Source organism: Oncorhynchus mykiss, chromosome 19 (assembly GCF_057628025.1).
Source record: "Oncorhynchus mykiss isolate SJ-2025 chromosome 19, ASM5762802v1, whole genome shotgun sequence".
Classification (NCBI taxonomy): Eukaryota; Metazoa; Chordata; class Actinopteri; order Salmoniformes; family Salmonidae; genus Oncorhynchus; species Oncorhynchus mykiss.
The window spans coordinates 72,470,467-72,542,555 of NC_143040.1; the positions used below are offsets into that span (position 1 = coordinate 72,470,467).

The 72,089-nt window shown below is 45.1% G+C and overlaps 2 protein-coding genes across 2 annotated transcripts in view; both read right to left on the reverse strand.

Annotated features, from left to right (window-relative positions):
* si:ch211-10a23.2 (GLECT and Gal-bind_lectin domain-containing protein) overlaps nt 1–9,456 on the reverse strand; it is a 27,527-nt gene extending 18,071 nt beyond the window's left edge. Inside the window, exons 1-3 of the mRNA XM_036955364.2 lie at nt 9,276–9,456; nt 8,725–8,810; nt 7,262–7,442 (exon numbers count right to left, since the gene is read on the reverse strand). Of these exons, the coding sequence (XP_036811259.1) occupies nt 7,262–7,442; nt 8,725–8,810; nt 9,276–9,305 (297 nt within the window). The 5' untranslated portion in view covers nt 9,306–9,456. The remainder of the gene's footprint in view (nt 1–7,261; nt 7,443–8,724; nt 8,811–9,275) is intronic.
* A 4,269-nt stretch (nt 9,457–13,725) lies between these two features.
* Nucleotides 13,726–42,380, reverse strand: LOC110498290 (retinol dehydrogenase 12). The gene is made up of 7 exons (XM_036955365.2): nt 42,108–42,380; nt 41,098–41,216; nt 40,490–40,645; nt 38,642–38,746; nt 23,005–23,214; nt 17,932–18,121; nt 13,726–14,821 (listed from the first exon to the last, which is right to left on the reverse strand). Exons 1-7 carry the CDS (start codon nt 42,182–42,184, stop codon nt 14,716–14,718), a joined length of 963 nt encoding a protein of 320 aa, XP_036811260.2. The 5' UTR covers nt 42,185–42,380; the 3' UTR covers nt 13,726–14,715.
* Nucleotides 42,381–72,089: the final 29,709 nt, after the last annotated feature.

Genomic DNA, 72,089 nt, shown 5'->3' on the forward strand with positions numbered 1-72,089 from the left:
TCAGTGTATTAGTGTAGATATGTGTATTAGTGTAGATCTATGTATTAGTGGAACTCTCTCTATTAGTGTAGATCTGTGTATTAGTGTAGATCTGTGTATTAGTGTAGATCTGTGTATTAGTGTAGATCTCTCTATTAGTGTAGATCTGTGTATTAGTGTAAATCTGTGTATTAGTGTAGATCTGTGTATTAGTGTAGATCTGTGTATTAGTGTAGATCTGTGTATTAGTGTAAATATGTGTATTAGTGTAGATCTGTGTATTAGTGTAGATCTGTGTATTAGTGTAGATCTGTGTATTAGTGTAGATCTGTGTATTAGTGTAGATCTGTGTATTCGTGTAGATCTATGTATTAGTGTAGATCTGTGTATTAGTGTAGATCTATGTATTAGTGTAGATATGTGTATTAGTGTAGATCTGTGTATTAGTGTAGATCTGTGTATTAGTGTATATCTATGTATTAGTGTAGATCTGTGTATTAGTGTAGATCTATGTATTAGTGTAGATCAATGTATTAGTGTAGATCTGTGTATTAGTGTAGATATGTGTATTAGTGTAGATCTATGTATTAGTGTAGATCTGTGTATTAGTGTAGGTCTGTGTATTAGTGTAGATCTGTGTATTAGTGTAGATCTATGTATTAGTGTAGATCTATGTATTAGTGTAGATCTGTGTATTAGTGTAGATCTGTGTATTAGTGTAGATATGTGTATTAGTGTAGATCTATGTATTAGTGTAGATCTATGTATTAGTGTAGATCTGTGTATTAGTGTAGGTCTGTGTATTAGTGTAGATATGTGTATTAGTGTAGATCTGTGTATTAGTGTAGATCTGTGTATTAGTGTAGATCTATGTATTAGTGTAGATCTTTGTATTAGTGTAGATCTGTGTATTAGTGTAGATCTATGTATTAGTGTAGATCTATGTATTAGTGTAGATCTATGTATTAGTGTAGATCTGTGTATTAGTGTAGATCTGTGTATTAGTGTAGATCTATGTATTAGTGTAGATCTATGTATTAGTGTAGATCTATGTATTAGTGTAGATCTGTGTATTAGTGTAGATCTATGTATTAGTGCATATGTACACTACCGGTCAAAGGTTTTAGAATACCTGCTCATTCAAGGGTTTTTCTTTATTTTTACTATTTTCTATATTGTAGAATAATAGTGAAGACATCACAACTATAAAATAACACACATGTAGTAATCATGTAGTGACCAAAAAAACAAATCAAAATATATTTTATATTTGAGATTCTTCAAAGTAGCCACCGTTTGCCTTGATGACAGCTTTGCACCCTCTCGGCATTCTCTGGCTGGGAGCTGTTAAATACACAGACATATCTAGGCCCGTTTTTTAAACAGCTCCCAGACATATCTAGGCCTGTGTTTTAAACAGCCCCCAGACACATCTAGGCCTGTGTATTAAACAGCTCCCAGACATATCTAGGCCCGTGTTTTAAACAGCTCCCAGACATATCTAGGCCTGTGTTTTAAACAGCTCCCAGACATATCTAGGCCCGTGTTTTAAACAGCTCCCAGACATATCTAGGCCTGTGTATTAAACAGCTCCCAGACACATCTAGGCCTGTGTATTAAACAGCTCCCAGACATATCTAGGCCCGTGTTTTAAACAGCTCCCAGACATATCTAGGCCTGTGTTTTAAACAGCTCCCAGACATATCTAGGCCCATGTTTTAAACAGCTCCCAGACATATCTAGGCCTGTGTTTTAAACAGCTCCCAGATACATCTAGGCCTGTGTATTAAACAGCTCCCAGACATATCTAGGCCTGTGTTTTAAACAGCTCCCAGACATATCTAGGCCTGTGTTTTAAACAGCTCCCAAACATATCTAGGCCTGTGTTTTAAACAGCTCCCAGACATATCTAGGCCTGTGTATTAAACAGCTCCCAGACATATCTAGGCCTGTGTTTTCTAAACAGCTCCCAGATATATCTAGGCCTGTGTATTAAACAGCTCCCAGACATATCTAGGCCTGTGTTTTCTAAACAGCTCCCAGACATATCTAGGCCTGTGTATTAAACAGCTCCCAGACATATCTAGGCCTGTGTTTTAAACAGCTCCCAGACATATCTAGGCCTGTGTTTTAAACAGCTCCCAGACATATCTAGGCCTTTGTTTTAAACAGCTCCCAGACATATCTAGGCCTGTGTTTTAAACAGCTCCCAGACATATCTAGGCCTGTGTATTAAACAGCTCCCAGACATATCTAGGCCTGTGTATTAAACAGCTCCCAGACATATCTAGGCCTGTGTTTTAAACAGCTCCCAGACATATCTAGGCCTGTGTATTAAACAGCTCCCAGACATATCTAGGCCTGTGTTTTAAACAGCTCCCAGACATATCTAGGCCTGTGTTTTAAACAGCTCCCAGACATATCTAGGCCTGTGTTTTAAACAGCTCCCAGACATATCTAGGCCTGTGTTTTAAACAGCTCCCAGACATATCTAGGCCTGTGTTTTAAACAGCTCCCAGACATATCTAGGCCTGTGTTTTCTAAACAGCTCCCAGACATATCTAGGCCTGTGTTTTAAACAGCTCCCAGACATATCTAGGCCTGTGTATTAAACAGCTCCCAGACACATCTAGGCCTGTGTATTAAACAGCTCCCAGACATATCTAGGCCTGTGTTTTAAACAGCTCCCAGATATATCTAGGCCTGTGTATTAAACAGCTCCCAGACATATCTAGGCCTGTGTATTAAACAGCTCCCAGATATATCTAGGCCTGTGTATTAAACAGCTCCCAGATATATCTAGGCCTGTGTATTAAACAGCTCCCAGACATATCTAGGCCTGTGTTTTAAACAGCTCCCAGACATATCCAGGCCTGTGTATTAAACAGCTCCCAGATATATCTAGGCCTGTGTTTTAAACAGCTCCCAGACATATCTAGGCCTGTGTTTTCTAAACAGCTCCCAGACATATCCAGGCCTGTGTATTAAACAGCTCCCAGACATATCTAGGCCTGTGTTTTCTAAACAGCTCCCAGACATATCTAGGCCTGTGTTTTAAACAGCTCCCAGACATATCTAGGCCTGTGTTTTCTAAACAGCTCCCAGACATATCTAGGCCTGTGTTTTAAACAGCTCCCAGACATATCTAGGCCTGTGTTTTCTAAACAGCTCCCAGACATATCCAGGCCTGTGTTTTAAACAGCTCCCAGATATATCTAGGCCTGTGTTTTAAACAGCTCCCAGACATATCTAGGCCTGTGTTTTAAACAGCTCCCAGACACATCTAGGCCTGTGTTTTAAACAGCTCCCAGACATATCTAGGCCTGTGTTTTAAACAGCTCCCAGACATATCTAGGCCTGTGTATTAAACAGCTCCCAGACATATCTAGGCCTGTGTATTAAACAGCTCCCAGACACATCTAGGCCTGTGTATTAAACAGCTCCCAGACACATCTAGGCCTGTGTATTAAACAGCTCCCAGACATATCTAGGCCTGTGTATTAAACAGCTCCCAGATATATCTAGGCCTGTGTATTAAACAGCTCCCAGACACATCTAGGCCTGTGTATTAAACAGCTCCCAGACACATCTAGGCCTGTGTATTAAACAGCTCCCAGACATATCTAGGCCTGTGTATTAAACAGCTCCCAGACATATCTAGGCCTGTGTATTAAACAGCTCCCAGACATATCTAGGCCTGTGTTTTAAACAGCTCCCAGACATATCTAGGCCTGTGTTTTAAACAGCTCCCAGACATATCTAGGCCTGTGTATTAAACAGCTCACAGATATATCTAGGCCTGTGTTTTAAACAGCTCCCAGACATATCTAGGCCTGTGTTTTAAACAGCTCCCAGACATATCTAGGCCTGTGTATTAAACAGCTCCCAGACATATCTAGGCCTGTGTTTTCTAAACAGCTCCCAGACATATCTAGGCCTGTGTTTTAAACAGCTCCCAGACATATCTAGGCCTGTGTTTTAAACAGCTCCCAGACATATCTAGGCCTGTGTTTTCTAAACAGCTCCCAGACATATCTAGGCCTGTGTTTTAAACAGCTCCCAGACATATCTAGGCCTGTGTATTAAACAGCTCCCAGACATATCTAGGCCTGTGTTTTAAACAGCTCCCAGACATATCTAGGCCTGTGTTTTAAACAGCTCCCAGACATATCTAGGCCTGTGTATTAAACAGCTCCCAGATATATCTAGGCCTGTGTATTAAACAGCTCCCAGACACATCTAGGCCTGTGTATTAAACAGCTCCCAGACACATCTAGGCCTGTGTATTAAACAGCTCCCAGACATATCTAGGCCTGTGTATTAAACAGCTCCCAGACATATCTAGGCCTGTGTATTAAACAGCTCCCAGACATATCTAGGCCTGTGTATTAAACAGCTCCCAGACATATCTAGACCTGTGTATTAAACAGCTCCCAGACATATCTAGGCCTGTGTATTAAACAGCTCCCAGACATATCTAGACCTGTGTATTAAACAGCTCCCAGACACATCTAGGCCTGTGTTTTAAACAGCTCCCAGACATATCTAGGCCTGTGTATTAAACAGCTCCCAGACATATCTAGACCTGTGTATTAAACAGCTCCCAGACATATCTAGGCCTGTGTATTAAACAGCTCCCAGACATATCTAGGCCTGTGTATTAAACAGCTCCCAGACATATCTAGGCCTGTGTTTTAAACAGCTCCCAGACATATCTAGGCCTGTGTTTTAAACAGCTCCCAGACATATCCAGGCCTGTGTATTAAACAGCTCCCAGACATATCTAGGCCTGTGTATTAAACAGCTCCCAGACACATCTAGGCCTGTGTTTTAAACAGCTCCCAGACACATCTAGGCCCGTGTTTTAAACAGCTCCCAGACATATCTAGGCCTGTGTATTAAACAGCTCCCAGACATATCTAGGCCTGTGTATTAAACAGCTCCCAGACACATCTAGGCCTGTCTATTAAACAGCTCCCAGACACATCTAGGCCCGTGTTTTAAACAGCTCCCAGACATATCTAGGCCTGTGTTTTAAACAGCTCCCAGACATATCTAGGCCTGTGTATTAAACAGCTCCCAGACACATCTAGGCCTGTGTATTAAACAGCTCCCAGACACATCTAGGCCTGTGTATTAAACAGCTCCCAGACACATCTAGGCCCGTGTTTTAAACAGCTCCCAGACATATCTAGGCCTGTGTTTTAAACAGCTCCCAGACATATCTAGGCCTGTGTTTTAAACAGCTCCCAGACATATCTAGGCCTGTGTTTTAAACAGCTCCCAGACACATCTAGGCCTGTGTATTAAACAGCTCCCAGACATATCTAGGCCTGTGTATTAAACAGCTCCCAGACATATCTAGGCCTGTGTTTTAAACAGCTCCCAGACACATCTAGGCCTGTGTATTAAACAGCTCCCAGACATATCTAGGCCTGTGTATTAAACAGCTCCCAGACATATCTAGGCCTGTGTATTAAACAGCTCCCAGACATATCTAGGCCTGTGTATTAAACAGCTCCCAGACATATCTAGGCCTGTGTTTTAAACAGCTCCCAGACATATCTAGGCCTGTGTATTAAACAGCTCCCAGACATATCTAGGCCTGTGTATTAAACAGCTCCCAGACATATCTAGGCCTGTGTATTAAACAGCTCCCAGACATATCTAGGCCTGTGTATTAAACAGCTCCCAGACACATCTAGGCCTGTGTATTAAACAGCTCCCAGACACATCTAGGCCCGTGTTTTAAACAGCTCCCAGACATATCTAGGCCTGTGTTTTAAACAGCTCCCAGACATATCTAGGCCTGTGTATTAAACAGCTCCCAGACACATCTAGGCCTGTGTATTAAACAGCTCCCAGACACATCTAGGCCTGTGTATTAAACAGCTCCCAGACACATCTAGGCCCGTGTTTTAAACAGCTCCCAGACACATCTAGGCCTGTGTATTAAACAGCTCCCAGACATATCTAGGCCTGTGTTTTAAACAGCTCCCAGACATATCTAGGCCTGTGTTTTAAACAGCTCCCAGACATATCTAGGCCTGTGTATTAAACAGCTCCCAGACATATCTAGGCCTGTGTATTAAACAGCTCCCAGACATATCTAGGCCTGTGTTTTCTAAACAGCTCCCAGACATATCTAGGCCTGTGTTTTAAACAGCTCCCAGACATATCTAGGCCTGTGTTTTAAACAGCTCCCAGACATATCTAGGCCCGTGTTTTAAACAGCTCCCAGACATATCTAGGCCTGTATATTAAACAGCTCCCAGACATATCTAGGCCCGTGTATTAAACAGCTCCCAGACATATCTAGGCCCGTGTATTAAACAGCTCCCAGACATATCTAGGCCCGTGTATTAAACAGCTCCCAGACATATCTAGGCCTGTGTATTAAACAGCTCCCAGACATATCTAGGCCCGTGTATTAAACAGCTCCCAGACATATCTAGGCCTGTGTATTAAACAGCTCCCAGACATATCTAGGCCCGTGTATTAAACAGCTCCCAGACATATCTAGGCCCGTGTATTAAACAGCTCCCAGACATATCTAGGCCCGTGTATTAAACAGCTCCCAGACATATCTAGGCCTGTGTATTAAACAGCTCCCAGACATATCTAGGCCCGTGTATTAAACAGCTCCCAGACATATCTAGGCCTGTGTATTAAACAGCTCCCAGACATATCTAGGCCCGTGTATTAAACAGCTCCCAGACATATCTAGGCCTGTGTTTTAAACAGCTCCCAGACATATCTAGGCCCGTGTTTTAAACAGCTCCCAGACATATCTAGGCCCGTGTTTTAAACAGCTCCCAGACATATCTAGGCCCGTGTTTTAAACAGCTCCCAGACATATCTAGGCCCGTGTTTTAAACAGCTCCCAGACATATCTAGGCCTGTGTTTTAAACAGCTCCCAGATATATCTAGGCCCGTGTTTTAAACAGCTCCCAGACATATCTAGGCCCGTGTTTTAAACAGCTCCCAGACATATCTAGGCCCGTGTTTTAAACAGCTCCCAGACATATCTAGGCCTGTGTTTTAAACAGCTCCCAGACATATCTAGGCCTGTGTTTTAAACAGCTCCCAGATATATCTAGGCCCGTGTTTTAAACAGCTCCCAGACATATCTAGGCCCGTGTTTTAAACAGCTCCCAGACATATCTAGGCCCGTGTTTTAAACAGCTCCCAGACATATCTAGGCCCGTGTTTTAAACAGCTCATTATTGTAGAACTATATTTATAAATGTACCGTCCCTATGAGTGTAGTGGGCTTTATACCTTGAAGGGCTCCCCAGCAGCAAAGGGGAAGAATGACAAGGTGTTCTCTGATGTCCCCCAGTTCCCGGCCAGACGGGCGTTCCTCTGCACAGCTTTAGCCAGGAAGTTGACCTTTACCTGCAAACCCACGTCTCCCTCAAAGTCCTCTTCCACTGGATCACTGGACAGGGACACCACCATGCTAGGCGGAATAAACAGTGGTGCAGATGTAGAATTCAGGCAAACAATCTAAACATTGTTGATTTAAAAACCAAAACACGTGATATTCCTGTGTTATATATATTTATTACCCACACTATGAGGTTGTAAAATAACACTGTGAAATTGTGAAAATTATATATATATATATATATATATATATATATATATATATATAAAATAATGCTGTTTAAATGTAAGAGCTGTTTGTAAAGACTGCATGACGTTTCAACCTGTTTTGTTGGGATGGACTTTTGGCCTGCCTGGTGACATCACCACAGTAAATTAGTTAATAGACCAATAAGAAAGAGAGTTCCAAACCTCTCTGCCAATAACAGCTAGTTTTCAGTTTTTCCCTCCCCACTCAGGCCACTCCCAAACAGTCCAAGCTAAATTATTGCTTGAGAAATGGCTCTTTGCAAAGAAAACAATCACAGTAAGGTACTTAATTGTTAACCAGAAATAATTTGATATTGACAATAAAAAACAGCAAAACAAATGCAGCTACAGAGAGATACAATAGTGACATCGTCTGTCTATTTGACATTACCACAAGCTGTGAGCACAGTACCAGGCTACCGTAATCAGATAGGGCTGAATCATTTACAGAGTAAAGTATTTCAGGGCAGGCCACAAAGGATCAAAACCCTATAGTGACTTTAAAATACAAACATTAGAACTGGGATTGTTTTATGTTATTCGTCATCCACTCCATCCCATAGATAAATAGGGGATAAATGATCTTATCTCCGCACAGAGCTCCTAGCAGAGAGGTCAGCTCACCGAACACTTCATGGGTTCTGACATTTTTCCCACGTATTGAATTAAACAATACATTAGTCAATTATAGAAATATTCCCGACGACAAAAGAGAGTGAAGAAAGATGTGAAGAAAGAGAGTTAAAAATCCTGTTGCATGGTTGCTAAAATCAGAAAGCTCAAAAGCTTTACATGGAATTATATTCTACAATTTGCACTCTTAGATATTTATTTTCTCTTGCAGTATTCTGAAATTGCCCAGAGCTATAGGATCTCGATATAGCAGTGTCTTCAATCCCTCCTGATCTCAACTCAACTACACGGTGTGATGCGCTGCACAATCCTCCCATTGTCTCTGTGCCTGCCTTGACCGTGGACTTGCAAATGTCAAACGCAGACGGTCCATTCATTCACTCACGTCACACTCAGATTTAAAACGGTAAATTAAACAATTCATTTCCTCAGGCTACAGAAGAGACATTGAAAGCAGGTGTCTGTTTACCAACCTCTGAGGCTTCTTGTTAACAATACCCATGACAACCAGTCTCATCGTGGGCCGCAGCCCACCTTTTATTGTCCCGACATATTCCTCCTGAAACATAGTGGCTGGAAATAAGGCTACATGCAACATATACATAATATTATTCTTAGATATCACCACAGTGGTTAGCTGAATGACAGCCGCCGTTGACAATACATTGTTTCTTTATCGATTAGAAGAGGGGGTTCTTTGAAATAAGTGAAATAGCTGATCAGTCTTAATTGATGATTGATTTTCAGAATTCTAAGAATGCTCCAGGCGAACTTTAGCACTAAACAACAGGCTACAATTCAGTATGCACTATTACTGCTACCAATTATTCCATTCGGGTAGATGGATTTCATTCTTATTCAATAAAATGTAATCATGTGAATAAGAAAAAAACAGTTGCATTCAGTTGTTTTGTGATAACCTAATAATCTCATTTGAAAAATCACGAAATTACAATATACGTCAATCTAAAATAAAAGTGTAATCCAACCAAAGCAATAGGGAAAACCAGACGAGGTTACTTACATTTTCTATCTTGTTGTCCTTTTCTGCCATTCCCCCTCTCCTTTCTTTCAATGTGAGATATCTGCACCGGGTGGTGTTGGGAGCGTGATACCAAGAGGAGCTCGAGATACTATAGTAGAGCTGGCAAACCCCGCCTTCCGCTCGTTGTCATAGCGACAGGCTCCTGATAAAATAAGTGGCACTGAATGATGGTTATCAAATATTAATGTGATGAGGGTGCACGATCCCACTTATCAAGTGTGAGACCCTTTCATTCCAACAGGGTATTTAAAACAAAATTTAAAATAATGCTGTTCACTCATAACATAAAATAATTCCCAAATAGGAGATTTTCCCAACCTGGCAACCATTATAATAAAATAATTGTTACTCAGATTTGCGTAAGCTTAGGTTAATGGTGGATATATACCTTGCACAACATTAATAGCCTATAATATGATAAAGAAACTCAAGTCTGATGATGAGCTGTCTAATGGTTGCCAGTTTGGTTTGGGGAAAACTCCCCCTTCCCATACCCAATTCTTTAAGTTTAAGAAAAGGCCTAGCCTACTATTAGCCAATATTGGACAATATATAACACATTTGTATGGCCACTTGGGCCATAGAGATAGATAGAGGACTCTAGTGCCCAAAAGCCTGTTTTAGCATGGGCAGAGCCATTGAGGACTATCACCATTTTGAAGTAGTCAACTGGGTGGGACACTAGAGATAAGTAGAGGACCCATCTTTATATCTGTGCCATTATAGCGTCTGTGACAGCATGGGCAGCTCCATTGAGGCTACAGCCCACGGGAATACCGACCCAGGTAACAACTTTGACTACTTTAAAATGGTGGGAAAATGTCCGAAACCCTCAATTGCACTGCCCATGCTAAAATGGCCAGCAGCGTTGCAGTTCGTGACACAAAACGGTGCGCCTGCTGCCTGGCACCTGCTACCATACCCCGTTCAAAGGCACTTAAATATTTTGTCTTGCCCATTCACCCTCTGAATGGCACACACACACACTATCCATGTCTCAATTCTCTCAAGGTTTAAAAAATATTATTTAACCTGTCTCCTCCCCTTCATCTACGCTGATTGAAGTGGATTTAACAAGTGACATCCATAAGGCATCATAGTTTTCACCGGGTCAGTCTGTTATGGAAAGAGCAGGTGTTCTTAATGTTTTGTACGCTCAGTGTAAGTAGTAGTAGATGATGCCCTCCATGGCGCTTGGCCGTCACTAATTACCACAGCTACAAAGTCATAATTATGGCTAAACGATGTGAATGTTTCTACAATTATTTTCTTAACATCTGATGTTAAACCTAACCACACTGCTAACCTTAAATTAAGACCAAAAAGCTATGTCGTTTTTGTTAACTTTTTTTTTTTAACGATATAGCCAAAATGATGCGATGTCAATATAATGATGGCCTGAGCTCACCGAAAGGCGAGCTTGTGTGTAATTTGTTTTACAATGCACTGTTTCTAAATGTAATGACATATCCGAAGGCGGCTGGGCGGGTTATACGCTTTAACGCCACGCTCAATAACAATGTCTCTATTTAAGCGTTTTATCGCTGGCGCTGTAGTCACCCAAAACATTATTTGAATTGTACAATGTAGCTAAGGGATGAGGCTTTATCATACATGTTAAATTAGACCAATTCACCTACTTATGGTAACACAACATCACTATCAACAAAAAAATAATTGGAGATATGGACTATCCTGCAAGCGTACAGCCACTGCTCTAGACCTGTACCAAATACGAAACTCTGTGGCTGTACTGTCTTTGTTAGAAAGGCGACACCCCAGATGATCCATTAAAAAAATCAGATAGTCTAGTAGCGACTCTAACAATGATGGAAAAGGCAGGCAGAAGCGGGCAAGATCAGGTGGGACCATTCTAGCCAATGAGAGGGCAGATAAGCGTGTAAACACGTAGGGGTTCTCACTATTTACCACAGCCACAATGTCAACAATGGCTAAATCGTACAAAATGTATGAGGGGGGGAGGAATGCTTTTTGCTTTTAATTTAAGGTTAGGGTTAGGCATAATGTTATCAGTGCGGATAAATAGTGGGTTTAATATCACATTTTAGAAATAAGTGGGGTTGACGACTTTGTGGCTGTGTTAACTAGTCACGGCCTAGCCCAATATTGGACTAAAGGAGCCTAAAACGTCACCGTACACCAGTGGCGGTTGGTGCCGTTTAAGATTAGGGAGAACGATTATTATGACCTATTAATCATGGGTTTCTCTCTATAGCAGCATATCGGATGGCTGTCATTCATATTCCATTCACCCGGCTCAATGTAACATCGATAGGTTTTTGGCTACTACATAAAATGTTCACTATACCCATCATGAGGTTGCTACAACCTAGCCTGCGAATGGAAGTTTATAATGTCGAGAAACAAATTGGCATCATCAAGATGACAGATTCAATAACACATTCAATAACTCCTTGCACACTCTTGCCTGCATCTAGCTGATCTAGGGTGTAATCATTAGTCCAACAGTTGCAAACAAGAGTTTATATTGGACAAATGCAGGTACGTTTATCCCCGTTTCGTTCTGCTTCCTTCCATTTATGAAATGTTTTTAACAGAATTGTCGGAATGAATACATCCCTAATCATCCACACAGTTCACTTTAATAGCAGTCTCGTTTCACCTTTTCCCTTGGCTTGTGGACAGAAACAAACTTTCAAAGCCAAGCCTTCATACCATGACCGCTACACACAGCCTACATCATTGTCACCATATTAGCTAACGTCAGCTAACGACAGTTCATGCTGCAAGAGCTCTGATAGGTTGGAGGACGTCCACTGGTGGTCATCATAATTACTGTGTAGGTCTATGGAAGGGAGTGAGAAAAATGAGTCTCCTAAGTTTTCTGTTGAAGTCAATGTACCAACGGGAGGACGGAAACCAACTGTCCTCCGGCTACACCATGGCACTACCCCAGAGAGTGTTGTTGAGGCTACTATAGACCTTTATTGTGTGTTTTAGTCAATTATTTGGTTATGTGAATATACAGTACCAGTCAAAAGTTTGGACACACCTACTCATTCCAGGGTTCTAGAACACCTACTCATTCCAGGGTTCTAGAACACCTACTCATTCAAGTTTTTTTTTTTTTTTTTTTACTATTTTCTACATTGTAGAATAATAGTGAAAACATCAACAATATGAAATAACACATATGGAATCATGTAGTAACCAAAAATGTGTTAAACAAATCACAATATATTTTATATTCTTCAAAGTAGCCACCTTGATGAGAGCTTTACACACTCTTGTCATTTATTCCTGTTATCAATCAAGGTGAGACTGACCATGGACAAGGCGCAGGAGAAACAGGAGAGCTACCGGAGCAGAATCAAGAAGGGGACCAAGTACTACAACATCTATCTCAATCTCCTCATTCAAAGACTCAATCATGGACCCTCGTACTGACAGTTGTGGCTGCTTTGCGTGATGTATTGTTGTCTCTACCTTCTTGTCCTTTGTGCTGTTGTCTGTGCCCAATAATGTTTGTACCATGTTGTGTTGCTACCATGTTGTTGTCATGTTGTGTTGCTACCATGCTGTGTTGTCATGTGTTGCTGCCTTGTTGTCTTCGGTCTCTCTTGTCGTGATGTGTGTTTTGTCCTATATTTAATTTATATATTTATTTTTAATCCCAGCCGGGGACCCTCAGGATGACAAATCAGAGCAAGATTACTAAATGTAAATACATGATTTACCTTCAGAGGTGAATGTATCAAACCAGTTGCTGTGGTTAAAGTGTTTTCTTGTTGTGCACTATGTTTTAATAGCTACTGTAAACTGGAGTTAGATTAACAAGAATTTAAGCTTTTTGCCCGAATAAGACATGTCTATGTCCCGGAATTGGCCGTTGTTTACAACGTCATTCTAGTCACATTATCGCATGTTGAGCAACAACTGTCCCGGTTTAGGGACACCGATCCCAATAGAGGTTGAAGAAGACGAGGGAGGATGTATCAAATCCTATGAGTATCTGTGTTTTTTTTTTTATCACAAGATGTCTGCCTGTCTTTGACGTGTTACAGGCGACTGATTATCAGCTTGACCTGCCACTAGCTATCCCCAAGGAGCTATTTCCTAGCCTGAAATCCAGACCTGTTTTGGGCTAACATTTCTCTCCTTGTACTTCCGTGTCATTTGTTTGGCATTTACAAGGAGTGAAATGTTTAAATGAAAAGTAATCTCCGCACACGGAGGATAAATGCACCATTTTGAATTTATTTAGGCTGACGATCAAAAACTCAGATTAAAGACCCTTATGGCCATGTTGGAAGCCCAGAGGGCTACTGTCTGTCTTATAGTGGCCATGTTGGAAGCCAGAGAGGTAATTAAAGAGTGTGAGGTATTTGAATCGTTCCTCATTACACATGTTTGTGTTACTAAACAAACCGATATTAGGAATAGTAGCTAGTAACATTTAATCTTTATTTACAGTAGATGTAAACATTCAACTCCTGACATGACTGCTATGTAGTTGGGTTGCACATTTCTGAAAAATTTCCCCAAATTCCAGAATTCCTGGTTGGAGGATTCCCAGATTTCCTTTCTGTTCCTTCATAATTTCAGGAATCTTCCAACCCTAAAATGTAGAAAAAGGCATGTTTCACATTTGTATAAAAAAGACAATCTTGGCAGTTTAACATGTGGTGAATGCTGAGGGGGAAAGAAATGGAACAAACAAACAGGAGGGTAAATAACAGCTTGCAATGGTTTAGAAAAGGCCAGCTTAAAAGCAACCAAACATAACGCTGAATCTACATGGTTTGTAATATAATAAGATACAAAACAAACGGTTTGTAATATACCCTGACTAGACCTTGTTATGTCCTGGCTAGACCTGGTTATGTCCTGGCTAGACCTGGTTATGTCCTGACTAGACCTGGTTATGTCCTGACTAGACCTGGTTATGTCCTGGCTAGACCTGGTTATGCCCTGACTAGACCCTTCACAGTACAGTAATGCATTTCACCTTACAGTTACAACCATAGAGATAGATAGAGGACTCATTTTACAGTTACTACCATAGAGGACTCATCTCTGTGCCATTACGCCGTCTTTCAACCTCTATGGTTCCTACCCAATTCCTCAAGTCCCGTTGGGATAACTGTAGTTTTGAGGTTAATTAATGTCATGAAATTATAATGATTTGAGAACAGAGAGCCTAGTTGCGTCACCTATGGCACCTTATATATAGTGTCAGCGCTAATCTATAGTTCACTACTTTTTGACCAGAGCCCCGTGGGCCCTAATTTCGTCTACTAGCCGGCTCTTTCCTATGCGGAAGCAATTGAGACAGGGAACAAGGTTGTGGGTCCTGGTCAGAAGTAGTGAATTATAAAAGGGAATAGTGTGCACTTGGCGATGCAAGCTGTGGATAGTGTTAACAGGGTGGTTCAGATCAGTCGTCCCAGACGATGCCCAGGAGCTCACTGCTGGCGTCCCACAGCTTCTTGGCTGTCTCCTCCTTCCTCCCCTGGGGTGCCACGAAGGCCGGGGCACAGTCACTGAGAGAGAGAGTGTGAGCGGGAGGAAGAGGACTTTAGTTATCTGCATGATCAGTGCTTCCCTTTTGATTTATTCTGTCGTCAAATGAAAGTAGAATGTTTCTAATAAATAATTTGGTCATCTAGCAGGTGTTTACTCCATAGTGACTCACAGAACTGGCAGAATGGACAGAGTATGTATTAAGTGGCCGAAGTGGGACCTTGTTCTAACCCACAATCCTCAGCACCTTGTTCTAACCCACAATCCTCAGCACCTTGTTCTAACCCACAATCCTCAGCACCTTGTTCTAACCCACAATCCTCAGCACCTTGTTCTAACCCACAATCCTCAGCACCTTGTTCTAACCCACAATCCTCAGCACCTTGTTCTAACCCACAATCCTCAGCACCTTGTTCTAACCCACAATCCTCAGCACCTTGTTCTAACCCACAATCCTCAGCACCTTGTTCTAACCCACAATCCTCAGCACCTTGTTCTAACCCTCAGCACCTGGTTCTAACCCCCAACCCTCAGCACCTTGTTCTAACCCACAATCCTCAGCACCTTGTTCTAACCCCCAATCCTCAGCACCTTGTTCTAACCCACAATCCTCAGCACCTTGTTCTAACCCCCAACCCTCAGCACCTTGTTCTAACCCACAATCCTCAGCACCTTGTTCTAACCCACAATCCTCAGCACCTTGTTCTAACCCACAATCCTCAGCACCTTGTTCTAACCCACAATCCTCAGCACCTTGTTCTAACCCACAATCCTCAGCACCTTGTTCTAACCCACAATCCTCAGCACCTTGTTCTAACCCACAATCCTCAGCACCTTGTTCTAACCCACAATCCTCAGCACCTTTTTCTAACCCACAATCCTCAGCACCTTGTTCTAACCCCCAACCCTCAGCACCTTGTTCTAACCCCCAACCCTCAGCACCTTGTTCTAACCCACAATCCTCAGCACCTTGTTCTAACCCACAATCCTCAGCACCTTGTTCTAACCCACAATCCTCAGCACCTTGTTCTAACCCACAATCCTCAGCACCTTGTTCTAACCCTCAGCACCTGGTTCTAACCCCCAACCCTCAGCACCTTGTTCTAACCCACAATCCTCAGCACCTTGTTCTAACCCCCAATCCTCAGCACCTTGTTCTAACCCACAATCCTCAGCACCTTGTTCTAACCCCCAACCCTCAGCACCTTGTTCTAACCCACAATCCTCAGCACCTTGTTCTAACCCACAATCCTCAGCACCTTGTTCTAACCCACAATCCTCAGCACCTTGTTCTAACCCACAATCCTCAGCACCTTGTTCTAACCCACAATCCTCAGCACCTTGTTCTAACCCACAATCCTCAGCACCTTGTTCTAACCCACAATCCTCAGCACCTTGTTCTAACCCACAATCCTCAGCACCTTTTTCTAACCCACAATCCTCAGCACCTTGTTCTAACCCCCAACCCTCAGCACCTTGTTCTAACCCCCAACCCTCAGCACCTTGTTCTAACCCACAATCCTCAGCACCTTGTTCTAACCCACAATCCTCAGCACCTTGTTCTAACCCACAATCCTCAGCACCTTGTTCTAACCCACAATCCTCAGCACCTTGTTCTAACCCACAATCCTCAGCACCTTGTTCTAACCCACAATCCTCAGCACCTTGTTCTAACCCACAATCCTCAGCACCTTGTTCTAACCCACAATCCTCAGCACCTTGTTCTAACCCACAATCCTCAGCACCTTGTTCTAACCCACAATCCTCAGCACCTTGTTCTAACCCACAATCCTCAGCACCTTGTTCTAACCCACAATCCTCAGCACCTTGTTCTAACCCACAATCCTCAGCACCTTGTTCTAACCCACAATCCTCAGCACCTTGTTCTAACCCACAATCCTCAGCACCTTGTTCTAACCCTCAGCACCTTGTTCTAACCCTCAGCACCTTGTTCTAACTCTCAGCACCTTGTTCTAACCCTCAGCACCTTGTTCTAACCCACATCACCTTGTTCTAACCCACAGCACCATGTTCTAACCCACAACCCTGAGCACCTTGTTCTAACCCCCAATCCTCAGCACCTTGTTCTAACCCTCAGCACCTTGTTCTAACCCCCAACCCTCAGCACCTTGTTCTAACCCCCAATCCCCAGCACCTTGTTCTAACCCTGAGCACCTTGTTCTAACCCCCAATCCTCAGCACCTTGTTCTAACCCCCAATCCTCAGCACCTTGTTCTAACCCCCAATCCTCAGCACCTTGTTCTAACCCCCAACCCTCAGCACCTTGTTCTAGCCCACAACCCTCAGCACCTTGTTCTAACCCTCAGCACCTTGTTCTAACCCTCAGCACCTTGTTCTAACTCTCAGCACCTTGTTCTAACCCTCAGCACCTTGTTCTAACCCACATCACCTTGTTCTAACCCACAGCACCATGTTCTAACCCACAACCCTCAGCACCTTGTTCTAACCCACAACCCTCAGCACCTTGTTCTAACCCACAACCCTCAGCACCTTGTTCTAACCCACAGCACCTTGTTCTAACCCTCAGCACCTTGTTCTAACCCTCAGCACCTTGTTCTAACCCTCAGCACCTTGTTCTAACCCTCAGCACCTTGTTCTAACCCTCAGCACCTTGTTCTAACCCTCAGCACCTTGTTCTAACCCTCAGCACCTTGTTCTAACCCACAACCCTTAGCACCTTGTTCTAACATACAACACCTAGTGCTGAGCGATTATCCGAAATGTGTTATTTTTCGTTTTTTAAACAACTATTTGGCCAACGCCATCGATTCAAGTATTTGGATCGCATTTCGTTAGGGTTTTTTCTGTGAGCTCAATGCACAGTTTCTCTAGAGATGAATCAGATCACGCCTGAAATGCGCAATGTAGTTTCAAACAGGCCAATATTCTACATAGTTACGCGCAGAAAATGTGGTAATTAACTACAAAAGGCATTTTTTTATTATCCAAAACTGAAAACAGTGATAATTTTTTTTTCATAGATCAAACCGAAACGATCTCAAAAAACACTAAAATCACTCAGCACTATAACCCACTGAGCCATTGGAATCCCAGTTCCATCATAAAACACAGAGGGTGGAGGGGTCAAAACTTCATACTGTAATCTCACCTGAAGTGTTTCCCGGTGAGAGAGTGCAGCTCCTCTGCCACAGCGCAGTAGATGGATGTCTGGGCCCCGTCTCGAGGGCTCTTCAGGAACAAGGAGAACAGAGAGAACAGCAGAGACATGATGGTGGAGTGGCGTACCAGGTCTGAACACACCGACCCCGGGTGGACAGAGTTCACTGTCACACTGGAATCTGGAGAGAGAGAAGAAGAGAGGATTCAGTTACCATGCTACTGTCAGGCTTTTTGCTTGATCCCCAAACCCCTGAGACACATTGGTAACTGAACAAAAATGTGAAATGTAAAAAAAAAAGTGTTGGTCGCATGTTTCATGAGCTGAAATAAAAGACCCCAGAAAATATTCCATACGCACAAAAAAAACGTATTTCGCTCAAATTTTGTGCACAAATGTGTTTACGTCCCTGTTAGTGAGCATTTATCCTTTGCCAAGAAAGTCCAGCCACCTGACAGGTGTGGCATATAAAGAATATGACTCAACAGCATGATCATTACACAGGTGCACCTTGTGCTGGGGACAATAAAAGGCCACTTTAAAATGTGCAGTTTTGTGTCACAAATGTCTCAAGTTGAGGGAGCGTGCAATTGGCATGCTGACTGCAGCCAATGCCAGAGAATTTAACATTAGCGAAATTAACGTTGTTTTAGAGAATTTGGCAGTACGTCCAACCGGCCTCACAACCGCAGACCAGGTGTAACCACGCCAGCCTAGGACCTCCACATTTGGCTTCTTCACCTGTGGGATCGTCTGAGACCAGCCACCTGGACAGCTGATGAAACTGAGGAGTATTTCTGTCTGTAATAAAGCCTTTTTGTGGGAAAAACGCATTCCGATTGGCTGGGCCTGGCTCCACAGTGGGTGGGCCTATGCCCACCCAGGCCCACCTATGGCTGCGCCCCTGCCCAGTCATGTGAAATCCCATAGATTAGGACGAAATGAATTTAATTAAATTGACTGATTTCCTTATATGAAATGTAACTCAGTAAAATCTTTGTGATTGTTGCATGTTGCATTTCCATTTTTATTAAGCGTTCAGACCCCTTCACTTTTTCCACATTTTGTTCCTTTACAGCCTTATTCTAAAATAGTATTGTATTGAGAACAACAATTTCCCATAAAGCAGAAAACAGGTTTAGACATTTCTGCAAATGCATTAAAAAAAAGAAATATAACATTTACATAAGTATTCAGACCCTTTACTCAGGACTTTGTTGAAGTACCTTTGGCAGCGATTACAGCCTTGAGTCTTCTTGGGTATGACGCTACGAGCTTGGCACACCTGTATTTGGGAAGTTTCTCCCATTCTTCTTTGCAGACCTTCTCAAGCTCTGTCAGGTTGGATGGGGAGCGTTGATGCACAGCTATTTTCCGATCTCTCCAGAGATGTTTGATCGGGTTCAAGTCCGGGCTCTGGCTGGGCCACTCAAGGACATTCAGAGACTTGTCCTGAACCCACTCCTGTGTTGTCTTGGCTGTGAGCTTAAGGTTGTTGTCCTGTTGGAAGGTGAAATCTTGAGCGCTCTGATACAAGTTTTCATCAAGGATCTCTCTCTACTTTGCTCCTTTCATCTTTCCCTCGATCCTGACTAGTCTCCCAGTCCCTTCCGCAGAAAAACATCCCCACAGCATGATGCTGCCACCACCATGCTTCACTGTAGGGATGGTGCCTGGTTTCTTCCAGATGTGATGCTTGGCATTCTGGCCAGAGAGCTCAATCTTTGTTTCATCAGCCTTTAACTGAGGATTGGCTTCCGTCTGGCCACTCTACCATCTGCAGAAATGTTTTGGTACCCTTCACTGTCAACTGTGGGACCTTATATAGACAGGTGTGTGCCTTTCCAAATCATGTCCAATCAATTGAATTTACCACAGGTGGACTCCAATCAAGTTGTAGAAACATCTCAAGGATGATCAATGGAAACAGGATGCACCTGAGCTCAAATTTCGAGTCTCATAGCAAAGGGTCTGAATACTTGTGTAAATAAGGTATTTTTGTTTTTATAAAAACCTGTTTTCATTTTGTCATTGTGAGGTATTTTGTCATTGTGAGGTATTGTGTCATTGTAGGGTATTGTGTCATTGTGAGGTATTGTGTCATTGTGGGGTATTGAGTCATTGTAGGGTATTGTGTCAATGTGAGGTATTGTGTCATTGTGAGGTATTGAGCCAATACATTTAATCCATTTTAGAATAAGGCTGTAACGTTGCAAAATGTGGGAAAACTTTCCAAATGCACTGTAGCATGTACCTTCATAAATATGGTTTTGCCTTTCTGATCATGTCTTTTGGGTGCGTTTTCTCATTGAAAATCTATGTGCATGGCCACTATTCCTCAGTTTATTTTGTGTGTTCATAAATCCATGTGGCAGGTTGCAATTCTCTCCCTCCCTCCCCTTCCCTCCCTCTCTAACCCCTTCCCTCCCTCCCTCTTCCCCTCCCTCCCCCTCCTCGCTCCCCTCCTCGCTCTCCCCCTCGCTCTCTCTTCCCCTCCCTTCCTCCCGCTCTCTCCCCTTCCCTCCCTCTCGCTCTTCCCCTCCCTCCCTCCCTCCCGCTCACTCGCTCTTCCCCTCCCTCCCTCCCTCCCTCTCGCTCGCTCTTCCCCTCCCTCCCTCCCTCCCGCTCACTCGCTCTTCCCCTCCCTCCCGCTCGCTCTTCCCCTCCCTCTCGCTCTTCCCCTCCCTCCCTCTCGTTCGCTCTTCCCCTCCCTCCCTCCCTCTCACTCTTCCCCTTCCTTCCTCCCTCTCGCTCTTCCCCTCCCTTCCTCCCTCTCGCTCCCTCTTCCCCTCCCTCCCTCTCGCTCCCTCTTCCCCTCCCGCTCCCTCTTCCCCTCCCTCCCTCCCTCTCGCTCCCTCTTCCCCTCCCTCCCTCCCTCTCACTCTTCCCCTCCCTCCCTCCCTCTCACTCTTCCCCTCCCTCCCTCCCTCTCGCTCTTCCCCTCCCATCCTCCCTCTCGCTCTTCCCCTCCCTTCCTCTCGCTCTTCCCCTCCCTTCCTCTCGCTCTTCCCCTCCCTCCCTCCCTCCCGCTCGCTCTTCCCCTCCCTCCCGCTCGCTCTTCCCCTCCCTCCCTCCCTCCCTCTCGCTCTTCCCCGTCCTCCCTCCCTCTCGCTCTTCCCCTTCCTTCCTCCCTCTCGCTCTTCCCCTTCCTTCCTCCCTCTCGCTCTTCCCCTCCCTTCCTCCCTCTCGCTCTTCCCCTCCCTTCCTCTCGCTCTTCCCCTCCCTCCCTCCCTCCCTCTCGCTCTTCCCCTCCCTCCCTCCCTCTCGCTCTTCCCCTCCCTCTCGCTCGCTCTTCTCCTCCCTTCCTCTCTCTCGCTCTTCCCCTCCCTCCCTCTCGCTCGCTCTTCCCCTCCCTTCCTCCCTCTCGCTCTTCCCCTCCCTCCCTCCCTCTCACTCTTCGCTCACTCTCCGCTCGCTCTTCCCCTCCCTCCCGCTCGCTCTTCCCCTCCCTCCCTCCCTCCCTCCCGCTCTTCCCCTTCCTCCCTCCCTCTCGCTCTTCCCCTTCCTTCCTCCCTCTCGCTCTTCCCCTTCCTTCCTCCCTCTCGCTCTTCCCCTCCCTTCCTCCCTCTCGCTCTTCCCCTCCCTCCCTCCCTCTCGCTCTTCCCCTCCCTCCCTCCCTCTCGCTCTTCCCCTCCCTCCCTCCCTCTCGCTCGCTCTTCTCCTCCCTCCCTCTCTCTCGCTATTCCCCTCCCTCTCTCTCACTCACTCTTCCCCTCCCTTCCTCCCTCTCGCTCTTCCCCTCCCTCCCTCCCTCCCTCTCACTCTTCCCCTCCCTCCCTCCCGCTCTTCCCCTCCCTCCCTCCCTCTCGCTCTTCCCCTTCCTCCCTCCCTCTCGCTCTTCCCCTCCCTTCCTCCCTCTCGCTCTTCCCCTCCCATCCTCCCTCTCGCTCTTCCCCTCCCTTCCTCTCGCTCTTCCCCTCCCTTCCTCTCGCTCTTCCCCTCCCTCCCTCCCTCCCGCTCGCTCTTCCCCTCCCTCCCGCTCGCTCTTCCCCTCCCTCCCTCCCTCCCTCTCGCTCTTCCCCGTCCTCCCTCCCTCTCGCTCTTCCCCTTCCTTCCTCCCTCTCGCTCTTCCCCTTCCTTCCTCCCTCTCGCTCTTCCCCTCCCTTCCTCCCTCTCGCTCTTCCCCTCCCTTCCTCTCGCTCTTCCCCTCCCTCCCTCCCTCCCTCTCGCTCTTCCCCTCCCTCCCTCCCTCTCGCTCTTCCCCTCCCTCTCGCTCGCTCTTCTCCTCCCTTCCTCTCTCTCGCTCTTCCCCTCCCTCCCTCTCGCTCGCTCTTCCCCTCCCTTCCTCCCTCTCGCTCTTCCCCTCCCTCCCTCCCTCTCCGCTCGCTCTTCCCCTCCCTCCCGCTCGCTCTTCCCCTCCCTCCCTCCCTCCCTCCCGCTCTTCCCCTTCCTCCCTCCCTCTCGCTCTTCCCCTTCCTTCCTCCCTCTCGCTCTTCCCCTTCCTTCCTCCCTCTCGCTCTTCCCCTCCCTTCCTCCCTCTCGCTCTTCCCCTCCCTCCCTCCCTCTCGCTCTTCCCCTCCCTCCCTCCCTCTCGCTCGCTCTTCTCCTCCCTCCCTCTCTCTCGCTATTCCCCTCCCTCTCTCTCGCTCACTCTTCCCCTCCCTTCCTCCCTCTCGCTCTTCCCCTCCCTCCCTCCCTCCCTCTCACTCTTCCCCTCCCTCCCTCCCGCTCTTCCCCTTCCTTCCTCCCTCTCGCTCTTCCCCTTCCTTCCTCCCTCTCGCTCTTCCCCTTCCTTCCTCCCTCTCGCTCTTCCCCTTCCTTCCTCCCTCTCGCTCTTCCCCTCCCTTCCTCCCTCTCGCTCTTCCCCTCCCTTCCTCCCTCTCGCTCTTCCCCTCCCTTCCTCTCGCTCTTCCCCTCCCTCCCTCTCTCTCTCTCTCTCTCTCTCTCTCTCTCCCTCTCGCTCTCTTCCCCTCCCTCCCTCCCTCCCTCCCTCTCGCTCTTCCCCTCCCTCCCTCCCTCCCCCTTCCTCCCCCCTCCCTCTTCCCCTCCCTCCCCCTCTTCCCCTCCCTCCCTCCCTCCCTCTCTTCCCCTCCCCCCCCCCCCCCCCTCCCTCCCCCACCCTACCTTTGAGTCTGCGGGCCAGCTCCCTAGCAAACAGGACGTTGGCCAGCTTGCTCTGGCAGTATGCGAGGCCGCTGTTGTAGCTGCCCTGGCTGAGGAGGTCATGGAAGCGGATCCAGCCAAAGTTATGAGCCAGGGAAGAAACCACGACGATGCGGGCCGGAGCGCTCCGCTTTAGCAGGCCAATCAGGAGGTACGTCAACAGGAAGTGACCTACCAGGAAGAAACAGTAAACAACAACACATGATGCAATCCGTGTTGTTCTGCAACAAAGGATCAGAGTACAATATCCTAATATCAGAAAATAAACTATTGGAGTTGTTGAATAGAACACTGTTTTTATGTCATAGGGCAACAGGAAGTGACCTACCAGGAGTAAACAATAATATGATGCTGTGGCTTTGTCAGAAAGGAAATAATACTAGGATCATGTTGAATGAAACACTTATGTCATTGAAGTACTACTTGCACATGGTTGGTACTGTGAAGGCTAGCTGCCCACGTGTTCTTCATACAGAAAAGGCTATACGGACGCTCCTGACATTCAAAATAATATTTAATTTCAGAACTGGTTAAAATGTAGGTTAGGGATTAGTTAAGGCAGATGTTGTTTACTCGTTTTACAGGTCAGGAGTGCCCTTATAGCCTCTCCCACTTCATATAGTAGATACTGTAAGTGCCACAGCCCTACACAGATGAGGGCCACAGCCCTTCACAGATGAGGGCCTACAACATTTTGTTACGTTACAGCCTTATTCTAAAATGGATTAAATACAACAACAAATCCACATCTATCTACAAACAATACCCCATAATGACATCACAATACCCCATAATGACATCACAATACCCCATAATGACAAAGTGAAAACTACAGAAATACCTTATTTACATAAGTATTCAGACCCTTTGCTATGAGACTAGAAATTGAGCTCAGGTGCATCCTGTTTTCATTGATCATGCTTGAGATGTTTCTACAACTTGATTGGAGTCCACCTGTCGTACATTCAATTTGATTAGACATGATTTGGAAAGGTACACACCTGTCTATATAAAAGGTCCCACAGTTCACAGTGCACGTCAGAGAAAAAACCAAGCCATGAGGTCGAAGGAATTGTCCGTAGAGCTCCGAGACAGGATTGTGACGAGGCACAAATCTGGGGAATGGTACCAAAAAAATGTCTGCAGCATTGAAGGTCCCCAAGAACACAGTGGCCTCCATCATTCTTAAATGGAAGAAGTTTGGATCCACTAAGACTCTTCCTAGAGCTGGCCGCCCGGTCAAACTGAGCAATTGGGGAGAAGGGCCTTGGTCAGGGATGTGACCAAAAACCCAATGGTCACGCTGACAGAGCTCCTGAGTTCCCTTTGTGGAGAACCTTCCAGAAGAACAAACATCTCCGCAGCACTCCACCAAATCAGGCCTTTATGGTAGAGTGGCCAGACAGAAGCCACTCCTCTGTAAAAGCCACATGAGAGCCCGCTTGGAGTTTACCAAAAGGCACCTAAAAGGACTCTGATCATGACAAAAACAAGATTCTCTGGTCTGATGAAACCAAGATTGAACTCTTTGTCCTTCATTTCAAGCGTCACGTCTGGAGGAAACCTGGCACCGCTCATCACCTGGCCAATAGCATCCCTACAGTGAAGCATGGTGGTGACAGCATCATGCTGTGGGGAAACCGGGCACCATCCCTACGATGAAGCATGGTGGTGACAGCGTCATGCTTTGGGGATGTTTCCAGCGGCAGGGTGACTAGCCAGGATCGAGGAAAAGATGAACGGCGCAAAGTACAGAAAGATCCTTGATGAAAACCTGCTCCAGAGCGCTCAGGACCTCAGACTGGGGCGGTTCATCTTCCAAACAGGACAAAGACCCTAAACACACAGCCAAGACAACGGGGTGGGGGCTGTGCCAGTCTTGACACCGCAACACTGGGACAGAAATTTAGCGAGAACTTTCTCTTCCTTGCAGTATTGGAAGACTGAAATTTCTTTGTTACAGAGAGACTCTTGCCGCCAAAAACCTTTTCTCCAAGAAAATGACCTTTGGAACAATATTCATAAGACAGGAATGTTATTAAGAATGGTTTGGGGGGATGTAAAGAATAATCCTGTCATTGTTTATTATTTTGTGATGTCATTAAGGATGGTATGACAAAGTAACTAACTTAGGAAGGACACGCATTCTGTCAAGTTTACATCTAAGTGTTGTATAAAGTAAATTATTAGGTATGAGAGTATTTTTTTTTTTAAAGATAGAACTGTGATTTTAGTTTTCTAATTAGATAATTGTTTTTCATATAAACTAGTCAGGAGTCATGCTCAAGTGAGCTCAGAGTTCACGTCAGCATTTTGCCAGGGTGCTTAAAAGGACTCACTAAGAATTAACATACAGGACAGCCAAAGTACAGAACGTACTGAACGTTACAAATGGTTAAAACTACAAGACCAGACAGCATGGAGCGGTGGCTACACCTCTCACCATGAAAATGGTGAGACCCGTACATTGCCGGGTTACAACTGGCGTATAAAATGGCCGAGAGCTGAACCCTGAATAATCAACCATTGATACCAAAAGACGTGAGACGATAGTCTACACGTTGAAATAGTGAGTTTCTCTGAAGCTCTCAACCTCAACACTAGAAGAGAAGCATTCACAGTCTGCAGCTGTGCATGTAAAATAGGTCATAGAACTTTGACTAAAGATGTTACGGTGCGTGAATGAGGACCCAAAAGCGAATTAACGTAAACAGAGCTTCTTTAATAACAAAACATACGTAGGCTCAGATGGACCGGCAGATTCCGACAGGACAGGACAAGGTAGCAGCAAACATGACGATAGTCTGGTTCAGGCATGAATAACACAAACAAGAATCCGACAAAGACAGAAGCAGGAACAGAGAGAGATATAGAGACCTAATCAGAGGGAAAAAGGGAACAGGTGGGAAAAGGGGTGAACGAGGTAGTTAGGAGGAGACAAGGAACAGCTGGGGGGAAAGAGGGGGAGAAAAGGTAACCTAATAACGACCAGCAGAGGGAGACAGGGTGAAGGGAAAGGACAGAAACAAGACACAACCTGACAATACATGACAGTACCCCCCCACTCACCGAGCGCCTCCTGGCGCACTCGAGGAGGAAACCTGGCGGCAACGGAGGAAATCATCGATCAGCGCACGGTCCAGCACGTCCCGAGAGGGAACCCAACTCCTCTCCTCAGGACCGTACCCCTCCCAATCTACTAGGTACTGATGACCACGGCCCCGAGGACGCATGTCCAAAATCCTACGGACCCTGTAGATGGGTGCGCCCTCGACAAGGATGGGGGGGGGGGGGGGGAAGACGAGCGGGGGCGCGAAGAACGGGCTTGACACAGGAGACATGGAAGACCGGGTGGACGCGACGAAGATATCGCGGAAGAAGAAGTCGAACTGCGACAGGATTAATGATCTGGGAAATACGGAACGGACCAATGAACCGCGGGGTCAACTTGCGAGAAGCTGTCTTAAGGGGAAGGTTCTGAGTGGAGAGCCAAACTCTCTGACCGCGACAATATCTAGGACTCTTAGTTCTACGCTTATTAGCAGCCCTCACAGTCTGCGCCCTATAACGGCAAAGTGCAGACCTGACCCTCTTCCAGGTGCGCTCGCAACGTTGGACAAAAGCCTGAGCGGAGGGGACGCTGGACTCGGCGAACTGAGATGAGAACAGCGGAGGCTGGTACCCGAGGCTACTCTGAAAAGGAGATAGCCCGGTCGCAGACGAAGGAAGCGAGTTGTGGGCGTATTCTGCCCAGGGGAGCTGTTCTGACCAAGACGCAGGGTTGCGAAAAGAAAGACTGCGTAAGATGCGACCAATAGTCTGATTGGCCCGTTCTGCTTGACCGTTAGACTGGGGGTGAAAGCCGGAAGAGAGACTGACGGAAGCCCCAATCAAACGGCAAAACTCCCTCCAAAATTGAGACGTGAATTGCGGACCTCTGTCCGAAACGACGTCTGACGGAAGGCCATGAATTCTGAAAACATTCTCGATGATGATTTGTGCCGTCTCTTTAGCAGAAGGAAGCTTAGCAAGGGGAATAAAATGAGCCGCCTTAGAGAACCTGTCGACAACCGTAAGAATAACAGTCTTCCCCGCTGACGAAGGCAGTCCGGTGACAAAATCTAAGGCGATGTGAGACCACGGTCGAGAGGGAATGGGAAGCGGCCTGAGACGGCCGGCAGGAGGGGAGTTACCGGACTTAGTCTGCGCGCAGACCGAACAAGCAGCCACGAAGCGACGCGTGTCATGCTCCCGGGTGGGCCACCAAAAACGCTGGCGAATGGAAGCAAGCGTACCCCGAACGCCAGGGTGGCCGGCTAACTTGGCAGAGTGAGCCCACTGAAGAACGGCCAGACGAGTAGGAACGGGAACGAAAAGAAGGTTCCTGGGACAAGCGCGCGGCGACGGAGTTTGAGTGAGTGCTTGCTTTACCTGCCTCTCAATTCCCCAGACAGTCAACCCGACAACACGCCCCTCAGGGAGAATCCCCTCGGGGTCAGTGGAGGCTACTGAAGAACTGAAGAGACGAGATAAAGCATCAGGCTTGGTGTTCTTAGAGCCCGGACGATAAGAAATCACGAACTCGAAACGAGCGAAAAACAGCGCCCAGCGCGCCTGACGCGCATTAAGTCATTTGGCAGAACGGATGTACTCAAGGTTCCTATGGTCAGTCCAAACGACAAAAGGAACGGTCGCCCCCTCCAACCACTGTCGCCATTCGCCTAGGGCTAAGCGGATGGCGAGCAGTTCGCGGTTTCCCACATCATAGTTACGTTCCGACGGCGACAGGCGATGAGAAAAATACGCGCAAGGGTGGACCTTGTCGTCAGAGAGGGAGCGCTGAGAAAGAATGGCTCCCACGCCCACCTCTGACGCGTCAACCTCGACCACGAACTGTCTAGAGACGTCAGGTGTAACAAGGATAGGAGCGGATGTAAAACGATTCTTGAGGAGATCAAAAGCTCCCTGGGCGGAAACGGACCACTTAAAGCACGTCTTGACAGAAGTAAGGGCTGTGAGAGGAGCTGCCACCTGACCGAAATTACGGATGAAACGACGATAGAAGTTCGCGAAGCCGAGAAAGCGCTGCAGCTCGACGCGTGACTTAGGGACGGGCCAATCAATGACAGCCTGGACCTTAGCGGGATCCATCTTAATGCCTTCAGCGGAAATAACAGAACCGAGAAATGTGACGGAGGAGGCATGAAAAGTGCACTTCTCAGCCTTCACAAAAAGACAATTCTCTAAAAGGCGCTGGAGGACACGTCGAACGTGCTGAACATGAATCTGGAGTGACGGTGAAAAAATCAGGATATCGTCAAGGTAAACGAAAACAAAGATGTTCAGCATGTCTCTCAGGACGTCATTGACTAATGCCTGAAAGACAGCTGGAGCGTTAGCGAGGCCGAAAGGAAGAACCCGGTATTCAAAGTGCCCTAACGGAGTGTTAAATGCCGTCTTCCACTCGTCCCCCTCCCTGATGCGCACGAGATGGTAAGCGTTACGAAGGTCCAACTTAGTGAAAAACCTGGCTCCCTGCAGGATCTCGAAGGCTGAAGACATAAGAGGAAGCGGATAACGATTCTTCACTGTTATGTCATTCAGCCCTCGATAATCTATGCAGGGGCGCAGAGACCCGTCCTTCTTCTTGACAAAAAAAAACCCCGCTCCGGCGGGAGAGGAGGAGGGGACTATGGTACCGGCGTCAAGAGCTACAGACAAATAATCTTCGAGAGCCTTACGTTCGGGAGCCGACAGAGAGTATAGTCTACCCCGGGGGTGAGTGGTTCCCGGAAGGAGATCAATACTACAATCATACGACCGGTGTGGAGGAAGAGAGGTGGCCCTGGACCGACTGAACACCGTGCGCAGATCGTGATATTCCTCCGGCACCCCTGTCAAATCACCAGGCTCCTCCTGTGAAGAAGAGACAGAGGAAACAGGAGGGATAGCAGACATTAAACATTTCACATGACAAGAGACGTTCCAGGAGAGGATAGAATTACTAGACCAATTAATAGAAGGATTATGACAAACTAGCCAGGGATGGCCCAAAACAACAGGTGTAAAAGGTGAACGAAAAATCAAAAAAGAAATGGTTTCGCTATGATTACCAGAGACAGTGAGGGTTAAAGGTAGCGTCTCACGCTGAATCCTGGGGAGAGGACTACCATCCAAGGCGAACAAGGCCGTGGGCTCCCTTAACTGTCTGAGAGGAATGTCATGTTCCCGAGCCCAGGTCTCGTCCATAAAACAGCCCTCCGCCCCAGAGTCTATTAAGGCACTGCAGGAAGCTGACGAACCGGTCCAGCGTAGATGGACCGACAAGGTAGTGCAGGATCTTGAAGGAGAGACAGGAGTAGTAGCGCTCACCAGTAGCCCTCCGCTTACTGATGAGCTCTGGCTTTTACTGGACATGAAGTGACAAAATGACCAGCGGAACCGCAATAGAGACAGAGGCGGTTGGTGATTCTCCGTTCCCTCTCTTTAGTCGAGATGCGGATACCTCCCAGCTGCATAGGCTCAGCACCCGAGCCGGGGAGAAGGGCCTTGGTCAGGGATGTGACCAAAAACCCAATGGTCACGCTGACAGAGCTCCTGAGTTCCCTTTGTGGAGAACCTTCCAGAAGAACAAACATCTCCGCAGCACTCCACCAAATCAGGCCTTTATGGTAGAGTGGCCAGACAGAAGCCACTCCTCTGTAAAAGCCACATGAGAGCCCGCTTGGAGTTTACCAAAAGGCACCTAAAAGGACTCTGATCATGACAAAAACAAGATTCTCTGGTCTGATGAAACCAAGATTGAACTCTTTGTCCTTCATTTCAAGCGTCACGTCTGGAGGAAACCTGGCACCGCTCATCACCTGGCCAATAGCATCCCTACAGTGAAGCATGGTGGTGACAGCATCATGCTGTGGGGAAACCGGGCACCATCCCTACGGTGAAGCATGGTGGTGACAGCGTCATGCTTTGGGGATGTTTCCAGCGGCAGGGTGACTAGCCAGGATCGAGGAAAAGATGAACGGCGCAAAGTACAGAAAGATCCTTGATGAAAACCTGCTCCAGAGCGCTCAGGACCTCAGACTGGGGCGGTTCATCTTCCAAACAGGACAAAGACCCTAAACACACAGCCAAGACAACGGGGTGGGGGCTGTGCCAGTCTTGACACCGCAACACTGGGACAGAAATTTAGCGAGAACTTTCTCTTCCTTGCAGTATTGGAAGACTGAAATTTCTTTGTTACAGAGAGACTCTTGCCGCCAAAAACCTTTTCTCCAAGAAAATGACCTTTGGAACAATATTCATAAGACAGGAATGTTATTAAGAATGGTTTGGGGGGATGTAAAGAATAATCCTGTCATTGTTTATTATTTTGTGATGTCATTAAGGATGGTATGACAAAGTAACTAACTTAGGAAGGACACGCATTCTGTCAAGTTTACATCTAAGTGTTGTATAAAGTAAATTATTAGGTATGAGAGTATTTTTTTTTTTAAAGATAGAACTGTGATTTTAGTTTTCTAATTAGATAATTGTTTTTCATATAAACTAGTCAGGAGTCATGCCCAAGTGAGCTCAGAGTTCACGTCAGCATTTTGCCAGGGTGCTTAAAAGGACTCACTAAGAATTAACATACAGGACAGCCAAAGTACAGAACGTACTGAACGTTACAAATGGTTAAAACTACAAGACCAGACAGCATGGAGCGGTGGCTACACCTCTCACCATGAAAATGGTGAGACCCGTACATTGCCGGGTTACAACTGGCGTATAAAATGGCCGAGAGCTGAACCCTGAATAATCAACCATTGATACCAAAAGACGTGAGACGATAGTCTACACGTTGAAATAGTGAGTTTCTCTGAAGCTCTCAACCTCAACACTAGAAGAGAAGCATTCACAGTCTGCAGCTGTGCATGTAAAATAGGTCATAGAACTTTGACTAAAGATGTTACGGTGCGTGAATGAGGACCCAAAAGCGAATTAACGTAAACAGAGCTTCTTTAATAACAAAACATACGTAGGCTCAGATGGACCGGCAGATTCCGACAGGACAGGACAAGGTAGCAGCAAACATGACGATAGTCTGGTTCAGGCATGAATAACACAAACAAGAATCCGACAAAGACAGAAGCAGGAACAGAGAGAGATATAGAGACCTAATCAGAGGGAAAAAGGGAACAGGTGGGAAAAGGGGTGAACGAGGTAGTTAGGAGGAGACAAGGAACAGCTGGGGGGAAAGAGGGGGAGAAAAGGTAACCTAATAACGACCAGCAGAGGGAGACAGGGTGAAGGGAAAGGACAGAAACAAGACACAACCTGACAATACATGACAGTACCCCCCCACTCACCGAGCGCCTCCTGGCGCACTCGAGGAGGAAACCTGGCGGCAACGGAGGAAATCATCGATCAGCGCACGGTCCAGCACGTCCCGAGAGGGAACCCAACTCCTCTCCTCAGGACCGTACCCCTCCCAATCTACTAGGTACTGATGACCACGGCCCCGAGGACGCATGTCCAAAATCCTACGGACCCTGTAGATGGGTGCGCCCTCGACAAGGATGGGGGGGGGGGGGGGGAAGACGAGCGGGGGCGCGAAGAACGGGCTTGACACAGGAGACATGGAAGACCGGGTGGACGCGACGAAGATATCGCGGAAGAAGAAGTCGAACTGCGACAGGATTAATGATCTGGGAAATACGGAACGGACCAATGAACCGCGGGGTCAACTTGCGAGAAGCTGTCTTAAGGGGAAGGTTCTGAGTGGAGAGCCAAACTCTCTGACCGCGACAATATCTAGGACTCTTAGTTCTACGCTTATTAGCAGCCCTCACAGTCTGCGCCCTATAACGGCAAAGTGCAGACCTGACCCTCTTCCAGGTGCGCTCGCAACGTTGGACAAAAGCCTGAGCGGAGGGGACGCTGGACTCGGCGAACTGAGATGAGAACAGCGGAGGCTGGTACCCGAGGCTACTCTGAAAAGGAGATAGCCCGGTCGCAGACGAAGGAAGCGAGTTGTGGGCGTATTCTGCCCAGGGGAGCTGTTCTGACCAAGACGCAGGGTTGCGAAAAGAAAGACTGCGTAAGATGCGACCAATAGTCTGATTGGCCCGTTCTGCTTGACCGTTAGACTGGGGGTGAAAGCCGGAAGAGAGACTGACGGAAGCCCCAATCAAACGGCAAAACTCCCTCCAAAATTGAGACGTGAATTGCGGACCTCTGTCCGAAACGACGTCTGACGGAAGGCCATGAATTCTGAAAACATTCTCGATGATGATTTGTGCCGTCTCTTTAGCAGAAGGAAGCTTAGCAAGGGGAATAAAATGAGCCGCCTTAGAGAACCTGTCGACAACCGTAAGAATAACAGTCTTCCCCGCTGACGAAGGCAGTCCGGTGACAAAATCTAAGGCGATGTGAGACCACGGTCGAGAGGGAATGGGAAGCGGCCTGAGACGGCCGGCAGGAGGGGAGTTACCGGACTTAGTCTGCGCGCAGACCGAACAAGCAGCCACGAAGCGACGCGTGTCATGCTCCCGGGTGGGCCACCAAAAACGCTGGCGAATGGAAGCAAGCGTACCCCGAACGCCAGGGTGGCCGGCTAACTTGGCAGAGTGAGCCCACTGAAGAACGGCCAGACGAGTAGGAACGGGAACGAAAAGAAGGTTCCTGGGACAAGCGCGCGGCGACGGAGTTTGAGTGAGTGCTTGCTTTACCTGCCTCTCAATTCCCCAGACAGTCAACCCGACAACACGCCCCTCAGGGAGAATCCCCTCGGGGTCAGTGGAGGCTACTGAAGAACTGAAGAGACGAGATAAAGCATCAGGCTTGGTGTTCTTAGAGCCCGGACGATAAGAAATCACGAACTCGAAACGAGCGAAAAACAGCGCCCAGCGCGCCTGACGCGCATTAAGTCATTTGGCAGAACGGATGTACTCAAGGTTCCTATGGTCAGTCCAAACGACAAAAGGAACGGTCGCCCCCTCCAACCACTGTCGCCATTCGCCTAGGGCTAAGCGGATGGCGAGCAGTTCGCGGTTTCCCACATCATAGTTACGTTCCGACGGCGACAGGCGATGAGAAAAATACGCGCAAGGGTGGACCTTGTCGTCAGAGAGGGAGCGCTGAGAAAGAATGGCTCCCACGCCCACCTCTGACGCGTCAACCTCGACCACGAACTGTCTAGAGACGTCAGGTGTAACAAGGATAGGAGCGGATGTAAAACGATTCTTGAGGAGATCAAAAGCTCCCTGGGCGGAAACGGACCACTTAAAGCACGTCTTGACAGAAGTAAGGGCTGTGAGAGGAGCTGCCACCTGACCGAAATTACGGATGAAACGACGATAGAAGTTCGCGAAGCCGAGAAAGCGCTGCAGCTCGACGCGTGACTTAGGGACGGGCCAATCAATGACAGCCTGGACCTTAGCGGGATCCATCTTAATGCCTTCAGCGGAAATAACAGAACCGAGAAATGTGACGGAGGAGGCATGAAAAGTGCACTTCTCAGCCTTCACAAAAAGACAATTCTCTAAAAGGCGCTGGAGGACACGTCGAACGTGCTGAACATGAATCTGGAGTGACGGTGAAAAAATCAGGATATCGTCAAGGTAAACGAAAACAAAGATGTTCAGCATGTCTCTCAGGACGTCATTGACTAATGCCCGAAAGACAGCTGGAGCGTTAGCGAGGCCGAAAGGAAGAACCCGGTATTCAAAGTGCCCTAACGGAGTGTTAAATGCCGTCTTCCACTCGTCCCCCTCCCTGATGCGCACGAGATGGTAAGCGTTACGAAGGTCCAACTTAGTGAAAAACCTGGCTCCCTGCAGGATCTCGAAGGCTGAAGACATAAGAGGAAGCGGATAACGATTCTTCACTGTTATGTCATTCAGCCCTCGATAATCTATGCAGGGGCGCAGAGACCCGTCCTTCTTCTTGACAAAAAAAACCCCCGCTCCGGCGGGAGAGGAGGAGGGGACTATGGTACCGGCGTCAAGAGCTACAGACAAATAATCTTCGAGAGCCTTACGTTCGGGAGCCGACAGAGAGTATAGTCTACCCCGGGGGTGAGTGGTTCCCGGAAGGAGATCAATACTACAATCATACGACCGGTGTGGAGGAAGAGAGGTGGCCCTGGACCGACTGAACACCGTGCGCAGATCGTGATATTCCTCCGGCACCCCTGTCAAATCACCAGGCTCCTCCTGTGAAGAAGAGACAGAGGAAACAGGAGGGATAGCAGACATTAAACATTTCACATGACAAGAGACGTTCCAGGAGAGGATAGAATTACTAGACCAATTAATAGAAGGATTATGACAAACTAGCCAGGGATGGCCCAAAACAACAGGTGTAAAAGGTGAACGAAAAATCAAAAAAGAAATGGTTTCGCTATGATTACCAGAGACAGTGAGGGTTAAAGGTAGCGTCTCACGCTGAATCCTGGGGAGAGGACTACCATCCAAGGCGAACAAGGCCGTGGGCTCCCTTAACTGTCTGAGAGGAATGTCATGTTCCCGAGCCCAGGTCTCGTCCATAAAACAGCCCTCCGCCCCAGAGTCTATTAAGGCACTGCAGGAAGCTGACGAACCGGTCCAGCGTAGATGGACCGACAAGGTAGTGCAGGATCTTGAAGGAGAGACAGGAGTAGTAGCGCTCACCAGTAGCCCTCCGCTTACTGATGAGCTCTGGCTTTTACTGGACATGAAGTGACAAAATGACCAGCGGAACCGCAATAGAGACAGAGGCGGTTGGTGATTCTCCGTTCCCTCTCTTTAGTCGAGATGCGGATACCTCCCAGCTGCATAGGCTCAGCACCCGAGCCGGCAGAGGAAGATGGTAGTGATGCGGAGAGGGGGACAACGGAGAACGCGAGCTCCTTTCCACGAGCTCGGTGACGAAGATCAACCCGTCGCTCAATGCGAATAGCGAGTTCAATCAAGGAATCCACGCTGGAAGGAACCTCCCGGGAGAGAATCTCATCCTTTACCTCTGCGCGGAGACCCTCCAGAAAACGAGCGAGCAAAGCCGGCTCGTTCCAGCCACTGGAGGCAGCAAGAGTGCGAAACTCAATAGAGTAGTCTGTTATGGATCGATTACCTTGACATAGGGAAGACAGGGCCCTGGAAGCCTCCTCCCCAAAAACAGATCGATCAAAAACCCGTATCATCTCCTCCTTAAAGTCCTGATACTGGTTAGTACACTCAGCCCTTGCCTCCCAGATTGCCGTGCCCCACTCACGAGCCCGTCCAGTAAGGAGAGATATGACGTAGGCGATACGAGCAGTGCTCCTGGAGTAAGTGTTGGGCTGGAGAGAAAACACAATATCACACTGGGTGAGGAACGAGCGGCATTCAGTGGGCTCCCCAGAGTAACACGGCGGGTTATTGATTCTGGGCTCCGGAGATTCGAAAGCCCTGGAAGTGGCCGGTGGATCGAGGCGGAGATGGTGAACCTGTTCTGTGAGGTTGGAGACTTGGGTGGCCAGGGTCTCAACGGCATGTCGAGCAGCAGACAATTCCTGCTCGTGTCTGCCTAGCATCGCTCCCTGGATCTCGACGGCTGAGTGGAGAGGATCCGAAGTCGCTGGGTCCATTCTTGGTCGGATTCTTCTGTTACGGTGCGTGAATGAGGACCCAAAAGCGAATTAACGTAAACAGAGCTTCTTTAATAACAAAACATACGTAGGCTCAGATGGACCGGCAGATTCCGACAGGACAGGACAAGGTAGCAGCAAACATGACGATAGTCTGGTTCAGGCATGAATAACACAAACAAGAATCCGACAAAGACAGAAGCAGGAACAGAGAGAGATATAGAGACCTAATCAGAGGGAAAAAGGGAACAGGTGGGAAAAGGGGTGAACGAGGTAGTTAGGAGGAGACAAGGAACAGCTGGGGGGAAAGAGGGGGAGAAAAGGTAACCTAATAACGACCAGCAGAGGGAGACAGGGTGAAGGGAAAGGACAGAAACAAGACACAACCTGACAATACATGACAAAAGACACAAGGTGGGAAGAAGAATCCCCACAGACAACAGTTGGTACATCTGAAGTATCTATTCTAACAACCACTCCATTACCAGAGAAGCTCTACAAAGGACATTGTGAAGTCTGGTGGACAAACCAGTCTTTACATCCCTCGACAACTTCACAATAGGACCCATCGAGTTCAATGTAATATTGTTAATGGGAGGAATACACATAAACAAACATACAAAATGCCACGAGGCAAGAAAGAAACAAAATGACCATAAACATACAAAATGCCACGAGGATAGTTCAATGACTATGCCTGGTCTAGAACAACAACACACCTTTTCCAGCTGGAAAAGGTTAAAGGCCAACAGATGGGTGTTACGCACTCTAACACCAGGCTACGCACTCTAACACCAGGCTATGCACTCTAACACAAGGCTTGGCACTCTAACACAAGGCTACGCACTCTAACACAAGGCTACGCACTCTAACACAAGGCTACGCACTCTAACACCAGGCTACGCACTCTAACACAAGGCTACGCACTCTAACACAAGGCTACGCACTCTAACACCAGGCTACGCACTCTAACACAAGGCTACGCACTCTAACACCAGGCTACGCACTCTAACACAAGGCTACGCACTCTAACACAAGGCTACGCACTCTAACACAAGGCTACGCACTCTAACACAAGGCTACGCACTCTAACACAAGGCTACGCACTCTAACACAAGGCTACGCACTCTAACACAAGGCTACGCACTACAATTTTGTCAGCGACACCAACACTTCAGGCGTGTTTTGAAAACAACAGCTCACAACCCTGCTCAAAAGCAAAAAACACCCTGTTCAGAAATATCCTTGCTCCTGGAAAAGCAATTGAAAAAGTATAACCAGCGCAACAAAACTGTGAGTTCTACTCAATCTATTTTCTAGTGCATATAAAAAAGGCGGAGGCCTCCGTCCGATCCTGGACCTACCGTGCCTGAATAGTCATCTTCCAGCACTTCAAAATGCTGCCAATCAAAACTGTCCTGTAGCTGCAGGGTTGCCCCCAAAATTGTCCTTCAGCCAATTTCTGTAATTTTGACCCTCCCCCGGGAGCTCCCGGGGTTCTTCCCTGCAGCCGGGAGCTCCCGGGGGAGGGTCAAAATTACAGAAATTGGCTGAAGGACAATTTTCCCGGCTGCAGGGAAGAACCCCGGGAGCTCCCGGCTGCAGGGAAGAACTCCGGGAGCTCCCGGCTGCAGGGAAGAACTCCGGGAGCTCCCGGCTGCAGGTATGAACCCCGGGAGCTCCCGGCTGCAGGGAAGAACCCCGGGAGCTCACGGCTGCAGGGAAGAACCCCGGGAGCTCACGGCTGCAGGGAAGAACCCCGGGAGCTCCCGGCTGCAGGGAAGAACCCCGGGAGCTCCCGGCTGCAGGGAAGAACCCATCTACATAGATTCTATATAGTATAAAGAAACAAAAACCAGACTTCTTTGACAGAATTTGGAGTCCGTATGTGGACCAGCTCAGGAAGTGTGGTGCTTGAGTGACGGTGAAGGCTACCGCGTTAGCGTGTTGGTCGGGGCTGGTGGCTGCGGTGGTTTCCGACTTGTGTCACGTTCAGACCGGTTGGCAGGCCATGGGGGGTCTCAGTTTCAATCAATCAATCGTTTCGGTTTGTGAATGTCCATTTATTTTGGATCGATTTTTTTATTTTATTTTAAGATTTTGTTCAGTAATTATATATATTTTTAAATATGTGTATATGGCAGCCATCTCTATGGGATCATGACCTGATTGGTGCACAAACAGGCTCACACACTCCTGTATCTGAATTCATGAATGGTGGCTCCTTCACACCCTCATGGGAGTTAGATGTTGTCCTACGATCATTTATGAGCCTGTCTTGACTTTAGTTATGGGAGCTCTTAGCCAAGACTGCCTTTCTACTGGCTATGGTTTCAGCCAAACGTGTTGGATAATTACATGCGCTATCTACCCATCATGCCTCACTTTAGCAGAAGATTGGATCTAAAGCAGTGCTTGGGCCAAACTTCTTACCTAAGGTGCTTTCATCATCACATGCTAACCAGCTTTTAATCTTAGTGGTATTTCAACCGCCTACCCACTCCTCACAGGAGAGTCCAGAGTTGCATGCACTTTGCCGGGTTAGGGCATTAAGTACCTATGTTGCTGCAACAAGAACAGTTTGTCAAACCGAGCAGATTGTTTTGTGTGTTATGGGGAGAACACAAAAAGGTCCAGCTGTCTCCAAGCAGAGAACGTTGGATTACCAATGCAGTAGGGTAGACCAACTCCAGACACCGTGGTAGTACAATCCACGTCATGGACGCTGTTCAGAGGAGCCTCCTGGACTCGATCTGTGCTGTTGCCAGTTGGGCAACACCCATGACTTTCATGAGGTACTACAGACTGCATGTTATGTCCACACCCATCAGTCTGTGGTCCAGGTCACCTTGGTTTTCAGAAAGTCCGGGTCTTAGGTGTGTGAATGCGAGTGAAACAAGCATGCCATTTCGCCGTGTTACGTGATCAGGCCTTAGATTGCTGGTGTTTGTGGAAAGACAAATTGACATAGAACCCTAGAAGTGAGTCTGTTAAAAAACTCTGTCTCACCCAGGTGGTTGACCCCCAGCTGCATCTCGAAACCGTCCTTGGTCTTCATGTAGGGACACATCATGACCCCAGCATTGTTGATCAGGATGTGGAGGTGGTTGACCTCTGCAGGGGTCAGATACAGAGTCAATATTATACTTTGCTTTACAGAGTAAACACATTATAATATTAGTGCTTGCCTTGAAATATACTGTAATAACACCAGAATAAATACTGTGATATACTGTAATAACACCAGAATAAATACTGTAATAAACTGTAATAACGGCAGAATAAATACTGTAATAACACCAGAATAAATACTCTAATAACACCAGAATAAATACTGTAATAACACCAGAATAAATACTGTAATATACTGTAATAACGCCAGAATAAATACTCTAATAACACCAGAATAAATACTGTAATATACTGTAATAACGGCAGAATAAATACTGTAATAACGCCAGAATATATACTGTAATAAACTGTAATAACGCCAGAATAAATACTGTAATAACACCAGAATAAATACTGTAATATACTGTAATAACACCAGAATAAATACTGTAATATACTGTAATAACACCAGAATAAATACTGTAATAACACCAGAATAAATACTCTAATAACACCAGAATAAATACTGTAATAACACCAGAATAAATACTGTAATATACTGTAATAACACCAGAATAAATACTGTAATAACACCAGAATAAATACTGTAATATACTGTAATAACACCAGAATAAATACTGTAATAACACCAGAATAAATACTGTAATATACTGTAATAACACCAGAATAAATACTGTAATAACACCAGAATAAATACTGTAATATACTGTAATAACACCAGAATAAATACTGTAATATACTGTAATAACACCAGAATAAATACTGTAATATACTGTAATAACACCAGAATAAATACTGTAATATACTGTAATAACACCAGAATAAATACTGTAATATACTGTAATAACACCAGAATAAATACTGTAATAACACCAGAATAAATACTGTAATATACTGTAATAACACCAGAATAAATACTGTAATATACTGTAATAACACCAGAATAAATACTGTAATATACTGTAATAACACCAGAATAAATACTGTAATATACTGTAATAACACCAGAATAAATACTGTAATATACTGTAAAGGTTACGGGGAGGTCTATGTCCCAAATTGCACAAAAGTAGTGCACTACATAGGGAATAGGGCTCTGGTCTAAAGTAGTGCACTATATATGGAATAGGGCTCTGGTCTAAAGTAGTGCACTATATAGGGAATAGGGCTCTGGTCTAAAGTAGTGCACTACATAGGGAATAGGGCTCTGGTCTAAAGTAGTGCACTATATAGGGAATAGGGCCCTGGTCTAAAGTAGTGCACTATATAGGGGAATAGGGCTCTTGTCTAAAGTAGTGCACTATATAGGGAATCGGGCTCTGGTCTAAAGTAGTGCACTATATAGGGAATAGGGCTCTGGTCTAAAGTAGTGCACTATATAGGGAATAGGGCCCTGGTCTAAAGTAGTGCACTATATAGGGGAATAGGGCTCTTGTCTAAAGTAGTGCACTATATAGGGAATAGGGCTCTGGTCTAAAGTAGTGCTCTATATAGGGAATAGGGCTCTGGTCTAAAGTAATGCACTACATAGGGAATAGGGCTCTGGTCTAAAGTAGTGCACTACATAGGGAATAGGGCTCTGGTCTAAAGTAGTGCACTACATAGGGAATAGGGCTCTGGTCTAAAGTAGTGCACTACATAGGGAATAGGGCCCTGGTCTAAAGTAGTGCACTACATAGGGAATAGGGTGCGATTTGGGACGCATATTGGAGTTAGTAGGCTGACCTCGGAGGAAGCGTTGAGCGAAGGCCCGTATGGAGCTGGTATCAGCCAGGTCTAGCTCTCGGACCTCTACGTTTGCCTTAGAGTAGATGCGTCGTATAGATGCTGCGGCCGCCTCACCCTTCTCCACATCCCTGCACGCCATGATCACCCTCGCACCTGGCAATAGACAATAAAACAGTAAGGCCCGAGGGGGTGTGGTATACGGTCTGATATACCTTGGCTTTCAGCCAATCAGCATTCAGGGCTCGAATCCACCCAGTTTATAATAACCAATCATCAGCATCGTTGATACTTTCTTGAATGGTCTCCTTTCTTCTTCTGTTATCATTATCTTTGTGGTGATGAAGGACAGGAGGCCTCACCATGAATGACTGTTGGGAAGACCATTAATGAGTCCTAAATGGCGCCATACACCCTCAAGTGCACTACTTTAGACCAGGGCCCCAAAGTAGTGCACTATATGGGGAATAGGGTATCAATTTAGCAGAGTTTACACAGGCAGCTCAATTCTGATCTTCTACCCAATTACTGGCATAAGATCTGACTGGTCAAAATACCCATTAGTGGCAAAAGACCCAGAATGGGCTGCCTGTGTAAACGTTAGTCACCTCTGATAGCCAGGTCCAGAGCAGTCTCCTTCCCAATACCAGTGTTGGCTCCAGTAATCAGGACCGTCTTCCCGTCCAGCCGAGTCATAGACATACATGCTCCACCTGCTGAGTATTTCCTGGACAGAGAAACAAAATGGATTTGTTTTTATTTATCTACAGTCAAACTTCTATATCAGTCCTGTCTGTGTTGGCGAGGTTAGCAATGGCATATAGTGGAAGTCCACACCAGGGCTGCTGTTACAACCCCATTCTCCATATAGTTCCCCATTCCCACTACATTGGGAATAGGATGCCATTTGGGAGGCATCCTGAGGCTACAGAATAGAGATACAGGTGTTCAACTTTTTTATTTTGACAGTAAAGTTGATTATTATTATTATTATTATTATTATTATTATTATTATTATATATGACTATTATTGATCGTTCAACATGCAACATTATTGTTACTCAATATGCAAGATCACTTTCTGGCAACAACGATCAAACGTCAAATCGTACGACTCAGTCACGCCACAAAACCTGGCTCGGTCTCACCGAACAATAATGGTTACAAATATAACTCCGCCCACGCGCGCAACGCTGTCGTGCATAATCATGTCATGAAATATTGTAGCGCGCTACTGTACAGCACTTCCTTACCTAAGGAATTGCATTATCATTTGCTCATATTGACATATAAACCATGTTCAATTTATTCCACAAAACAACAACAAATGAATGTTATTTTTGAAAAATGTGGTTGTCTTCATTATGGAAAAAAAATAGTGTTGATCTAGGCTGTACTGCATAAAAATAATCTGGATCATCGTCATCAACGTTGATGTCGATTCACCCATTCATCCCCGCCAATAGTCTTCTTAACCCCAATGGCAAAACACAATCCTTTCGTTTTTAGCTTGACAATGACGGTAATTCATTTCTATTGAGGTTAGACTAATTAGCCAAGCATAGAATCAGATGATGCATCGACTACAGCCTCGAACATAAAAAGCGTTTATTCTTACCTAATGTGGGGTGCGAATAAAACCATGAGCAGTGCGACCACCCCAAGACCTGCGACAATCAATACGAGCACCATCATGACACGGATCCTTTCGCTGTCTCTCTATTGTAGCCCCTTCTTCACTGCTCTTCATTCATAGCGCCGTTCTGTGTTCACCTGACCAACAGCTGATCCAAGATGTCAAAGCATTATGGGGGAGGTGTCGGAGGAGGAGTTATTACACATCACGTGTTGTCACAGTGATGCTCGTTCAATGGAATCCTGGGATTGTAGTCTTCCAATAGATTCGACACAAACGCACTACTATTTCCACTTGCCTATTGTATTTGAAGTTGTATTGAAAGACAGTTCCGCTATGCATATGTATTAATTTGTAAAAACAATAGGCCTATTTTGTAATTCACAGAAAATTCTAAAATTTTTACAAACTAACATTTGGTTTGAAATATACTAGTCTATATCCTAATCCTCAGATGAAAAAAAAAAATATTAATCCGAAAGAAGGTAAACATCGCCAGTTTGTAGTCCTATAAAAACCGGAAATTAGTTGCCTTTGGATCATTCAGCCATTCCTACGGGGGAAAAATAAACGCCGAAAATAAGGTCTGAGGTTAACACAAGATCTTATACGTTTTGTTCTATGATATAATAACCGTCAGTTAACATGACCTTTATGAATTATGAAGCCTTTATTTTACTTCGTGCCCACGTTGGATTACATAAATGCCCCAAAATTCAAAGTGACATTAGCTGATGAAGATTATGTCATAGAACAAAATGTAGAACAAATCAAATTGTATTAGTCACACGCGCCAAATACAACTGGTGTAGACCTCACTGTGAAATGTTTACTTACGAGCCCCTAACCAACAATGCAGTTTAAAAAATATGGATAAGAATAAGAAATAAAAGTAACACGATATTGAAGAGCAGCAGTAAAAAATTGCAATATATACAGGGGGGTGCCGGTACAGAGTCAATGTGCGGCCCCATTGATGTACTGGGCTGTTCGCACTACCCTCTGTAGTGCCTTGCAGTCGGAGTCCGAGCAGTTGCCATACCAGGTAGTGATGCAACCAGTCAGGATGCTCTCGATGGTGCAGCTGTAGAACCTTTTGAGGATCTGAGGACCCATGCCAAATTATTTAGTCTCCTGAGGTGGAATAGGTTTTGTCGTGTCCTCTTCATGACTGTCTTGGTGTGCTTGGACCATGTTAGTTTGTTGGTAATGTGGACACCAAGGAACTTGAAGCTCTCAACCTGCTCCACTACAGCCCCGTCGATGAGAATGGGGGCGTGCTCGGTCCTCTTTTTCCTGTAGTCCACAATCATCTCATATGTCTTGATCACGTTGAGGGAGAGGTTGTTGTCCTGGCACCACATGACCAGGCCTCTGACCTCCTCCCTATAGGCTGTCTCGGTGTTGTCGGTGATCAGGCCTACCACTGTTGTGTCATCGGCAAGTTTAATGATGGTGTTAGAGTCGTGCCTGGCCATGCAGTCATGAGTAAACAGGGAGTACAGGAGGGGGCTGAGCATGCACCCCTGGGGGGGGGGGCCCTGTGTTGAGGATCAGCGGGGCGGATGCGTTGTTACCTACCCTTACCACCTGGGGGCGGCCCATCAGGAAGCCCATGATCCAGTTGCAGAGGGAGGTGTTTAGTCCTAGGGTCCTTAGCTTATTGATGAGCTTTGAGGGCACTATGGTGTAGAACGCTGAGCTGTAGTCAATGAACAGCAATCTCAAATAGGTGTTCCTTTTGTCTAGGTAGGAAAGGGCAGTGTGAAGCGCAATAGAGATTGCATCATCTGTGGATCTGTTGGGACGGTATGCAAATTGGAGTGGGTCTAGGGTTTCTGGGATGATGGTGTTGATGTGAGCCATGACCAGCCTTTCAAAGCACTTCATGGCTACAGACGTGAGTGCTACGGATTGGTAGTTATTTAGGCAGGTTACCTTAGTGTTCTTGGGCACAGGCACTATGGTGGTCTGCTTAAAACATGTTGGTATTACAGACTCGGACAGGGAGAGGCTGAAAATGTCAGTGAAGACACTTGCCAGTTGGTCAGCGCATGCTCGCAGTACACGTCCTGATAATCCATCTGGCCCTGCGGCCTTGTGAATGTTGACCTGTCTAAAGGTCTTACTCACATCGGCTGCGGAGAGTGTTATTACACAATCTTCCGGTACAGTTGGTGCTCTCATGCATGTTTCAGTGTTATTTGCCTCGAAGCAAGAATAGAAGTAGTTTAGCTCGTCTGGTAGGCTCGTGTCACTGGGCAGCTCTCAGCTGTGGTTCCCTTTGTAGTCTGTAATGGTTTGCAAGCCCTGCCACATCCAACGAGCGTCAGAGCCAGTGTAGTACGTCTCAATCTTAGTCCTGTATTGACGCTTTTCCTGTTTTGATGGTTCGCGGGAGGGCATAGCGGGATTTCTTATAAGCTTCTGGGTTACAGTCCCGCTCCTTGAAATCAGCAGCTCTAGCCTTTAGCTCAGTGCGGATGTGCCTGAAATGCATGGCTTCTGGTTGGGGTATGTACGTATGGTCACTGTGGGGACGATGTCATCGATGCACTTATTGATGAAGCCAATGACAGATGTGGTGGACTCCTCAATGCCATTGGAGGAATCCCAGAACATATTCCAGTCTGTGTGTAACGTCTGCTTCCAGCTCACACTCTCAAACACATAGATCCCCTGAACGCAGCTCACTCTCCAGATCCCAATCACCTGAAATCTGATCACCTGTTCACACACCTGTTTGTCATTTACACACACTATTTAGTTCCGTTCTTTGCACCCCATCATTGTGAGATATTGTTTGTTGTGATACACGTTCTATTCGTGGGCTCTGTTTATTTCCATATTAGTCCTCCCGTGTATCGTAGTTTTTGACCATCCTCACTAACGATGCCTTTTTGCCTATTACCTGCCTGTACTTTTGCCAATCAGATTTCCTGTCGTTAATCTCTTGCCTGATCTCCTGGACTACGTTATTAGCCTTTTCCTTGCCTGTACTGTTACCTTGTTGGAGTCCCTGTGTACGACCTTCTGCCTGTTCCAAGACCCAGCTACCTGCCTCTTCCTGTGTATGACCTTCTGCCCGTCCCAAGACCCAGCTACCTGCCTCTTCCTGTGTATGACCTTCTGCCCGTCCCAAGACCCAGCTACCTGCCTCTTCCTGTGTATGACCTTCTGCCCGTCCCAAGACCCAGCTACCTGCCTCTTCCTGTGTATGACCTTCTGCCTGTCCCAAGACCCAGCTACCTGCCTCTTCCTGTGTATGACCTTCTGCCTGTCCCAAGACCCAGCTACCTGCCTCTTCCTGTGTATGACCTTCTGCCTGTCCCAAGACCCAGCTACCTGCCTCTTCCTGTGTATGACCTTCTGCCTGCCCCAAGACCCAGCTACCTGCCTCTTCCTGTGGTCGTTTGCTAATAAACACCTGCTGCGCCTTGAAACCAGCACTCTGTCTCCCATCGTATTCATTACACAGTACCTCACTAAAAACTACAGATGGATTGAGCGGAGCTGCAGCCACGTCTAACCCGACAGGAGAAACGAATCGATGAACTCTGCGACCTCCTTCGCCAGCCCATTCCTGCTTCCCCGATATCAGGTGCCACAGCCTCCTCCCGTTCATCTCCCCCCACATCCATGCCTAATAAATACGCCGGGTCCCCAGGGAGATGTCAATGATTTCTCATGCACCTGTACATAGACCATCACCACTCTGACTTCACCTCTGACAAAGACAGGGTGGACTCCGTCATCTCCCTACTCACAGGCAAAGCTCTTCCTTTTGTTCTGGAGGTTGATGCATCCAAGGTCTGTGTAGGAACGGTTCTCTCTCAGCGGGCAGGGACACCTCCCAAATTACACCCATGTGGCTTCTTTTCCAAGAAACTGTCACCCGCTGAGAGGAACTATGATGTCGGAAACTGAGAGCTCCTCGCCATTAAGCTGGCTATCGAAGAGTGGCGCCACTGGTTAGAGGGAGCTCATCACCCATTCCTGGTCCTTACTGACCACCGCAATTTGGAGTACTTAAGAAGAAGTGCTAAGAGGCTCAACCCCAGACAGGTTTGCTGGGCACTCTTCTTCACCTGACTCAACTTCAACTTCACCGTCACCGATCTGCCAGGCAAGAAAAATGTGAAGGCTGACTCCTTCTCCCGTCTATTTGACTCCCCTTCCTATAACCCAGCTCCCTAGCCCATCCTGCCTCCATCTTGTGTCGTCAGACCCATACAGTGGGAAATCCAATCAGACGTCCAAGAGGCCCTACGCTCCGACCCAGCACCTCCCGATACCCCTACACGCAAGACCTACCTTCCGACGTCAAGACCCCAACTAATGCAGTGGTGCCCTACCTCGCTGAGTTCTGGCCATCCCAGGATCACCCGGACCACGGAGCTATTAACACGCAAGTTCTGGTGGTCATCCCTAACAGCAGACGTACGAGATTATGTTCTTTCCTGTCCCGTCTGTGCATGGGCCAAGATCCCTCGCAAACTACCTACCGGTAAACTCAAGCCTTTACCTACACCAGACCATGGTCCCACATTTCCATGATTTCCTCCCTGATCTGCCAGACGCTTCGGGCTGATATTTTTATTTCACTAATTGATCTTTTGACCATTCAGATCAGTTCTCAAAAGATCTGATGTGAAAAGATCCGATGTGATATGTAAAAAGACCAATTAGTGGGCAAAAGATCAGAATTGGGCTGCCTGTGTAAACGTAGCCTCAGTGTACATTGTATAAACCCTAATGATGAGACAGTGTGTGTTTGATCAAAATGTCCCTGCTGGTTCCATGGACACAGGAGAGTCCCCGAATAAATGAATATGAAGGCTTTGCAGTGATGGACTTTGAGGTAAATGGTGTACAGAGCCCTAGTAGAGGAATTGTGAGTATTAATGACCGAAGATGAACTGCTCCACTACTCTTAAATGTCATTAACTCTTGCAGGAACACCCTGTTTAACGGGCCTGAGAGCCGTACGTAACCCTTTCCCAGGATGCAAAGACTAAACGGACCTGGATCCAGGCTAGAAAGTTGCTGCTGTCGAGGAGCCGGATGGCCACCGATCCACATTTGAACCGGGAACACTTTTCCCCTGTCCAAACAGCTTGCCCAGCTGTCTAGAGTGGAAACAACTGACATGCATGGAGAAAATAACCTCCGCTTGACGCCACAAGGGGATGGTGAAGGTAGAAGCAGACCAGAGGTCTACACGGTGAAGGTGGAAGCAGACCAGAGGTCTACATGGTGAAGATAGAAGCAGACCAGAGGTCTACATGGTGAAGATAGAAGCAGACCAGAGGTCTACATGGTGAAGATAGAAGCAGACCAGAGGTCTACACGATGAAGGTGGAAGCAGCCAGAGGTCTACATGATGAAGATAGAAGCAGACCAGAGGTCTACACGGTGAAGGTGGAAGCAGACCAGCGGTCTACATGGTGAAGATAGAAGCAGACCAGAGGTCTACATGGTGAAGATAGAAGCAGACCAGAGGTCTACATGGTGAAGGTGGAAGCAGACCAGAGGTCTACACGGTGAAGGTAGAAGCAGACCAGAGGTCTACACGGTGAAGGTGGAAGCAGACCAGAGGTCTACATGGTGAAGGTGGAAGCAGACCAGAGGTCTACATGGTAAAGATAGAAGCAGACCAGAGGTCTACACGGTGAAGGTAGAAGCAGACCAGAGGTCTACATGGTGAAGATAGAAGCAGACCAGAGGTCTACATGGTGAAGATAGAAGCAGACCAGAGGTCTACATGGTGAAGATGGAAGCAGACCAGAGGTCTACATGGTGAAGATAGAAGCAGACCAGAGGTCTACATGGTGAAGATAGAAGCAGACCAGATGTCTACATGGTGAAGATGGAAGCAGACCAGAGGTCTACATGGTGAAGATAGAAGCAGACCAGAGGTCTACATGGTGAAGATAGAAGCAGACCAGAGGTCTACATGGTGAAGATAGAAGCAGACCAGAGGTCTACATGGTGAAGATGGAAGCAGACCAGAGGTCTACACGGTGAAGGTGGAAGCAGACCAGAGGTCTACACGGTGAAGGTGGAAGCAGACCAGAGGTCTACATGGTGAAGATAGAAGCAGACCAGAGGTCTACACGGTGAAGGTGGAAGCAGACCAGAGGTCTACACGGTGAAGATGGAAGCAGACCAGAGGTCTACATGGTGAAGATAGAAGCAGACCAGAGGTCTACATGGTGAAGATAGAAGCAGACCAGAGGTCTACATGGTGAAGATAGAAGCAGACCAGAGGTCTACATGGTGAAGATGGAAGCAGACCAGAGGTCTACACGGTGAAGGTGGAAGCAGACCAGAGGTCTACACGGTGAAGGTGGAAGCAGACCAGAGGTCTACATGATGAAGATAGAAGCAGACCAGAGGTCTACACGGTGAAGGTGGAAGCAGACCAGAGGTCTACACGGTGAAGGTGGAAGCAGACCAGAGGTCTACATGGTGAAGATAGAAGCAGACCAGAGGTCTACACGGTGAAGGTGGAAGCAGACCAGAGGTCTACACGGTGAAGATGGAAGCAGACCAGAGGTCTACATGGTGAAGATAGAAGCAGACCAGAGGTCTACATGGTGAAGATAGAAGCAGACCAGAGGTCTACATGGTGAAGATAGAAGCAGACCAGAGGTCTACATGGTGAAGATAGAAGCATACCAGAGGTCTACATGGTGAAGGGGAGGCAGCGTAGCCTTCATAAAGGAAACTGAAATCGCATAGTTTTTAATGGAGATTTTAGAATATTCACGTAATTCTGTACCCTATTGGATGGAAACCTGCACACCAGGATCTCAGTTGCAATGTGTAAGGGACTCTCAGAGAATTCATTTAAAGACACTGAATTGATCTGAGAGTCACAGGGTTGTGATGGAGCTCATATAATTAAAGATGGACTTCATGATAACTCTGACTTGTGTGGTTTGCTCTCATGATTTGGTAATTACAGGAACATTTCCACTACAACACTACAAGCTTTGTATATTGTGAATGATGTTTGGCTTAGTTCAGTACTCAATTCCAGATTAACAACAGATTTTAACTCTTGACTTTGCACAGCAAACGTGTACTACATGATAAATCATTGTAGTCAATGACCAGAATTTTTTTCTGTTGTAGAAAGTGTAAGTTCTGAATGAGAAATGGTTTAATGTGTGTAAACTAATTTACCACACTGTAATGGATGAGGTGTTTCAGTGAGGTGTTTCAGTGAGGTGTTTCAGTGAGGTGTTTCAGTGAGGTGTTTCAGTGAGGTGTTTCAGTGAGGTGTTTCAGTGAGGTGTTTCAGTGAGGTGTTTCAGACACCGTTTTCAACATACTAATGTTATTTTGCAGTGGCTTTTATCCAAAAGTGACTTAGTGCTAACGTGCTAACGTTTGACGTTTGGGTGGTCCTGTGAACGTAGTCAACAGGTCAACCTAACGTTTGGGTGGTCCAGTGAACGTAGTCAACAGGTCAACCTAACTTTTGTGGTTCCTGTGAATGTAGTCAACAGGTCAACCTAACGTTTGGGTGGTCCTGTGAACGTAGTCAACAGGTCAACCTAACGTTTGGGTGGTCCTGTGAACGTAGTCAACAGGTCAACCTAACGTTTGGGTGGTCCTGTGAACGTAGTCAACAGGTCAACCTAACGTTTGGGTGGTCCTGTGAACGTAGTCAACAGGTCAACCTAACGTTTGGGTGGTCCTGTGAACGTAGCCAACAGGTGTTTATTATCTATGCATAGTCACTTTACCCCAACCTACATGTACACATTACCTCAACTAACCTGTACCCTCGCACACTGACTCTGTACCGGTACCCCCTGTATATAGCCTCCACATTAACTCTGTACTGGTACCCCCTATATATAGCCTCCACATTAACTCTGTACTGGTACCCCCTATATATAGCCTCCACATTGACTCTGTACCGTAACACCCTGTATATAGCCTCCACATTGACTCTGTACTGGTACCCCCTGTATATAGCCTCCACATTGACTCTGTACCGGTACCCCCTGTATATAGCCTCCACATTGACTCTGTACCGGTACCCCCTGTATATAGTCTCTACATTGACTCTGTACTGGTACCCCCTGTATATAGTCTCTACATTGACTCTGTACCGGTACCCCCTGTATATAGCCTCCACATTGACTCTGTACCGGTACCCCCTGTATATAGCCTCCACATTGACTCTGTACCGTAATACCCTGTATATATCCTCCACATTGACTCTGTACCGTAATATACTGTACATATACCAATACAGTCGGACAAATATGATGGAGATAACATTGTAAAAAAAAAGTGGTTTACTTTTCGAGTGCAGTAGTCAGCCGTGTGTTCCTATAGTCAATGATTGTTTTTTACATAATCCCAAAACCATCCGTTTATAAATTACAATCTGGGTCAGGTGGGCATGATTTGAAAGCTTGGTCTATTGCCAACTAAAGTAGCTAAGTTATGAAATATGATCTCACAGGGGTTATGCTTTAATGACCTGATGTATAGCATGTTACTGGACAGCCTGACCTGATGTATAGCATGTTACTGGACAGCCTGACCTGATGTATAGCATGTTACTGGACAGCCTGACCTGATGTATAGCATGTTACTGGACAGCCTGACCTGATGTATAGCATGTTACTGGACAGCCTGACCTGATGTATAGCATGTTACTGGACAGCCATTTTCAACCTGTGTACGGGTATGAGTGTAAAGGGTTAAGCAGAGAAGGGGGCACTCGTGTTTCTGGGATATGTAGTTGGTAAGGCAGGTGACAGCAGGTGGTTGTGGCACAGCGATAAAAGAGTACAAAGTAACAGGAAGTAGCTATGCAGATTCAGGGTGTCACGTTCGTCGTAACGAGGAGACCAAGGTGCAACGTGATTGGAATACATTATTCTTTTATTAAAACAAATAACACTTAAACAAACTAACAAAACAACAAAACAAACGTGCCGCTATAAACAACTAGTGCTGACATGCAACTACACATAGACAATAACCCACAAAACCAAATTGGAAAATGGCAACCTAAATAGGATCCCCAATCAGAGACAACGATAAACAGCCACCATAGACCTACAAATATACCTAGACAATACCAAAACCCCATAGAAGTACAAAAACCCTATAGAAGTACAAAAACCCTAGACAAGACATAAAACACACATACCACCCTCGTCACACCATGACCTAATCAAAATAATAAAGAAACCAAAGATAACTAAGGTCAGGGCGTGACATAAGAGGAGGTGGTGATAAGACTATAAAGTAACAGGAAGTAGCTATGCAGATTCAGGAGGTGGTGATAGGAGTATAAATTAACAGGAAGTAGCTATGCAGATTCAGGAGGTGGTGATAGGAGTATAAATTAACAGGAAGTAGCTATGCAGATTCAGGAGGTGGTGATAGGAGTATAAATTAACAGGAAGTAGCTATGCAGATTCAGGAGGTGGTGATAGGAGTATAAATTAACAGGAAGTAGCTATGCAGATTCAGGAGGTGGTGATAGGAGTATAAATTAACAGGAAGTAGCTATGCAGATCCAGGAGGTGGTGGGACCAGCACACAGTAAGATATAGGGGCTCCCGAGTGGCGCAGCGTTCAGGAGGCGTCACTACAGACCCTGGTTCGAATCCAGGCTGCATCACATCTGGCCGTGATAGAGAGTCCCATAGGGCGGCGCACAATTGGCCCAGCGTCGTCCAGGTTTGGCCCGGGGTAGGCCGTCAATTGTAAACAAGAATTTGTTCTTAACTGACTTGCCTAGTTAAATAAAGGTTAAATAAAAATAATATATATATATATATATATATATATATATATATATATATATATAGAAACATGTCCATCATGACTGTCAGGGCTAAACCAGACAAAAGGTGTGTCTATAGATTGGGATTAAACCTTAGGTCAGAGATGATATATATATATAAGACAATATCTTAGGTCAGAGATGAAGCAACTACTTTTCCACGTACAGACAGCCTGACCTGCCGTTTTATTGTGTGCAAAATGATGCGATATCAACACAATCCTGAACAATGTGTCATCTCAATACTTAACTGATTTCCAGTTATAAATTCTTACCCTGCACTGACTCTGACTGCTCAATAGAGGAGGGCATCAGTTGCAACACCATGAGATGGCGCCATCTCTTTTGGGATCTTCCCAAACTTTAGTCAGAAAGACCACAACCTCCATTTGTTCTCCGTCAACAAGCTCGCAACCAGTCACATACAGTGCCTTGCGAAAGTATTCGGCCCCCTTGAACTTTGCGACCTTTTGCCACATTTCAGGCTTCAAACATAAAGATATAAAACTGTATTTTTTTGTGAAGAATCAACAACAAGTGGGACACAATCATGAAGTGGAACAACATTTATTGGATATTTCAAACTTTTATAACAAATCAAAAACTGAAAAATTGGGCGTGCAAAATTATTCAGCCCCCTTAAGTTAATACTTTGTAGCGCCACCTTTTGCTGCGATTACAGCTGTAAGTCGCTTGGGGTATGTCTCTATCAGTTTTGCACATCGAGAGACTGACATTTTTTCCCATTCCTCCTTGCAAAACAGCTTGAGCTCAGTGAGGTTGGATGGAGAGCATTTGTGAACAGCAGTTTTCAGTTCTTTCCACAGATTCTCGATTGGATTCAGGTCTGGACTTTGACTTGGCCATTCTAACACCTTGATATGTTTATTTTTGAACCATTCCATTGTAGATTTTGCTTTATGTTTTGGATCATTGTCTTGTTGGAAGACAAATCTCCGTCCCAGTCTCAGGTCTTTTGCAGACTCCATCAGGTTTTCTTCTAGAATGGTCCTGTATTTGGCTCCATCCATCTTCCCATCAATTTTAACCATCTTCCCTGTCCCTGCTGAAGAAAAGCAGGCCCAAACCATGATGCTGCCACCACCATGTTTGACAGTGGGGATGGTGTGTTCAGGGTGATGAGCTGTGTTGCTTTTACGTCAAACATAACGTTTTGCATTGTTGCCAAAAAGTTCAATTTTGGTTTCATCTGACTAGAGCACCTTCTTCCACATGTTTGGTGTGTCTCCCAGGTGGCTTGTGGCAAACTTTAAACAACACTTTTTATGGATATCTTTAAGAAATGGCTTTCTTCTTACCACTCTTCCATAAAGGCCAGATTTGTGCAATAACAGTCTCCAGTATCCCTGCGTTGCTTTCAGGTCAATCGCTGGTCTCTCAGACGATCTTTACAGCTGCAAATAATTTGATGACCGTTTTCCTTTTTAAAACAATAATACAAATAATGATTTGTGATGGACTAAATGGTAATTTGCAAGGGTATTACTTAAACCCTTTTGCTCTTTGGGGAGTGTAGGTCATACATGAACACACAGAGGCACATCCCGTCACCTAGCATCTAAGAACGAGTTTCTGTTTGATAACAGTCTCCAGTATCAATGTGTTTCTGTTTGTTAACAGCCTCCAGTATCAATGTGTTTCTGTTTGATAACAGCCTCCAGTATCAATGCGTTTCTTAGATGCTAGGTGACACGTGTTCTGTTTGATAACAGTCTCCAGTATCAATGCGTTTCTTAGATGCTAGGTGACACGTGTTCTGTTTGATAACAGTCTCCAGTATCAATGTGTTTCTGTTTGATAACAGCCTCCAGTATCAATGCGTTTCTTAGATGCTAGGTGACACGTGTTCTGTTTGATAACAGTCTCCAGTATCAATGCGTTTCTTAGATGCTAGGTGACACGTGTTCTGTTTGATAACAGTCTCCAGTATCAATGTGTTTCTGTTTGATAACAGTCTCCAGTATCAATGTGTTTCTGTTTGATAACAGTCTCCAGTATCAATGTGTTTCTGTTTGATAACAGCCTCCAGTATCAATGCGTTTCTTAGATGCTAGGTGACACGTGTTCTGTTTGATAACAGTCTCCAGTATCAATGCGTTTCTGTTTGATAACAGTCTCCAGTATCAATGCGTTTCTGTTTGATAACAGTCTCCAGTATCAATGCGTTTCTGTTTGATAACAGTCTCCAGTATCAATGCGTTTCTGTTTGATAACAGCCTCCAGTATCAATGTGTTTCTGTTTGATAACAGTCTCCAGTATCAATGTGTTTCTGTTTGATAACAGTCTCCAGTATCAATGCGTTTCTGTTTGATAACAGCCTCCAGTATCAATGCGTTTCTGTTTGATAACAGTCTCCAGTATCAATGTGTTTCTGTTTGATAACAGCCTCCAGTATCAATGCGTTTCTGTTTGATAACAGTCTCCAGTATCAATGCGTTTCTGTTTGATAACAGTCTCCAGTATCAATGCGTTTCTGTTTGATAACAGTCTCCAGTATCAATGCGTTTCTGTTTGATAACAGTCTCCAGTATCAATGCGTTTCTTAGATGCTAGGTGACACGTGTTCTGTTTGATAACAGTCTCCAGTATCAATGCGTTTCTGTTTGATAACAGCCTCCAGTATCAATGTGTTTCTGTTTGATAACAGTCTCCAGTATCAATGCGTTTCTGTTTGATAACAGTCTCCAGTATCAATGCGTTTCTGTTTGATAACAGCCTCCAGTATCAATGTGTTTCTGTTTGATAACAGCCTCCAGTATCAATGCGTTTCTGTTTGATAACAGTCTCCAGTATCAATGCGTTTCTGTTTGATAACAGCCTCCAGTATCAATGCGTTTCTGTTTGATAACAGTCTCCAGTATCAATGTGTTTCTGTTTGATAACAGCCTCCAGTATCAATGCGTTTCTGTTTGATAACAGTCTCCAGTATCAATGCGTTTCTGTTTGATAACAGCCTCCAGTATCAATGCGTTTCTGTTTGATAACAGTCTCCAGTATCAATGTGTTTCTGTTTGATAACAGCCTCCAGTATCAATGCGTTTCTGTTTGATAACAGTCTCCAGTATCAATGCGTTTCTGTTTGATAACAGCCTCCAGTATCAATGCGTTTCTTAGATGCTAGGTGACACGTGTTCTGTTTGATAACAGTCTCCAGTATCAATGTGTTTCTGTTTGATAACAGCCTCCAGTATCAATGTGTTTCTGTTTGATAACAGCCTCCAGTATCAATGCGTTTCTGTTTGATAACAGTCTCCAGTATCAATGTGTTTCTGTTTGATAACAGTCTCCAGTATCAATGCGTTTCTGTTTGATAACAGCCTCCAGTATCAATGCGTTTCTGTTTGATAACAGTCTCCAGTATCAATGCGTTTCTTAGATGCTAGGTGACACGTGTTCTGTTTGATAACAGTCTCCAGTATCAATGTGTTTCTGTTTGATAACAGCCTCCAGTATCAATGTGTTTCTGTTTGATAACAGCCTCCAGTATCAATGCGTTTCTGTTTGATAACAGTCTCCAGTATCAATGTGTTTCTGTTTGATAACAGTCTCCAGTATCAATGCGTTTCTGTTTGATAACAGCCTCCAGTATCAATGCGTTTCTGTTTGATAACAGTCTCCAGTATCAATGCGTTTCTTAGATGCTAGGTGACACGTGTTCTGTTTGATAACAGTCTCCAGTATCAATGCGTTTCTTAGATGCTAGGTGACACGTGTTCTGTTTGATAACAGCCTCCAGTATCAATGCGTTTCTTAGATGCTAGGTGACACGTGTTCTGTTTGATAACAGTCTCCAGTATCAATGCGTTTCTGTTTGATAACAGTCTCCAGTATCAATGCGTTTCTTAGATGCTAGGTGACACGTGTTCTGTTTGATAACAGCCTCCAGTATCAATGCGTTTCTTAGATGCTAGGTGACACGTGTTCTGTTTGATAACAGTCTCCAGTATCAATGCGTTTCTGTTTGATAACAGTCTCCAGTATCAATGCGTTTCTTAGATGCTAGGTGACATGTGTTGTGTTTGATAACAGTCTCCAGTATCAATGCGTTTCTTAGATGCTAGGTGACACGTGTTGTGTTTGATAACAGTCTCCAGTATCAATGCGTTTCTGTTTGATAACAGTCTCCAGTATCAATGTGTTTCTGTTTGATAACAGTCTCCAGTATCAATGCGTTTCTGTTTGATAACAGTCTCCAGTATCAATGTGTTTCTGTTTGATAACAGCCTCCAGTATCAATGCATTTCTGTTTGATAACAGTCTCCAGTATCAATGCGTTTCTTAGATGCTAGGTGACACGTGTTCTGTTTGATAACAGTCTCCAGTATCAATGTGTTTCTGTTTGATAACAGTCTCCAGTATCAATGTGTTTCTGTTTGATAACAGCCTCCAGTATCAATGTGTTTCTGTTTGATAACAGTCTCCAGTATCAATGTGTTTCTGTTTGATAACAGTCTCCAGTATCAATGCGTTTCTGTTTGATAACAGTCTCCAGTATCAATGCGTTTCTGTTTGATAACAGTCTCCAGTATCAATGTGTTTCTGTTTGATAACAGTCTCCAGTATCAATGCGTTTCTGTTTGATAACAGTCTCCAGTATCAATGCGTTTCTGTTTGATAACAGCCTCCAGTATCAATGTGTTTCTGTTTGATAACAGCCTCCAGTATCAATGTGTTTCTGTTTGATAACAGTCTCCAGTATCAATGCATTTCTGTTTGATAACAGCCTCCAGTATCAATGCGTTTCTTAGATGCTAGGTGACATGTGTTGTGTTTGATAACAGTCTCCAGTATCAATGTGTTTCTGTTTGATAACAGTCTCCAGTATCAATGTGTTTCTGTTTGATAACAGCCTCCAGTATCAATGCGTTTCTGTTTGATAACAGCCTCCAGTATCAATGCATTTCTGTTTGATAACAGCCTCCAGTATCAATGCGTTTCTGTTTGATAACAGCCTCCAGTATCAATGCATTTCTGTTTGATAACAGCCTCCAGTATCAATGCGTTTCTGTTTGATAACAGCCTCCAGTATCAATGTGTTTCTGTTTGATAACAGCCTCCAGTATCAATGCGTTTCTGTTTGATAACAGCCTCCAGTATCAATGCATTTCTGTTTGATAACAGCCTCCAGTATCAATGCGTTTCTGTTTGATAACAGTCTCCAGTATCAATGCATTTCTGTTTGATAACAGTCTCCAGTATCAATGCGTTTCTTAGATGCTAGGTGACACGTGTTGTGTTTGATAACAGTCTCCAGTATCAATGCGTTTCTGTTTGATAACAGCCTCCAGTATCAATGTGTTTCTGTTTGATAACAGTCTCCAGTATCAATGTGTTTCTGTTTGATAACAGCCTCCAGTATCAATGTGTTTCTGTTTGATAACAGCCTCCAGTATCAATGCGTTTCTTAGATGCTAGGTGACACGTGTTCTGTTTGATAACAGTCTCCAGTATCAATGCGTTTCTTAGATGCTAGGTGACACGTGTTCTGTTTGATAACAGTCTCCAGTATCAATGCGTTTCTGTTTGATAACAGTCTCCAGTATCAATGCGTTTCTGTTTGATAACAGTCTCCAGTATCAATGCGTTTCTGTTTGATAACAGCCTCCAGTATCAATGTGTTTCTGTTTGATAACAGTCTCCAGTATCAATGTGTTTCTGTTTGATAACAGCCTCCAGTATCAATGCGTTTCTGTTTGATAACAGTCTCCAGTATCAATGTGTTTCTGTTTGATAACAGTCTCCAGTATCAATGCGTTTCTGTTTGATAACAGTCTCCAGTATCAATGCGTTTCTGTTTGATAACAGTCTCCAGTATCAATGCGTTTCTGTTTGATAACAGTCTCCAGTATCAATGCGTTTCTGTTTGATAACAGCCTCCAGTATCAATGTGTTTCTGTTTGATAACAGTCTCCAGTATCAATGCGTTTCTGTTTGATAACAGCCTCCAGTATCAATGTGTTTCTGTTTGATAACAGTCTCCAGTATCAATGCGTTTCTGTTTGATAACAGCCTCCAGTATCAATGCGTTTCTGTTTGATAACAGTCTCCAGTATCAATGCGTTTCTGTTTGATAACAGTCTCCAGTATCAATGCGTTTCTGTTTGATAACAGCCTCCAGTATCAATGCGTTTCTGTTTGATAACAGCCTCCAGTATCAATGCGTTTCTGTTTGATAACAGTCTCCAGTATCAATGCGTTTCTGTTTGATAACAGCCTCCAGTATCAATGCGTTTCTGTTTGATAACAGTCTCCAGTATCAATGCGTTTCTTAGATGCTAGGTGACACGTGTTCTGTTTGATAACAGTCTCCAGTATCAATGTGTTTCTGTTTGTTAACAGCCTCCAGTATCAATGTGTTTCTGTTTGATAACAGCCTCCAGTATCAATGCGTTTCTTAGATGCTAGGTGACACGTGTTCTGTTTGATAACAGTCTCCAGTATCAATGCGTTTCTTAGATGCTAGGTGACACGTGTTCTGTTTGATAACAGTCTCCAGTATCAATGTGTTTCTGTTTGATAACAGCCTCCAGTATCAATGCGTTTCTTAGATGCTAGGTGACACGTGTTCTGTTTGATAACAGTCTCCAGTATCAATGCGTTTCTTAGATGCTAGGTGACACGTGTTCTGTTTGATAACAGTCTCCAGTATCAATGCGTTTCTGTTTGATAACAGTCTCCAGTATCAATGTGTTTCTGTTTGATAACAGTCTCCAGTATCAATGCGTTTCTGTTTGATAACAGTCTCCAGTATCAATGCGTTTCTGTTTGATAACAGTCTCCAGTATCAATGCGTTTCTGTTTGATAACAGTCTCCAGTATCAATGCGTTTCTGTTTGATAACAGTCTCCAGTATCAATGCGTTTCTGTTTGATAACAGTCTCCAGTATCAATGCGTTTCTGTTTGATAACAGTCTCCAGTATCAATGCGTTTCTGTTTGATAACAGTCTCCAGTATCAATGTGTTTCTGTTTGATAACAGTCTCCAGTATCAATGCGTTTCTGTTTGATAACAGCCTCCAGTATCAATGTGTTTCTGTTTGATAACAGTCTCCAGTATCAATGCGTTTCTGTTTGATAACAGTCTCCAGTATCAATGCGTTTCTTAGATGCTAGGTGACATGTGTTGTGTTTGATAACAGTCTCCAGTATCAATGCGTTTCTTAGATGCTAGGTGACACGTGTTGTGTTTGATAACAGTCTCCAGTATCAATGTGTTTCTGTTTGATAACAGTCTCCAGTATCAATGCGTTTCTTAGATGCTAGGTGACACGTGTTGTGTTTGATAACAGTCTCCAGTATCAATGCGTTTCTTAGATGCTAGGTGACACGTGTTGTGTTTGATAACAGTCTCCAGTATCAATGTGTTTCTGTTTGATAACAGTCTCCAGTATCAATGCATTTCTGTTTGATAACAGTCTCCAGTATCAATGTGTTTCTGTTTGATAACAGTCTCCAGTATCAATGCGTTTCTGTTTGATAACAGTCTCCAGTATCAATGCGTTTCTGTTTGATAACAGTCTCCAGTATCAATGCGTTTCTGTTTGATAACAGTCTCCAGTATCAATGCGTTTCTGTTTGATAACAGTCTCCAGTATCAATGTGTTTCTGTTTGATAACAGCCTCCAGTATCAATGCGTTTCTGTTTGATAACAGTCTCCAGTATCAATGTGTTTCTGTTTGATAACAGTCTCCAGTATCAATGCGTTTCTGTTTGATAACAGTCTCCAGTATCAATGCGTTTCTGTTTGATAACAGTCTCCAGTATCAATGTGTTTCTGTTTGATAACAGTCTCCAGTATCAATGCGTTTCTGTTTGATAACAGCCTCCAGTATCAATGCGTTTCTGTTTGATAACAGTCTCCAGTATCAATGTGTTTCTGTTTGATAACAGTCTCCAGTATCAATGCGTTTCTGTTTGATAACAGCCTCCAGTATCAATGCGTTTCTGTTTGATAACAGCCTCCAGTATCAATGCGTTTCTGTTTGATAACAGTCTCCAGTATCAATGCGTTTCTGTTTGATAACAGTCTCCAGTATCAATGTGTTTCTGTTTGATAACAGTCTCCAGTATCAATGCGTTTCTGTTTGATAACAGTCTCCAGTATCAATGCGTTTCTGTTTGATAACAGCCTCCAGTATCAATGCGTTTCTTAGATGCTAGGTGACACGTGTTCTGTTTGATAACAGCCTCCAGTATCAATGCGTTTCTTAGATGCTAGGTGACACGTGTTCTGTTTGATAACAGCCTCCAGTATCAATGCGTTTCTTAGATGCTAGGTGACACGTGTTCTGTTTGATAACAGCCTCCAGTATCAATGCGTTTCTGTTTGATAACAGCCTCCAGTATCAATGCGTTTCTTAGATGCTAGGTGACACGTGTTCTGTTTGATAACAGTCTCCAGTATCAATGCGTTTCTGTTTGATAACAGTCTCCAGTATCAATGTGTTTCTGTTTGATAACAGCCTCCAGTATCAATGCATTTCTGTTTGATAACAGTCTCCAGTATCAATGTGTTTCTGTTTGATAACAGTCTCCAGTATCAATGCGTTTCTGTTTGATAACAGTCTCCAGTATCAATGCGTTTCTGTTTGATAACAGCCTCCAGTATCAATGCGTTTCTGTTTGATAACAGCCTCCAGTATCAATGCGTTTCTGTTTGATAACAGTCTCCAGTATCAATGTGTTTCTGTTTGATAACAGCCTCCAGTATCAATGCGTTTCTTAGATGCTAGGTGACACGTGTTCTGTTTGATAACAGTCTCCAGTATCAATGCGTTTCTGTTTGATAACAGTCTCCAGTATCAATGCGTTTCTTAGATGCTAGGTGACACGTGTTCTGTTTGATAACAGCCTCCAGTATCAATGCGTTTCTTAGATGCTAGGTGACACGTGTTCTGTTTGATAACAGTCTCCAGTATCAATGCGTTTCTGTTTGATAACAGTCTCCAGTATCAATGCGTTTCTTAGATGCTAGGTGACATGTGTTGTGTTTGATAACAGTCTCCAGTATCAATGCGTTTCTTAGATGCTAGGTGACACGTGTTGTGTTTGATAACAGTCTCCAGTATCAATGCGTTTCTGTTTGATAACAGTCTCCAGTATCAATGTGTTTCTGTTTGATAACAGTCTCCAGTATCAATGCGTTTCTGTTTGATAACAGTCTCCAGTATCAATGCGTTTCTGTTTGATAACAGTCTCCAGTATCAATGCGTTTCTGTTTGATAACAGTCTCCAGTATCAATGCGTTTCTGTTTGATAACAGTCTCCAGTATCAATGCGTTTCTGTTTGATAACAGTCTCCAGTATCAATGCGTTTCTGTTTGATAACAGCCTCCAGTATCAATGTGTTTCTGTTTGATAACAGCCTCCAGTATCAATGCGTTTCTGTTTGATAACAGTCTCCAGTATCAATGTGTTTCTGTTTGATAACAGCCTCCAGTATCAATGTGTTTCTTAGATGCTAGGTGACACGTGTTCTGTTTGATAACAGTCTCCAGTATCAATGCGTTTCTTAGATGCTAGGTGACACGTGTTCTGTTTGATAACAGTCTCCAGTATCAATGCGTTTCTTAGATGCTAGGTGACACGTGTTTTGTTTGATAACAGTCTCCAGTATCAATGCGTTTCTTAGATGCTAGGTGACATGTGTTGTGTTTGATAACAGTCTCCAGTATCAATGCGTTTCTTAGATGCTAGGTGACACGTGTTCTGTTTGATAACAGTCTCCAGTATCAATGCGTTTCTGTTTGATAACAGCCTCCAGTATCAATGCGTTTCTTAGATGCTAGGTGACATGTGTTGTGTTTGATAACAGTCTCCAGTATCAATGCGTTTCTTAGATGCTAGGTGACACGTGTTCTGTTTGATAACAGTCTCCAGTATCAATGCGTTTCTTAGATGCTAGGTGACACGTGTTGTGTTTGATAACAGTCTCCAGTATCAATGCGTTTCTTAGATGCTAGGTGACACGTGTTCTGTTTGATAACAGTCTCCAGTATCAATGCGTTTCTTAGATGCTAGGTGACATGTGTTTTGTTTGATAACAGTCTCCAGTATCAATGCGTTTCTTAGATGCTAGGTGACATGTGTTGTGTTTGATAACAGTCTCCAGTATCAATGCGTTTCTTAGATGCTAGGTGACACGTGTTCTGTTTGATAACAGTCTCCAGTATCAATGCGTTTCTGTTTGATAACAGTCTCCAGTATCAATGCGTTTCTGTTTGATAACAGCCTCCAGTATCAATGCGTTTCTGTTTGATAACAGTCTCCAGTATCAATGCGTTTCTGTTTGATAATAGCCTCCAGTATCAATGCGTTTCTGTTTGATAACAGTCTCCAGTATCAATGCGTTTCTGTTTGATAACAGCCTCCAGTATCAATGCGTTTCTGTTTGATAACAGTCTCCAGTATCAATGTGTTTCTGTTTGATAACAGTCTCCAGTATCAATGCGTTTCTGTTTGATAACAGCCTCCAGTATCAATGCGTTTCTGTTTGATAACAGTCTCCAGTATCAATGCGTTTCTGTTTGATAACAGTCTCCAGTATCAATGCGTTTCTGTTTGATAACAGTCTCCAGTATCAATGCGTTTCTGTTTGATAACAGTCTCCAGTATCAATGCGTTTCTGTTTGATAACAGTCTCCAGTATCAATGCGTTTCTTAGATGCTAGGTGACACGTGTTGTGTTTGATAACAGTCTCCAGTATCAATGTGTTTCTGTTTGATAACAGTCTCCAGTATCAATGCGTTTCTGTTTGATAACAGTCTCCAGTATCAATGCGTTTCTGTTTGATAACAGTCTCCAGTATCAATGCGTTTCTTAGATGCTAGGTGACACGTGTTCTGTTTGATAACAGTCTCCAGTATCAATGCGTTTCTTAGATGCTAGGTGACACGTGTTCTGTTTGATAACAGTCTCCAGTATCAATGCATTTCTGTTTGATAACAGCCTCCAGTATCAATGCATTTCTGTTTGATAACAGTCTCCAGTATCAATGCATTTCTGTTTGATAACAGTCTCCAGTATCAATGCATTTCTGTTTGATAACAGTCTCCAGTATCAATGCATTTCTGTTTGATAACAGTCTCCAGTATCAATGCATTTCTGTTTGATAACAGTCTCCAGTATCAATGCATTTCTGTTTGATAACAGTCTCCAGTATCAATGCGTTTCTTAGATGCTAGGTGACACGTGTTCTGTTTGATAACAGTCTCCAGTATCAATGCATTTCTGTTTGATAACAGCCTCCAGTATCAATGCATTTCTGTTTGATAACAGTCTCCAGTATCAATGCATTTCTGTTTGATAACAGTCTCCAGTATCAATGCATTTCTGTTTGATAACAGTCTCCAGTATCAATGCGTTTCTTAGATGCTAGGTGACACGTGTTCTGTTTGATAACAGTCTCCAGTATCAATGCGTTTCTGTTTGATAACAGTCTCCAGTATCAATGCGTTTCTGTTTGATAACAGCCTCCAGTATCAATGCGTTTCTGTTTGATAACAGTCTCCAGTATCAATGCGTTTCTGTTTGATAACAGTCTCCAGTATCAATGCGTTTCTGTTTGATAACAGCCTCCAGTATCAATGCGTTTCTGTTTGATAACAGTCTCCAGTATCAATGCGTTTCTGTTTGATAACAGCCTCCAGTATCAATGCGTTTCTGTTTGATAACAGTCTCCAGTATCAATGTGTTTCTGTTTGATAACAGCCTCCAGTATCAATGCGTTTCTTAGATGCTAGGTGACACGTGTTCTGTTTGATAACAGCCTCCAGTATCAATGCGTTTCTGTTTGATAACAGCCTCCAGTATCAATGCGTTTCTGTTTGATAACAGCCTCCAGTATCAATGCGTTTCTGTTTGATAACAGTCTCCAGTATCAATGCGTTTCTGTTTGATAACAGTCTCCAGTATCAATGCGTTTCTGTTTGATAACAGTCTCCAGTATCAATGCGTTTCTTAGATGCTAGGTGACACGTGTTGTGTTTGATAACAGTCTCCAGTATCAATGTGTTTCTGTTTGATAACAGTCTCCAGTATCAATGCGTTTCTGTTTGATAACAGTCTCCAGTATCAATGCGTTTCTGTTTGATAACAGTCTCCAGTATCAATGCGTTTCTTAGATGCTAGGTGACACGTGTTCTGTTTGATAACAGTCTCCAGTATCAATGCGTTTCTTAGATGCTAGGTGACACGTGTTCTGTTTGATAACAGTCTCCAGTATCAATGCATTTCTGTTTGATAACAGTCTCCAGTATCAATGCATTTCTGTTTGATAACAGTCTCCAGTATCAATGCATTTCTGTTTGATAACAGTCTCCAGTATCAATGCATTTCTGTTTGATAACAGTCTCCAGTATCAATGCATTTCTGTTTGATAACAGTCTCCAGTATCAATGCGTTTCTTAGATGCTAGGTGACACGTGTTCTGTTTGATAACAGTCTCCAGTATCAATGCATTTCTGTTTGATAACAGCCTCCAGTATCAATGCATTTCTGTTTGATAACAGTCTCCAGTATCAATGCATTTCTGTTTGATAACAGTCTCCAGTATCAATGCATTTCTGTTTGATAACAGTCTCCAGTATCAATGCGTTTCTTAGATGCTAGGTGACACGTGTTCTGTTTGATAACAGTCTCCAGTATCAATGCGTTTCTGTTTGATAACAGTCTCCAGTATCAATGCGTTTCTGTTTGATAACAGCCTCCAGTATCAATGCGTTTCTGTTTGATAACAGTCTCCAGTATCAATGCGTTTCTGTTTGATAACAGTCTCCAGTATCAATGCGTTTCTGTTTGATAACAGCCTCCAGTATCAATGTGTTTCTGTTTGATAACAGTCTCCAGTATCAATGCGTTTCTGTTTGATAACAGTCTCCAGTATCAATGCGTTTCTGTTTGATAACAGTCTCCAGTATCAATGCGTTTCTGTTTGATAACAGCCTCCAGTATCAATGCGTTTCTGTTTGATAACAGTCTCCAGTATCAATGCGTTTCTGTTTGATAACAGTCTCCAGTATCAATGCGTTTCTGTTTGATAACAGTCTCCAGTATCAATGCGTTTCTGTTTGATAACAGTCTCCAGTATCAATGCGTTTCTGTTTGATAACAGCCTCCAGTATCAATGCGTTTCTGTTTGATAACAGTCTCCAGTATCAATGTGTTTCTGTTTGATAACAGCCTCCAGTATCAATGCGTTTCTTAGATGCTAGGTGACACGTGTTCTGTTTGATAACAGCCTCCAGTATCAATGCGTTTCTGTTTGATAACAGCCTCCAGTATCAATGCGTTTCTGTTTGATAACAGTCTCCAGTATCAATGCGTTTCTGTTTGATAACAGTCTCCAGTATCAATGCGTTTCTGTTTGATAACAGTCTCCAGTATCAATGCGTTTCTGTTTGATAACAGTCTCCAGTATCAATGCGTTTCTGTTTGATAACAGTCTCCAGTATCAATGTGTTTCTTAGATGCTAGGTGACACGTGTTCTGTTTGATAACAGCCTCCAGTATCAATGCGTTTCTGTTTGATAACAGTCTCCAGTATCAATGCGTTTCTGTTTGATAACAGTCTCCAGTATCAATGCGTTTCTGTTTGATAACAGTCTCCAGTATCAATGTGTTTCTTAGATGCTAGGTGACACGTGTTGTGTTTGATAACAGTCTCCAGTATCAATGCGTTTCTTAGATGCTAGGTGACACGTGTTCTGTTTGATAACAGCCTCCAGTATCAATGCGTTTCTGTTTGATAACAGTCTCCAGTATCAATGTGTTTCTGTTTGATAACAGTCTCCAGTATCAATGCGTTTCTGTTTGATAACAGTCTCCAGTATCAATGCGTTTCTGTTTGATAACAGTCTCCAGTATCAATGCGTTTCTGTTTGATAACAGCCTCCAGTATCAATGCGTTTCTGTTTGATAACAGTCTCCAGTATCAATGCGTTTCTGTTTGATAACAGCCTCCAGTATCAATGCGTTTCTGTTTGATAACAGTCTCCAGTATCAATGCGTTTCTGTTTGATAACAGCCTCCAGTATCAATGTGTTTCTGTTTGATAACAGCCTCCAGTATCAATGCGTTTCTTAGATGCTAGGTGACACGTGTTCTGTTTGATAACAGTCTCCAGTATCAATGCGTTTCTGTTTGATAACAGTCTCCAGTATCAATGTGTTTCTGTTTGATAACAGCCTCCAGTATCAATGCGTTTCTTAGATGCTAGGTGACACGTGTTCTGTTTGATAACAGCCTCCAGTATCAATGCGTTTCTGTTTGATAACAGCCTCCAGTATCAATGCGTTTCTGTTTGATAACAGCCTCCAGTATCAATGCGTTTCTGTTTGATAACAGTCTCCAGTATCAATGCGTTTCTGTTTGATAACAGTCTCCAGTATCAATGCGTTTCTGTTTGATAACAGTCTCCAGTATCAATGTGTTTCTGTTTGATAACAGTCTCCAGTATCAATGTGTTTCTGTTTGATAACAGTCTCCAGTATCAATGCGTTTCTGTTTGATAACAGCCTCCAGTATCAATGCGTTTCTGTTTGATAACAGTCTCCAGTATCAATGTGTTTCTGTTTGATAACAGTCTCCAGTATCAATGCGTTTCTGTTTGATAACAGCCTCCAGTATCAATGCGTTTCTGTTTGATAACAGTCTCCAGTATCAATGCGTTTCTGTTTGATAACAGTCTCCAGTATCAATGCGTTTCTGTTTGATAACAGTCTCCAGTATCAATGCGTTTCTGTTTGATAACAGCCTCCAGTATCAATGTGTTTCTGTTTGATAACAGCCTCCAGTATCAATGTGTTTCTGTTTGATAACAGTCTCCAGTATCAATGTGTTTCTGTTTGATAACAGTCTCCAGTATCAATGCGTTTCTGTTTGATAACAGTCTCCAGTATCAATGTGTTTCTGTTTGATAACAGTCTCCAGTATCAATGCGTTTCTGTTTGATAACAGTCTCCAGTATCAATGTGTTTCTGTTTGATAACAGTCTCCAGTATCAATGTGTTTCTGTTTGATAACAGCCTCCAGTATCAATGCGTTTCTTAGATGCTAGATGACACGTGTTTTGTTTGATAACAGTCTCCAGTATCAATGCGTTTCTTAGATGCTAGGTGACACGTGTTCTGTTTGATAACAGTCTCCAGTATCAATGCGTTTCTGTTTGATAACAGTCTCCAGTATCAATGTGTTTCTGTTTGATAACAGCCTCCAGTATCAATGTGTTTCTGTTTGATAACAGTCTCCAGTATCAATGCGTTTCTTAGATGCTAGGTGACACGTGTTCTGTTTGATAACAGTCTCCAGTATCAACATTTACAAGCGAACAAAAACAGGGAGAATCTAAACAGCAGTTACCTTGCCAGCTACATCAGTGAACTAGTAGTGGCACGTTCCTGCTCTGCTTGCGCAACACACCTGAAGCACACATATATCAGATCCCTCCCTGTGACACTAGTTAAACAAGCATGTAATGCATTGAAATAAGCCCACACCAAATAACATTTTATTTGTCACATACACTTGGTTAGCAGATGTTGATCTGAGTGTAGCGAAATGCTTGTGCTTCTAGTTCCGTTAGTTATGCAGTAATATCTAACAAGTAATCTAGAAATTCCACAACAACTACCTTATACACACACATCTAAAGGGGTGAATGAGAATATATTCATATAATTATATGAGTGAGCGATGGTGAGCGGCATGGGCAAGATGCAGTAGATGGTGTAGAATACAGTATATACGTATGAGATGAGTGATATAGGATATGTACACGTTATTTAGTGATACCTTTTATTAAGTCCATTTATTTAAGTGGCCAGAGATTTGAGTCCGTGTGTTGGCAGTAGCTGTTTGAATGTTAAATGACGAGACAGAGGCATTGATGCGAGTGACCAGTCTTGTTCAGTACATCACAACACATCCGGGTATCTCAAGCACCCCGGTAAAACCCAAGAGTTGCAGTAAGGAACATTTACCAACAGATGGCATCACTGTGCCATCTTCCACCCATAACATCTTCCATTTAATAAAATAGGACAGGAGGTGTCAATTCACTAACAAAACAAACCTAGTAACAATTTCCAACATGAACAGTTTAGTATTTGTTTTTGTTTTTTCCAGGTAACAACAACAACACATTTTGATATTCTCTTCACTTTTATCTCTGTCAACAATCCCTGATGGGAAACCTACAGATTAAGTATTTTTGGTGGCTGAGACAGACGCCCGCAGCGTGAAAAGACAGGGGGCTTGTCTGCGAGGACTGCGGGTTCCCGCACAGGCGTGTCACCTGAATGTCTAAGGGGAGAATTGATGGGCGATGGAGCGGCCGACCTGTGATCCCCTGGCTCTTCGCCCAGTGCCTCAGGCCCCATGTGACTTGCTGTGGTTCTGTCTTTTGTCATGCGACCCCTTTGACCATCAGGGTTCTGAGTAGGTGCTGGCTCAGCAATCCGAAGGTCAACCCTGTTACGACGGTACAGTGATCCATTCACTTCGACCAAGTGGGAGCGTGGTGCCACTTTCTGTACACAGGATCTGAGTCTCCAGAGGCCTGTCCGGTCCCCTGGTAGTGGCTTCATTCGCACCGTTTCACCCACCCTGATCTCAGGTAAGTCTTTTGCCGATTTGTCGTAGATGAACTTGGAGACCTGTCTTCTGTGACGTAGCTTCACCAGCACGTCTGTCACCACACATGGCTCCAGGAGAGTGCTGGCTACTGGCAGAGCTGCTTTTAAGCGCCGTGCCATGAGGCGCTGTGCCGGGCTGCTGTCCATGCCTTCTGTCGGGGTATTGCGCCACTGCAAGATTGCTTTCCAGGCATCTTTGCCCTCTCGCAGAGCCTTTTTGCAGAGGTTCTTTGCGATTTTTACTGCGGACTCTGCCTTCCCATTAGCTTTTGGGTGTCGTGGTGATGAAGTGACGTGCTCGAATTCCCATCCTGCAGCAAATTTTCGGAACTCAACTCCGGAGAATTGAGGTCCATTGTCTGAAATTACCCTATCTGGCTGGCCATAGCGGGCAAACTGAGCCTTGCAGTGTTTGATCGTTGTCTCTGCTGAGAGGTCGGGGAGGAGGTCGATCTCCCAAAAGTCTGAGTAATGATCGACTACCAGCAGAATGTCTTTGCCACTGTGCTGGAAGAGATCTAGACTTACTATCTGCCAGGGGCGCATCGGTAGCTCGTGGGACATCATCGTCTCTCTCTGTTGCTCAATGGCATATTCATTGCAGATTGTGCATTTACTGACATAGTCTTTGATTTCACTCTGCATTCCTGGCCAATACAGTGTGTCACGTGCTTGTCTGTAACAGGCCTCACCTCCTATGTGACTTGAGTGCACGCGTGCCAACATCTCAGGGCGCAGAGACCGGGGAATAACGACTCTCTGACTCTTGAATATTACTCCGTTTTGAACACTGAGCTCCTCTTTGATTGGCCAATATTCTCTGGCGGATAAAGCAGTTTCTTCCCTGCAGTCGGGCCAGCCCATCAGAATCACAGACCTCAATGCCTGGAGTTGCCCGTCCCTGTCTGTGTGCTGTCTGATTTGTATAAGGCGCTGGTCCGTAACATTAAGGTAGTCAGCCTGGTTGATGTGTTCAACATCCACTTGCTCTGTTTGTAAGCTGCACACTGCATGTTGTTCATGCATGGAGCGTGTGTGAGTGCCTGATGCAGTAGCCCTGCTGAGCGTTTCACTCACATACATCTCTGGCCCTGGCTTATACACCACCTTGAGGTTGTAGTTTTGTAGGGCCAGTAGCATGCTCTGCAGTCGTTTTGGGGCATTCAGGAGAGGCTTGCTGAATATAGCAATAAGGGGCTTGTGATCTGTCTCTGCGGTAATATTGTCGCGCCCGTACAGGTAGTGGTGGAAGCGTTGGCATGCAAACACAATGCTGAGGCACTCCTTCTCTATCTGGGCATAGTTCTGCTCTGTTGGGGTGAGTGCCCTTGAGGCGAATGCCACAGGCTGGTCCTCCTGCATGAGGCAACAGCCAAGTCCATACTGGCTTGAGTCACTCTGAATCGTGACAGGTTTTGACACATTGTAGTATCGCAGTACAGGTGTCTGGGTGACCAGTTGTTTTATTTCCCTCACCGCTGCGTCATGTTTTGGGAGCCAATGTCAGATGGTGTCCTTGTCCATGAGCCTCCTCAGTGGCTCACACACTTCAGAGAGCCGCGGTAGGAATTTGGCCAGGTAGGTGACGAATCCGACGAAGCGCTGCACTCCCTTCACGTCAGGTGGGTGGGGCATTTCCAAGATAGCCTTCACTTTTTCAGGATCCGCCTTCAATCCGGTGGAGGACAAGATGTGCCCATGAAAGCAGACCTCTGGCACTTTAAACTGAAGCTTTTTTATGCTTAGCCTTAGCTTGACCTGTCTGCATCTGACCATCAGGGCCAGCAGCTTGGCGTCATGGTCACATTCTGCCTCCTCATCACTGTCCCCACAGCCCACTACGAGGATGTCATCTGCTATGGGCTCCACGCCACTGAGTCCCATCAACAGCATGCTGTTTCCGCTGATACACCTCTGGAGCCACGGAGACACCAAACGGAAGTTTCAACCACCTCTTCCTGCCCCAGGGTGTCCAAAAGGTGGTCATGTAGCTGCTGGGCTCGTCGAGCTTGCACTGCAGGAAGGCATCTCTGGCATCCACGAGCGTGAAGACTCTGGCCTTTGGGAGCTTGTAAAGAACATCCTCCAACGTGGGCATAATGTAATGTGAACGTCGCAGAGCCCGGTTGAGGTGTTTAGGATCAGTGCATATCCGTAGCTTGTCTGGTTTCTTGACGATAACCATATTACTTATCCAGTCCGTAGGCTCGGTGACGGATATGATGTGGCCATCTGCTTCGTATTTGTCAAGCTGAGCCTTCGTAGCTGCTTTCATGGCCACTGGTACATTGCGGGGTGCACACTGGACAGGCTGGATTGCTGCGTCCAACTCCAAGTGGACTTCCCCAGGAACTGACTCGACCGGTGCGTTGAAGACATCATGGTACTTGCTTAGGAGTGTCTCCTTGCTCAGGGGCCCAGCCTGGACTTTGTCTATAATGTTAAGATCAGCTGGGATGGTGAAGTTAATAAGTCCAAGGCGCTCGCATGTAGAACCTGACAGTAATGGCTGTTGACTAGCCTCAACTATTTCAAACTCAAGGGTGTATTTCTGGCCACGTAAAACACACTCTGTCACAAACAGGCCTAAAGAGGTCATGAACTGGCCTGAATACAGTTTCAGCTTGGTGCTATTCTGTGTGAGTTTGTCTCTGGGCGTGAGCCTCCTTTTGTCTTTAAGGCTCATAACGTTGCATGTGGCCCCTGAATCTAGCTGGCATTGCTGTGGTTTATTATTAAGTAGCAGAGTGACAAACCACTTTTGTCCTTTTGCCCTCACTGCCCCTATGCACTCGCTAGCATATACATCCTCTGTGCTGTCGTTCCCTTCATCTGTGTTTGTTTCCATGGAGTGCACTTTACCCTCCTTTCTCTTGCTTTTCATGCAGACCCTTGCGAAGTGATTAGCTGTACCACAGGATTTGCATATTTTTCCATAGGCTGGGCAGTGTTCTTTTCCTCGTCCATGAGAAATGCCACAATATCGGCATGTATTGGGGTTGTCTACTGCAGAGTTGGCTTTAGTATTAGCATTAGCTGTTGCAAAGGCGAATTTCTTTACTGGCTGCCTGAATGTAGCATTGACATTGTCCGTATGTTGCCTTTCTAGCTCCATGGACCTTATCCGTATATCAGTAAGCTCTGCTGCACGGCATGTCTCCACTGCCAAGGCCAGCGTCAGGTCACGTTCTCTCAGAAAACGTCTGCGGGTGCCCTCATCCGTTATGCCAAGCACAATCTTATCTCTGATCAGTTCATCTCTTAAAGCACCATAGTCACCATAGTCACATGTAGCCTTTACCCTTAACCTAGTGACAAAGCTGTAAATGGACTCCCCGTCCTCCTGTTTGCAACGACCGAAAACATAACGGTGGCTGTTTAACAGTCTGATGGCCTTGAGATAGAAGCTGTTTTTCAGTCTCTCGGTCCCTGCTTTGATGCACCTGTACTGACCTCGCCTTCTGGATGATAGCGGGGTGAACA

What these genes read in the sequence shown, in the direction of transcription:
- LOC110498290 (XM_036955365.2), bottom strand. Translation starts at nt 42,184, where the DNA reads ATGATGGTGCTCGTATTGATTGTCGCAGGTCTTGGGGTGGTCGCACTG. An exon ending in GCTGGGGGTCAACCACCTGG is followed by an intron (nt 23,215 to 38,641) that starts GTGAGACAGAGT and finishes TCTTCCTGGTAG; the next exon opens with GTCACTTCCTGTTGACGTAC. An exon ending in GCTGGCCCGCAGACTCAAAG is followed by an intron (nt 18,122 to 23,004) that starts GTAGGGTGGGGG and finishes CTCTCTCTCCAG; the next exon opens with ATTCCAGTGTGACAGTGAAC.